At 40.1% G+C, this 72,089-nt stretch overlaps 1 protein-coding gene and 1 non-coding gene across 3 annotated transcripts; both read left to right on the forward strand.

Annotated features, from left to right (window-relative positions):
* Positions 1 to 10,454: 10,454 nt before the first annotated feature.
* Positions 10,455 to 10,557, forward strand: LOC118889377. Its single transcript, XR_005018513.1, has one exon. It is a non-coding gene; the product is annotated as a U6 spliceosomal RNA (small nuclear RNA).
* A 6,576-nt stretch (positions 10,558 to 17,133) lies between these two features.
* On the forward strand, positions 17,134 to 38,924 carry YIPF6 (Yip1 domain family member 6). 2 transcript variants are annotated; one of them, XM_036840303.1, is made up of 7 exons: positions 17,134 to 17,498; positions 29,836 to 29,964; positions 31,014 to 31,092; positions 33,853 to 33,895; positions 36,097 to 36,222; positions 36,863 to 37,020; positions 38,765 to 38,924. In XM_036840303.1, the coding sequence occupies exons 1-7, from the start codon at positions 17,442 to 17,444 to the stop codon at positions 38,881 to 38,883; spliced, it is 711 nt and encodes a 236-aa protein (XP_036696198.1). In that variant the 5' UTR covers positions 17,134 to 17,441; the 3' UTR covers positions 38,884 to 38,924. The 2 variants fall into 2 exon arrangements, with proteins under 2 accessions (XP_036696198.1, XP_036696199.1); XM_036840304.1 differs by having other exon boundaries at positions 17,424 to 17,532.
* The last annotated feature ends 33,165 nt before the right edge of the window (positions 38,925 to 72,089 follow it).

The following is a 72,089-nucleotide window of genomic DNA, read 5'->3' on the forward strand; positions in this document are numbered from 1 at the left end:
TTTTTGATTTCCTCTTTGATTTCTTCAGTGATCTCTTAGTTATTTAGTAACGTATTGTTTAGCCTCCATGTGTTTGTGTTTTTTACGGTTTTTTCCCTGTAATTGATTTCTAATCTCATAGCATTGTGGTCAGAAAAGATGCTTGATATGATTTCAATTTTCTTAAATTTACTGTGGCTTGATTTGTGACCCAAGATATGATCTATCCTGGAGAATGTTCCGTGTGCACTTGAGAAGAAAATGTAATCTGCTGTTTCTGGATGGAATGTCCTATAAATATCAATTAAATCTATCTGGTCTCTTGTGTCATTTAAAGCTTCTCTTTCCTTATTAATTTTCTGTTTGGATGATCTGTCCATTGGTGTAAGTGAAGTGTTACAGTCCCCCACTTATATTGTGTTAATGTCGATTTCCTCTTTTATAGCTGTTAGCAGTTGCCTTATATACTGAGGTGCTCCTATGTTGGGTGCTTATATATTTCTAATTGTTATATCTTCTTCTTGGATTGATCCCTTGATATTTATGTAGTTCCATCCTTGTCTCTTGTAACATTCTTTATTTTAAAGTCTATTTTATCTGATATAAGAATTGCTACTCCAGCTTTCTTTTGATTTCCGTTTGCATGGAATATCTTTTTCCATCCCCTCACTTTCAGTCTGTATGTGTCCCTAGGTCTGAGGTGGGTCTCTTGTAGACAGCATATATATGGGTCTTGTTTTTGTATCCATTCAGTGAGCTTGTGTCTTTCGTTGGAGCATTTAATGCATTCACATTTAAGGTAGTTATCGATATGTATGTTCCTATTACCATTTTCTTAATTGTTATGGGTTTCTTTTTGTAGGTCCTTTTCTCCTCTTGTGCTTCCCACTTAGAGAAGTTCCTTTAGCATTTGTTGTAGAGCTCGTTTGGTGGTGTTGAATTCTCTTAGCTTTTGCTTGTCTGTAAAGTTTTTGATTTCTCCCTTGAATCTGAATGATATCCTTGCCGGGTACAGTAATCTTGGCTGTAGGTTCTTCCCTTGCATCACTTTAAATATATCATGCCACTCCCTTCTGGCCTGTAGAGGTTCTGCTTAGAGATCTGCTGTTAACCTTATGGGAGTTCCCTTGTATGTTATTTGTTGTTTTTCCCTTGTTGCTTTCAATAATTTTTCTTTGTCTTCAATTTTTGTCAATTTGATTACTATGTGTCTCAGTGTGTTTCTCCTTGGGTTTATCCTGCCTGGGACTCTCTGTGCTTCCTGGACTTGGATGGTTATTTCCTTTCCCATGTTAGGGAATTTTTCAATTATAATCTCTTCAAATATTTTCTTGGGTGCTTTCTCTCTCTCTCCTCCTTCTGGGACCTCATAATGCGAATATTGTTGCATTTGATGTTGTCCCAGAGGTCTCTTAGGCTGTCTTCATTTCTTTTCATTCTTTTTTCTTTATTCTGTTCCATGGCAGTGAATTCCACCATTCTGTCTTCCAGGTCACTTCTCCATTCTTCTGCCTCCATTATTCTGCTATTGATTCCGTCTAGTGTGTTTTTCATATCAGTTATTGTATTGTTCATCTCTGTTTGTTTGTTCTTTAATTCTTCTAGGTGTTTGTTCTTTAATTCTTCTAGGTCTTTGTTAAACATTTCTTGCATCTTCTTGATCTTTGCCTACATTCTTTTCCAAGGTCCTGGATCATCTTCATTATCATTATTCTGAATTCTTTTTTTGGAAGGTTTCCTATCTCCACTTCATTTAGTTGTTTTTCTGGGGTTTTATCTTGTTCCTTCATCTAGTACATAGCCTTCTGCCTTTTCATCTTGTCTATCTTTCTGTGAATGTGGTTTTTGTTCTACAGGCTGCAGGATTGTAGTTCTTCTTGCTTCTTGAATTGTTGAAGTTTTAAGGAGAAAGAAGGTATGATCTAGGCGAGTGGGTTGGTGAATGGACATAAGAAATATGTGTGATCACCAGGCAGCATTAAGGGTCCCTGAAGCTTTGCAGCCATTTAAAGTGAGACCAGGCCTCATAGTTTCGCTTTGTTTCAGTCACATTTAGCTGACTGTGCAGGTGTTGGGTTTAACCAGGTTTGGACTTTTGCCAAGTAAGTGTCATAAAGCAGAAGTGAGGCAAAGGAGTTGAGAGTGTTGTGAAGGAGTGACTGTAGCGATTATCAATGGGACTTAAACTGAATAAGGAGGGAAGAGAGGACATCAGTTGGATGAAGGACAGTAAAATATTGGTAGTTCAATGATTTGTAGTTCCCAACAGGATCAAAGAATAGAAGAAATGAGCTGGTCTTGTTTCTCCCTGAGCTTTAATTTCTTGCTCATTTCATATACATTAGGGAAGTGACCTTTTATAATAATTCACATACAAACAGAGGTAGGAAATAATTTAGAGGGCTGGAGTGAAGAATTAACTATATTTTAAATTTACATACAATTGGTCAGATATTAGTGAATCATGTATTCATCCTAAGGGACAACAAAGTCTAGGAAAAACAGTGGCCTCTGTCCCCCTTTGTTATGTCCACTCACACCATTCTCTTCTCCCAACCTTGTTATAGAGGAAACCTACTTTAAAATGATTCCTATATGGTGTTTTTCATATTGTAGTTTACTTAAAGTAAGAGAAGAGGTGTGGCTTCATACTCCCCAATGTATCCTTTTCTTTTCTTCCTCCTTCTTTCCTTATTCACAACCTTCCTTTCTGAGAAAGAGATGTTGGGGAAAGGTGGGAAGAAATGCAGAGTCCTACACACATATTTCTTTTTGTTCTGTTGTAATTTAACGGCAGTCTAATTGCATGGGTTTTGTTTTCTTTTCAAAAGTGCATTTTTCAGATGAAATTATTCAGAGCAAACATTGACTAGACATCCTACTTTTTTTAGTTCTTTTTGTCAACTGAGCCAATAAATTCTTCCACAGTAGCCCTACATTCTCCATTGTCCTTGTTACAAAAGAGGAGGTATTGCTGCTAAGAAGCAAGATAGTGAAGCACCAGAAAAAGAGGCAGAAGTAATAACAGAAGGAGGTAAGGGAAGGAACATCTCCCCTTGGGTAGCTAGATACTAACATTCACCTCTCGATTTGTCTGAGTTCCATTTCACTCCTCAGCTTCCCTTAATCTCTTGACCTTACTTTGCTGACAGAATAGCTTTATGACCCCTTCCAACTGTGTGAGCCCAAAGCTTCCCATCTCAATATCCCTTTCATGGGCCTTTCTCTCCAACCCCTCACTGGCAGTGCAGGTTTATTTTCTCTTACTTGAAAACAAAAGAATTCTAACAGATAAAGGACAGAATTTTGTATTTTATATATCTATATATTCTGATTCTTTATAGCAAAACTGTATTTCTATTATAAATATTAGTAGCTAACATTTAACTTGTTTAGTCCTCACAACTCTATAAGGTAACTATTGTTATTGTATCCATTTTACAGATGATGAAACAGAGGCACAGAGAAGTTTTGTAAATTGATAAAAGTCAAGTGAAAAGTAAATGTTGGAGTTGAATTTCATACCCAGGTATTCTGGTTCTAGAGTTTGAGTGCCTATTTACTTCACAAAGTTGCCTCTCTTTTTATAAATGTAAATATTAAAACTAAAGAAAAATGAAAGCAAATTTTCTTCCTTGGCACTGCTACTGTCGCCACTATTTTCCAGATGTCTATCATCTTGTGTGTGGACTGGGCATCAAACACCTTTCATGCCCCGCCTCACATCCTCTCAACCCTAACATTCTGCAAGCAGGTTGAACCTGGCATCACTTGTCTACACTGTGATATATCTCACTTTCTGTCATAGGCCTGTAGGAATCTGTTCTGCCATTTTGAAGCATGCATAAGTTTGGAAGTGCAAGGGGTTGAACACTCCATGTAGTGACCCTTGACCAATGGGATATGGCAGTGGTAGAGAAACATTCCACTCTCATGTCCCTCCAAAGGACGATTCTGCATGTACATTCTATGTGGCTCCTCGGTGGGATCTACCCCCAGTTTTACAGCTTGAAAACACCCTTCTAATAACTTTCCTTCCATTTCTGCTTCATTCTTCCCAGTATCCTACTCCTGTTGCCTGGGATCACTTCCCAACATCAACATGTATATGAAAGTCCTTGTCTCAGGCTCTGCTTTCTCAGGATAAGACAGACTACTAATCCAATAAGATGTATTTAACTTTATTTTTCACACTTTGCTACTTTCTCACACACTTCCTCATTTAAGCCTCCAAAATTTGCTTTGAATTAAGTAAGTGCTGATATTGTATCCCCATTTTAAAGAAGATATTCTTGTTCATATATTACAATAATACATGTGAATGATTGCTTTAAAAATATTACAAAGAATATGAGAAGACCTCCTTAGTTCATGGGCTTTTGTCCTCATCTTTCTCTTCTCATGGTTGCAAGATGTTTGCTGCACCTCCACATATGATGTCTGCATTCAAGGCAAGAAGATTGGTGGGAAGGGGCAAGCCATGCAAGCTGAATTTGTCTCTTTTATCTAATCAAGCAAACACTTTCCAAGAAGCCTCCCTGGATGACTTCTTTTTTGTTCTCATTAGCCATATGGCCATTCCTGTAGGGAAAGAAGCTGGAAAATTAGAAAATAAGATTGCCGTGATTGACTTGAATCAGTTATAATTCAATACTTGGGCCTGGGCACATTGCCACACTGAACTAAAGTGGGGTCCTGATAAGAAGGAATAAGGTGTAAATGTATATTGTTTAGGCAATTAAATTCTTATGTCTACATAATACTTACATTTAACATAAATGGTGTTTTTTATAATCTGTTTTTTTTCATTTACTATAACATGGACATCTTTATATGTCAGTACAGAAATATCTATCTTATCCTTTCAAAACTGCAAGCTGAAATGTTTAGGCATGAAGTATACTAATGTCTGAAACTTACTTTGAAACATATAAAAAACAAAACAAATGATGCATGAATGGACATATGGATTGAGATGTGATAAAGCAGAAACAGCAAAATGTGAATTGTAGAATCCAGGTGGTGTGTATATGGTTGATCACTGCACTACTTTTTCACACTTTAGTCTACTATGCTTTGAACATTTTTATATATTTGAACATATTCATAGTAAAATGCTGGTGAAAGTATTAGTCAAATTGAATAATATGTACAAATGTGTAAGTATGAAAAAATAAATTGGAAATAATATCTTTTGCTATAAAATTACAATTAGGACACATACTAAGTGTCTGAATGTAATTTTATGGATTAAAGAAGCAAATGTCAACTGCTCTACTGAAAATATCATGGTTTGAAACAGAATAATTAATGTAGGTATACACGTTTATAAATGTTGCTGGATATACTTCTAACTGAAAAAAGATATCATGGCAATTACTATTCTGTAAGTTTGTTCATGTCTTCACATTTTTTATCTTAAGAGTAACCTTGGAGTTTTTAAGGATCACCTGTCCAAAAATATAAAGCACTCTAGTTCGTCTTATACCAATCTTCTACCTTGTTTGTTAAACAGGGAACAGGTGTGTGTAGCCTGAAAGGGCCTCCAGGTAACCTGAATACTGACTGAATCTACAATTGCATTATAACCTGACCTCTCCCTAGCCCATTGTCAGAAGCTCTGAGAAAGCCCAGGGATAAAGTACATGGTGGAGGAGTTAGAGAGATAATTTATTTTGGAGACTGGTGTAGTGATAAAAGTTATAAAAACCTCAGGGAAGTGGAAGAGGATTAGAGAATGGAATAAGGGAAGGGCTGGGCCAGGACAACAACAGGGAAAGAGGTAGAGGTAAATAGAGAGGTTAAGGAGGGGTTTATCACTAATTCTTTACAACAGGAGAAGAGAGAAACTATGTTTACATCAGGAAGGGTGGAATGTTTATACAGAGAAATGCTATACTTTGGGAGAGGCAAGTGCCAAGAAAGGGAAATATTGAAAGTGGGAAACATGCCTGACTTTTATACAGCTGGAAGGTTGCTTGTATATTAGAGAGAGAGGGTTAAGATGGGGTTAATGGGTGAGGATATCCAGGGGGACCAATGGCCTCAGAGAGAATGAGCAAAGCTGGCCTTAGCCCCAAAGGGAGGAAAGTCTTAATTGCATTGCCTAGCACTTCCAAAAGAATGTCAAATAGTGCTGATAATAAGCATTCTTCTCCCGTTCTTGGGTTTAATGGGAATGCCAGGTATAGCGTGAGGTTGGCTTCTGGTCTGATACAGATTTCTTTATCATGTTAAGTAAGTACACTTCTATTCACACTTTATTAATATACTTATTTTGTAAACAAAAAATATTGCCCACCATTCGAGTTCTACAAGGATCAAGTCATTAGCTGTTGCAATGGCTGACCTACAGCACACACTGAAAGGAATTCAGGATGAAGCATTCCTTGTTTTGAACGGGCCCCTAGACAGTTAAATGCATATCTAAGGAAGAATTTCAATGACCTCAGATTCTTGCATCTTCCCATAGTTAGAGAAGCACTAAAATCATTAACTGAGATATCTGATGCTCGTGACTAGCAGTAACCTTTTACCAAGATGTATGCTTGACTACATGTATTTCTCAGCGCACCCCCCAATCATATATATATATATTGGCTCCTCCCCTACCTCTTTGGGGCAGTTCCTTACAGCTATCTGGAAGGCTGTCTCCCAGGCTATAGTCCTCAGTAAGTCCCAAAATAAAACTGAAATTTACAGTTCTCACATTGTTCAGGGTTTTTTTTGTTGTTGACAGTTTTGGCAACCATGAAGGGACCCAGAGCAGATTTCTCTCCTTCACCTGAACTCTATGAAGACTTGGAGCCTTGGTCCTGTGTCCATCCTCCTCCTTAGCAAGTCCAGATGAATTTGAGTAAGTGTCTCTTGGTCTCAGATCTTCCGATTATTGGTTGACAATCCTGAGTTTTATTTGGCTGTGGATAGAAAGGTACCTGACTCCTCAGTTGAGAGACACTGAGGAGGATTTTCCCAGTTGAGAGACACTGGGAAAAAGGGCCTGGTTGAGAAACACTGGGAAGATTTGCTCAGTTGAAAGACACTGAGTGGTTTGGACTGGGTGATTAGGTAGGAGACTGGTCTGATGTCTTATCTCAATTTGGCTACCTTAACAGAATTTGTCAGAATAACAGTGAAGATACATATGGGAGTTCTCTGCTCCAAAGAAAAGGGACACAACTTCTCCTGGCCAGTTATGGCTTTCTCAGACAACTGAGAAATTTATGGGAGTGGTGAAGGCAAGTCCTCATACCATGCAGTGGTCCAATAGGGATATCCACTCATTAATTAAAAACTTGCTCGCCCAGGGACACACAATATAAGTGTTGGCCAAGCAGTACTCTGAGCACCCATGTGATTTTAGATTGACAGAGGGAGAAGCTGAGACACATAAAAGAGCTGAAATGACTCTAGGGTGACACCTAGAGGACTTAAACTCACAAACAGCACATGGGTCCACCACATAATTTCATTAGCAATTTCATTCCAACATACCAACTTTAAAATGGGGAAGAGTTTCCCAAACAGAGAAATGAGGGGAGTCAGAAAACTTCTGACTTAGCACCCCAGCTGAGTTTATGTATATTTGGAACTTATACTTGCAAGTCCTTTTAAATTGTGAATTAAAGGAACTCTTGCCCTGAAATGGCCAAGATGGGCCTCTTTTGACATTCCAAAACTGGTTTCTGTGCATGCAGTTAGAGAAACCTCTCAGAAGGTAAGAATTCTTACCATGTCAGTCAGTTTCCTTGATCTCTGCCTGCAAGGTCTGCTGGAAATTAGAGTGGTAAGAGTTTTTCTCTTTTCTAAAATTAGATTAGTGAGAATAAATTTCTGTAGGGCTAGCTCCTTGGACTCAGTGACTTTTGGTTTGAAATTTGGAAGAGTATTCTAGATTTGTTAATCTTTTTCCTCCCAGAGATGGTCACTGATTTTTGTTGTTGTTGTTTCTGTCTTTTGTGTCTTTGGTCATAAGGAGGAAAACCAGTCCTCCTTGGTCTCGTTAGGTTTTCCTTTAGTCTTGTTAGGTATCCTGAGAACTTGACTTGTTGACCAATGAGAATATTCTTCCTGGTCTCCACCATACAGAAGGTGCATATACTGGCGTACATTTGGCAGTCAGCCAGATAAAGTGAGTGTTCTTTGTCTGACAGTGTCAGCTCTCAGGGGAGTTTGTCATCATAAGGGATCTCAGTCCATAATGGGCCTTGGTCATCTCAACCTTTGTTGTTTCCATGTGTACAATGAAGGTCTCTACTTCTTTAGAATGTCCTTGGGAGTGAAATTTCTGCATCTTGTGAGGGCTGCATCCTTTGCACTCTCTTGAAGGATGCCTCTTACATACTTGGTTTAACCATAGAAAGGTTTATTGGTTTGAGTCACTATTAGGATCCTACTCATCAATAGACAAATGATGAGTCCTCTGAATTGGAAAGACTTCAAAATTGTTAAAATTTTAGAAAGGGTTCATCTTAAACACTTGTACCTATTTTAATTGGTATGCAAAACAACCAAAGGCTTCTAATTTCCAAAATAGTTTAAATGATGGATTTGTTGTAGAAGGCTAATGAAAGATTAAAGAGATAAAAGGTACCTAAAACAAAAGACTATAAGATTGACATAGTTCCTAATGCTCCCCTCTATCCTCCTTTATTTGAGTACTCATTCTTGTAATCCTCTGTATAAATTGCTTTTCCACTCTGAAGAGACTATTAAACAGTTACCTTTAGAAATGGGACCACTTGAGGCTGTAGGCAATCCTCTTCAGGTCAAAGGCTGAACTGAGGGCCATAGTTAAAGAATTTCTTAAACCCAGAGAGGATCCTCAAAAGTTTTTGTAAATGGATTACCAAGATGGGAGGCCATTGGTCTGACTAAACAAGTGACCATAGCTGATATTCAGAACCTGATAGGAATTTTTTTGGCTTTCTCCCCCAAGCTAAATATACCCAGAGGGAAGAAAAACATTCCAACATAGGTGGATCAGTATGTCCATCCTTTGATATCATTTATGTGGCTACCCAATTCCTTGAGGAATTAAAAACAGCAGTCTACTCTTTCCAGGACCAGAGATGTAGCTCCAGAAACAATTCAAAGCCCATCAATCTTTTTTTCCACTCCCCAAAACCTCCCCCTATTTATCTTAAGAGGCTTGTAAGTATTGAAAAAAAATTCTGGCCTTAGGGGAACAAAAGTCCTCCTAGGAGGCACTTGCATTTCTCTCCCTGAGCCTTTGAGATGTAAATGTTCTACCTAGTCTTCTCGAGGAACTCTTATCTAGGCCATCTTTTTAAAATGCAAATTTCAGGAAGGTAACTCTTATCAAAAGAAACTGAAAAGGGGGATAGGTCATTTGGAACTTGCCGTGTCAAGGACAAATATAAATCTTCAGTGTCTTCTCCATAAATATTAGTAAGAAAACGTTTAGCCATCTAAATAAGTGACCTTGATTTGTTCCATCTGCCAGAAACCCAATTTGAACCCAGCCTTTTCTGTAACTGATGGGTTTTGTGTTATTGTACCTGATTTAAGGCTGAAAATTTGGAATGGGAACTAAGGGGTCTCTGTGTGTTTGTGTGTGTCTACATATATGTGTGTGTTGTAGACGTGTGGTATAGCCAAAATTAATTTGTAAAAGAGTCCTATTTAGTTGGTTTAAAGAAAATTAAGCACTTAGATAAATCCTCAGAAATATAAAAGAAACTAAAATGAATTTCAGGTTCACATGAACTGGGAAATATTCAGTACTGAGTTAATATTTGGTATTAAAGTTAGTTTATTAATTAATACAGACATGTCTTTAGAGTCATCAACATTAAATATAATACTTTTATTGTACCTAGATTTACTAGAAGTTAAATAAGATCTTATATCTGTTGCAAAATTTGTCAGCCAGAAAGATGACTTGATATAATAAAATTTTTATAAGTAAATTAAATGTAAATGGATTAAGAGTTTTTAGGTGAACTCTTTAAGAATAATCATGTTTTATGGTGTGTCTACTTAGAAATAGTTTCTCCAAATCTTTTTGGCAACTTCAAACTTTAGGGTTTTGCTAAATTAAATTAAATGATGGAAGTTTATTGAATATCTAGATCATTCCCAGATAAAATAAGATACTGAAACATTAATTACTAAACATAGGCTTCCTTTTACAGAGAAACTAAAGATATTTAGGACTATTAATAAATATGTTTGGTTCCACATGGAGACATTTTCTACAAGAAAGCACATATTTAAAAAAAATTATAAATAGTATTTAGAAGTTTGCCAATCTACAGAATGCTAATGTAAAAGACAGTTCATAATTGCTTACTTCTTAGTTTTTGCTACAAATGAAGGCTTTTAAGAGTTGAGAATTCTAATTAAAATATGTAATTAAAACCACTAAAAATTAATAAGGAAAACATCTTTGTATGCAAGGAAAAAGAAGGTATAAGGAATGGAAATACACTTAGTTCAGGGAAGAGAAAGAATGGCTTCCGCAGCACATATACTAAAATTGGAACGACACAGAGAAGATTAGCATGACCCCTGCGCAAGAATGACACACAAATTTGTGAAGCGTTCTATATTTTTATTAGCAGATGCAAACTATTATATATAGAATGGATAAACAACAAGGTCCTACTATCTAGCGCAGGGAACTATATTCAATATCCTCTGATAAACCATAATGGAAAAGAATATGAAAAAGACTATATATAAAACTGAATCACTTTGCTGTTTAGCAGAAATTAACACAACATTGTAAATCAACTATACTTGAATACAATAAATTTTTTAAAATAAAAAAATTAAAGTAAAATGAAATCTTATAAAAAGAGAGAGAGAGAGAAAAGGAAAACATAGGACAAAAATCTAAAGGTTAAAAAAAAGTAAGTTATAGAAGTTTTGTGGAAAAGAAACCTTGAGAATAGAGTTCTGTATGTGATCAAGACTGGCTAAGATTAGAATAAATTGTAAGATGGTGCAAAACCTGAATTTGGTTTTCTCTCTGTTAAGAGCACAAAGTTTTAATGGGATATTGATAGGCTCTTGATAAGAGGTAGTAAAGATTTTTTACCTTTTAAGTAAACTGTTGTAACTTTCTGTATTTTGCCTTTGAAATCTTTTGTCACTTTGCTTGGGTGGATAACTAAGTACTGTTACATAGTGACCTACGATCCTATTTGACCAAGTGTTTTAAAACCTTTTTAATATATTTGACAAACTTCCCCAAAATCAAATTCTAAATGAAGTTCTTTTGACCTGTAGATAACATTGAGGTTTTCCAGAATGCCCCCGGAGCACCTCAAGATTTGTTTTCTCTCCTTATCAAAGAAAGACATTAAACTAATTAGGCTTATTTGGTATGTTAAATTACATGGGAAGCATTGTTAAATGAGTGGTGATAAACCTTCTTAGGTTGTATAGTATAGATAAATGTCATTAATATAAATGTTCTAAAAATTATGTGAAATTTCTAAAATTTAAATGTGTCCTCGTGTAATGTCATCAGTCATAATTCTAATAATTGTTTTAAGATTGTATGCCACTAAAACAACAAATTTCTTTGACAATTGCTTTGTAAACAGGTCTTTAACCTTGCTTTTTAAGTCTTTTGTCTTTTATAGACAGTTATTTTTGTACTCTGATTCTTCTGTAAAAATGCTTCATCTTCCAGAAGGTTCATAGAAAGGACCTTTTGACACATACAGGTTTCTGATAACTTTCAGCTCATACCAGTGAACTGGTTAAGAAATTAAAGAATTCTCCAGCATTTATTGTTTGTAGATTTTTTGATGATGACTATTCTGACTGGTGTGAGGTGATACCTCATTGTAGTTTTGATTTGCATTTCTCTAATAATTAGTGATGTTGAGCACCTTTTCATGTGCCTCTTGGCCATCTGTATGTCTTCTTTGGAGAAATGTCTATTTAGGCCTTCCGCCCATTTTTTGATTGGGTTGTTTGTTTTTTTGATATTGAGCTGCATGAGCTGTTTGTATATTTTGTAGATTAATCCTTTATCTGTTGATTCATTTGCAAATATTTTCTCCCATACTGAGGGTTGTCTTTTCTTCTTGTTTATGGTTTCCTTTGCTGTGTAAAAGCTTTGAAGTTTCATTAGGTCCCATTTGTTTATTTTTGTTTTTATTTCCATTACTCTAGGAGGTGGATCAAAAAAGATCTTCTGTGATTTATGTCAAAGAGTGTTCTTCCTATGTTTTCCTCTAGGAGTTTTATAGTGTGCAGTCTTACATTTAGGTCTTTAATCCATTTTGAGTTTATTTTTGTGTATGGTGTTAGGGAGTATTCTAATTCCATTCTTTTACATGTAGCTGTCCAGTTTTCCTAGTGTGGAAAAAAGGGAACCCCCTTGCACTGTTTGTGGGAATGTAAATTGATACAGCCAAGATGGAGAACAGTATGGAGGTTCCTTAAAAAACTAAAAATAGAATTACCATATGACCCAGCAATCCCACTCCTGGGCGTATACCCAGGGAAAACCATAATTCAAAAAGGCACATGCAACCCAATGTTCACTGCAGCACTACTTACAATAGCCAGCTCATGGAAGCAACCTAAATGCCCATCGACAGACCAATGGATAAAGAAGATGTGGTAAATATATACAATGGAATATTACTCAGCCATAAAACAGAACGAAATTGGGTCATTTGTAGAGATGTGGATGGATCTAGAGACTGTCATACAGAGTGAAGTAAGTCAGAAGCAGATAAACAAATATCGTATATTAACGCATATATGTGGAATCTAGAAAAATGGTACAGATGAACCTGTTTGCAGGGCAGAAATAGAGACACAGACATAGAGAACATACGTATGGACGCCAGGGGGGAAGGGGGGGTGGTATGAATTGGGAGATTGGGATTGACATATATACACTAATATGTATAAAATAGATAACAAATAGATAACAAATGAGAATCTGCTGTATAGGACAGGGAACTCTACTTTGTTTCACTGTACAGTAGAAACCTACACAACATTGTAAAACAATTATACCCCAATTAAAAAAAAAGAAATTAAAGAATTCTAATGGAAACCCTGATGACTTCATAAAACTCTTAACAGAAGATCATGATCAACAAGAATTAGTTACATAGGGCTGAATGTTAGTTTGTATAACTTTTTGTCTGAAATATTACTAGTTTTTAATCTTGGTTGCCCAAATATAAGGAAACCCTTCACCTTAAGTTAATTATGACTTACAGCAATTTGGTAAATTATAACTTTGTAAGCAGAATTGTAACATTCATCTTTTCTCACTACTTGATTCCTCCAGAATTTGGGAACTCAGTGAGTATTCTTATTTTTATGGCAATGTAGTTATTTGCATAAGTTCGATAAGAGTCTGTTCTTATAACAGGACATATTGGAAACATTGGTTATATTACCATGTTTTTGACTGGAATGTCATATTTGAGAAATTGCACAGAATCAGATATGACCAGATAGCTTTAAAGAACTAAGGTGAACTTTATGGAGCCATAAACCCCCTTGGAAAAACAATCTGGTACCTTGCTTACAAGGAGCCCAGCAGCCTTACCAGGTAAATAAGAGAGGTCACTTCCTGGCGGGCCAGGAACCTCGAAATATTTTGAGGACCTTGAGAAGGGAGGCATTCACCCAATCTATATATAGGTAGTACAGGCGAATCTGATGACAAGCCCTTGGCGTGGCTTTACTGGCCTTGAGAGGCCTTTTAAAGCTCAATCTGAGATTCCTTATGAAACGTTCCAGCACAGCCAATTTAAAAGAGCTTGTATGATCGATTACCCTTATGCAAATAATCAGGCAAAGTTTATTGAAACCAGACTTATTTTGCAGGCAAATTAGTCAACTTGGCTATATTTTGTAGAAATTAGGGTAATTTTAGAGAGAAAAAGATTGTTTCTGTAGATGTTGGGTTCTAGTGTTGTTGTCTTTGAGGTTTTGTATTTACTGCCTAAGACTCACTTCCTGGATGGCTTCTTGTTACTATGTTGCATTATGACAAAAGTTTAATTGAATTATTAAAAGAACATACTAAGATTGTTTCTGAAGCTTATCACATCGATTTATCTTTGGATGAAGATCAGGTGACCTATGGCCTGCAACCAGGAGATGATGTACGCTGGAAAAGACATCATTGAAAGGACTCTCTCCAACCTAGATTAGAGGACCCTTGTCAGATACTCTTAATTAGCTCTTGCACAGCATAACTGAAGGGAATTGATTCTTGGATTCGTATTTCCCACTTGAAAGGGCCCCTGCACTGGACTGGTCCATAGAGAGGACTGCTCACCTCAAACTCACCTTAAAACCATGCTCAAACAGAGGAGAAACTACTCCCACCCCAGGATGAGAAGAAGACATCAGAACGAGACAGCTATCCCAACATGCTGGACCTGACCCATATGATTATTTATTGTGTTTTTTCATTTCTTTGACTTCTGCACATAACTCAAATGTTTTTCTATCATTGGCACAAGTCCCATGTAGACTTTAAAAATTAATCCAATTGTTGGATTTATGGTCAATTACCTATGTCAAGTACTTCTTGGTGGATTTCTCCAAGGCTCTAATTGGATGGTCCTTAGGAAAATTATTCTAGAAGAAAGAAGTTATAGTTTTGTTCGAGCCACTTTTGTTATTGCTAGATGGGACCCCTTCACTTGGCCAATCAATCATACTTCTTCTGACCATGGTCATAAATATGAATGACTTAAATCTGCATCATAATCACCCTTGTTTACTGTGCTTTTCCTGGTAACCTCCCATAACTGACGCTCCCCACCCTCAAAATCGTCTTTTGTCTTTAGCTGAGGATAGTATTTAAGGTGAGGGCTTTGGCTATTTTGGTGAGTTACTCAGTTTTTCTGGGTCTCTTCCATGTATACGTTATTAAATCTTGTTTGATTTTCTCCTGTTAATCTTTCTCATGTCAATTTAATTCTTAGACAAGCCAGAAGAATGTAGATGGGTAGAGGAAAATTTCTTCTTCCCTGACGATAGCCTTGGAAACCATCCAGTACCTTGGGGGTGGGAGGGGAGGATAGCTGTTTGGCAACTTTTTTTTTTTAAAGTAACACATGTATATAGTAAAAATTTCAAACTGCATGAAAGGTCATACAATGAATAGCCCTCCCTTGAAAGTCAATAAATAGTCCCTCTCATCTCTTATTGCTAGTCCCTCAGTTTCTCCCCCAGAGGCAACCACTGTTACCAGCTTCTTGTGTAGTCATTGGGACGTAGTCTGTGAATATTCAAGTATATGGATATATATTCCCTTCTACATTTTTACATAGATGGTAGCATACAATATAAACTGTTCTGCACCCTGCTTTTTATATACTGTTTTCTTCCAAAATTTTGTCCTAACGAAATACCCTGCTTCCTTTTTGAGTTAATTTTGAACATTTCTCCAGGAAACTGCCTGTTTCCTCAATATTTTCCAGTTGTTTTCAGAGTTGTATGTTATATTGTCTTGTAATTTAGAACAACTAACAAAGTTCTTCATACCTATTGGTCTAAATGTTAATCTCTCTTCTAACACTTACAAACTTTCTAAGCAATTTTGGGCAAGTCCCGTGAGTCGTGCTATGTGGTAAATGTTCATAGTCTAACAGAGGGTAATGATTGTAGTGTATTAAAGAATGATGAGTGAGTTTGGCAATTTTCTGAGATATACTTGCAACTAAAAACATAAAATAATTACTATTTTAGGAGCTTAGCCCTATGCCACCCCTTCCTCTATAACCTTCCTTCCTGAGTTTCTCTTCATAACATATTAACTCACACTCAACCTGTACCCTATTAGTTAAATAAGGAAAACTGGCATTTTTAGACTGAAATAATGCCTAGGTAAGCCAAATACTGACTGCCTCAACAATTGTTTTATGGCCTGTCCTCCTCTGAAGCCAGCATCAAGGCCATCTTGAAATGAGTGGTAAAGAGGCCAAGAGATGAGGCTGGGTGGTATAAGTTGTGGTTTTCAGTTGGGGAGAGATAACTAATTTTGGAGGTTGGCAAGGAAATAGAAGAGGTTATTAATGGCCTCAGGGAAGCCGGAACGGATTTGGTAATCTGATAATGAGTGCTGAGGTCAGGACAGGGGTAGGGGTGGCATTGAGGGTGGGAATGGTAGTGGGAGGGGTGGAGCAGGTGTGGGAAGCTGAGGCTGGGCCTGGGGAATTGTATTCAATACATAATAATCTCTTGTAACATTAAAAAAAGTTTCATATCTATTGGCCTAAATGTTAATATTATTCCCATCAGTATTTGAACAAGTACTGAAACTGTGCTTGCTCTGAGAAGGAGAATTATAAGAATATTTAAACAAAACAGAACAACAAACACACACACACACACATCTCATTAGTTTGGGAATTTCTTCACACCACAGCCACATTCTTTCTTCTTAATTTTACTACTTGTGTGCTTTCCTAGATTGCCCATCCAAAAAAATAAGGCTAGTTCACATCATCCCCTACCCTGTTTGTTAAAAGTGGAAAACTGGTAATTACTTGCCCCAGTGGGCACTCAGTACCCTGCATATTGCTTGCATCAACAATGGATGTATTGCCTGAGCTCATTTTAGCCTGAGGTGAGGTGAACTGGAGTCTGAAACACAGAGAAAGTCCCGAGATAGGACAGGAAAACGAGATAGGGGCATGCAGGAGTTTTCTTTAAAAAGTTATTCTTACAATAATTGCCCTCTTTCAGCCTTGAACATCTTCAGTACTTGCCCTAAATCGCTTAGCAACTGGGTAAATTGTGGTAAATTGTGGTGGGATTAAAATGTTGGCCAATGTATACAGAGAAGTTCCCCCCCACCCCACCCCCAAGGGGGTGAGGTAGAAAAGCAATTTTGGAGGTCGCTGTGGAGACAGTATGAAAGCTTATAACAGTCCAGTAAGTGGGAAGCTGCTAGGTAGCGGAATGAGAAGCGCAGGGAATCATCCAGGCGAGGGCGACAGTGGAGGGAGCAGTTGTTAACGTGGGCTTCATCCCTTTATTCAGCAACTGGGAAAGGAAATCTCTCGGCCGCTGGGGGAGGGGCAGGCTTTTTCCCTAAGGTGCAGTGCTGGGGTGGGAGGCGGCACCCCGAGCCTCCTCCAGAGAGCCGGAAGCAGACGCTGGCGGGGGCGGGGGGCGCGAAGAGGTGGAAGGGGGGAGAGAAGGAAGCGGCGGCCCCGCGGCCGACGGGAGTGCGCTGAGAATCGGGGTGGAGTGTTAAAAAGGGAGCGTGTCTAGCGAGACCCGTGGCCCCGAAGAAGGGAAGCGAGGCGACGCGAACCCCTACCCAACACCCAGAGGACGAGGGAGGAGGGCCGACGGCCGGAGCCGCTAGCAGCTGCTAGGCGCTTTTCGGTGACGCAACCTCCACGCGCAGACGCGCTGACGGGCCGCGGCCTCCACGTCTCAGGTTCCGCAAAGGCCTGTGGGAGCGACCCGGCAGAAGGAGGGCCAAGATGGCGGAAGCGGCGGAGTCTCCAGGAGACCCGGGGACAGCAACGCCCAGGCCCCTGGTGAGCTTGGGTTCTGCGACAGAAGGGACCGAGGGTGAGGCAGATGCTCCTTAAGGAAGTCGGGCGACGGGCTCGTGGCGTGAAAGAGCCGGAATCCCTTCCTCACGGCAGGTCCTTCCTGTACCCGATGCCAGAACAGGTCCCAACACTGCGCCTGTTCTTTGGGCTAACCGCTTCCCCCCACCCGCGTTGTTTCCACGCCTTCTTGGGAAACTTTCATTCACTTTCCTTTTCATCCTCGTCCCCTGCATTTTGTTAAATGCTGAGTTTTAGGCGATTTAAGTATCTTTGCATCTGCTGTCCCCTCATTTTATGGAGACTTGTCACTAGCCCTTGTTGGAGTAGCAGCATTCTGGGATTAATGAGAGATTACTTCCCATGGGACGTTATAACTTGACTATTGATTTGCTCAGTGACCCCCAGTCGTCTTGGTTTTATCCCTGCCCTCCCTGTCGCAGCTCCTTGCAGTCCTCTTCATGATGCTCTCTTGCTCCTGTCTCTGCAGAGGATAGGATTTCTACTGCAAATACTACAATTCCAAAGCCTGGACAAGTATTTAAGAACACAGGCTTTGGAGTTAAAGTTAACTTGGAGTTAAAAGTTATCACCCACTCTGCTGCTTGTGTGAATTTGGGCAAGTCATTTCATGGAGAGTGTTTTTTCATCTGTAAAATGGAGATAAAAATACCTGCCTCAAAGAGTTTTTACAAAGTTGAAATGACAAATTATGTGAAGTGTCTAATACAATCAGTGCCATAACTGAGTGTAGTCAGCTCAACATTCTGTCCCCCAATCCCTCCTCCCAAACAACGTTTAGTTATATACCAAATAGTGTTTAGTTATATAGTAGTTGCTCAATAAATGGTACATCCCTTTTCTCTGTTTTAAATTGGCAACTTAACATCGTAGAGGACTGACCTGGGAGTCGGGTGAAACTGATTCTAGTTTTGGTTCTGCTTACTAGCTCTATTTGTTCATCACTTCATTCATTTGACAGATATTTATTGAGTATCTACTATGTTCCAGGCACTCTTTTAGGCACTGAAGATACAACAGTGAAAGAGAGTGAGTAGGTCCAAGTTCTCATGGAAGACTTCTGACCTAGAGGAAGTCACTCTGAACCCCAGTTTCCTCATTTGGAAAATGAGGCTAGTAAGTCACCACAGAATTAGAGTACTAAATGAACTAATATATGCATAGTGCCTGGTATGACGTAGTTACAGGTGCTTAGGTGCTTAGGTGTTTTTAGTTCCTGTCTTTCATCTAAACTGCCCCACTCCTCTTTTATGAAGCTTTCCCCCAATTAATTTTAGTGGTCCTGGTTACTCATTACTCAGTATCCAGTCCACTTCTATTCAACAATGTTTATTGAACTCCCACAGTGTGTAATACACTATGCTAGTTGCTTTAGGAAATACAAATGGCCTGTCCTTATGGTGCTTACAGTCTAATTTGTAGGGATAAGACAAATGTATAACGCTAAAATAAGACACTATATAAGAAAGTTACACATAAAATACTAACAAAATTTAAAAGAAGATGCTGTCATGTCTAGTTGGGGTGATGAAGCAAGCTACATGGTAGAAGTTATATTTGAGGGGGCCTCAGAGGATGGGTGGGATTTGAATTGCAGGTGAGCATAAGAGCTATCAATGATTGACCACCTGCTATGTGCCAGGATTGTGCTAAACATCCTCTGTATATTTTCTAAACTTCACAGCAACTATTTCAGTTAGGTGGTTTTTGAACTATGTTTTACTTGCAGGTGAGGAGATGAGACTCAGAGAGATCTGATGATTTCCCTAGGGTGGCTAGGCTGAAAATTGAACTTAGGTCTGCTTCTGAAACCAAGACTGTTTCTAGTAATGCTACACAGCCTCTCATTGGTGAAGGTACAGAGGTTAGGAGGTGCTAATGCATTTGTAGAACAACAGAGAGATTACTTTGGCTGAAGCACAGGGAAGTATTAGGAGGTAAACCTTAAAAGATAAGTCTACTAAATTAGGGAGGCAGTATGGAACAGTGGTTATGGATGTGTGCTCTGGGGTCAAGTTGTCTAGGTTTGGTTCTATGCTCTGTCATTTAACTAACTGTGGGATGTTGGGGAAATTACCAAACCCCTCCATGCCTCAGCTTCCCTGTCTGTAAAATGGAGACAAAGTAATACAGGGTTGTTTGGTGGATTAAATGAGTTAAAACACATAAAACACTTGGTAGAGTGCCTGGCACATACTAATCATGTAGTGTTATTTCTTCTTGTTGACTACTATGCCAGGAGGTTTAATAGGCAAAAAGGAGCCACTGGAAATTTTTGAGGAGGGAAGGGTTTTAAATCATGAATTTGACAACATAACAGAGGAAGAGTTACCATGGGGAGTATCTGGAATCTAGGATACCACTGCAACTGTTGCGGTAGTTCCAGGAAGAAGTGATGACTGTCTGGACTACAGCAGTGGCAGATGTGAAGATTTGAGTAAGGTGGAATCCTCGAGGGTTTGCAGTGCTAGGGAGCATGTGTCTTACATAGTGCTTTTCAAACTTTAACGTGCATAGCAGTCATCTGGGGTATTTTGTTAAATTGCAGATTCTGATTTAGTAGGTCTGGGATGAGGCCTAAGATTCTGCATTTCTAATAAGCTCTCAGATGGTGCTGCTGCTGCTCCTCCCAGTATCACATTTTGAAAAACAAGGCTATAGACAAATGGGAGGAAGTGATACCCTGAACAGAAATACAGAAGAGGAGAATGAGGGCCCTAAAAGTTGATTAATTCACTTTTGGAAATGTTTAGTTTGAGATATTGGCAGGCCATCCAACAGATATCCAACAGGTAGTTGGACACTGAAATCTGGACTTCAGGGCTCACGAGAGGTCAGGACTAGAAAGGTTGATTTAGGAGTCATCTGCATAGAGTTGAAAATACAGAATCTTGGGTAATGCCTGTCTATTGCCTGTCTGTTTAAGGAGCAGGAAAAAGAGCCATAATAATCGCTGTAGCCTGGGGTCTGGAAGGAAGCTGGTCCCAGGTGAAGGTGCTGGCTAGAGACCATGCCACTAAGCCCCCACCCCCACCTCTTGGACTGAGCTGTTTCCTGCTTGATCCACCCCACCCCTCCCTCCACCTTGTTGACTCCTTTCTCTCTTCAGGATTTTGGTCAATAGTATGAGCCATCTGCTCCCAGCCACTTTCTTAAGGCTGCAGTCCCTGCTTTTACTGTGTGTTTTTGGCCCTGCCTCTATCTCCTCCCCTCATTGGCCCAAGCCAGGCAGCAAAGTGTGCACATGTGTTTATGTGCACACATGTGTATGTATGTGCACAAGGCTGCCTGCACAGAGGAAGGGGAGGGACATGGGGTCCAAGTCACCTTTCATCCCCACTGAGGGGCTAGTCAGAGAGCAGGGTCCACTAGCTGAGGTCCTGGTGGTATTGTCTCATATATGGGGCTAGAGAGCCACAGATCCTGGCTCAGTTCGCTGAGCAATGTCACTGATTCTCTGGAGAAGAGATACTGAGGAAGGGTTGGGATGGGGGATGAGTGGGAATCACATGGCACTTTAGTGACTGCAGTGACTTCTGAAACCAAGTAGCTGGAGTTAGGCCAAACTTCCCCAGTTAAGGGCACAGTCTTCCATAAGAATGTCCTCACTTCAGATACCAGCTGCAGGACCAGGACCACCCTCACTTCTGACCTACTGGCTACAAATTCAGGAGTTCCCGTGATCCCCTCAGGCTCTGTAATTCACTAGAATGACTCACAGAACTCAGGACAATGCTGTACTTAAAATTACACTTTTATTATAGCAAAAGGATACAACAGAAACCAGCAAAAGGGGGAGATGCGTAGGTTGAAGTCTGAGATGGTCCCTAACAGAAAGCGTCCTTGTCTTCTCTCTGTGGAGTCAGGACAGGACACTGTTACCCTCCTGATACATCGATGTGTGACAATATGCAGAATATTGCCAACCAGGGAAGCTCACCCACATATCTAGAGTTTTTATTGAGGTTTCATTATGTAGGTGTGATTGACTGGATCATTGCCTCCTCTGCTTTCAAGAGGCCAGGTTTGTATCACAGGACTCAAACCCCCAATCCTCTAATCTTGTGTTTGGTCTTTTAGCAGTGGTTAGCCACCATGCTGTCATCTCATTAACATAAACTAGCGGTCTACTAGGGCTCACCTGTTAGCTAAACTATTAGGGCCCACTATGAATAACAAAAATATTACTATCATTTAGGAAATCCCAGGAGTTTAGAGGCTACCTCCCAGGAGCAAAGGACAAAGGCTAGCCAAATACTTTATTCTACAGCAGTGACAGAACCTGAATTGACTCCCTGGGAATCTTGAACCTGAGCTCTTGACATGTATCTATCCCCTTCTGTGAGCCTGCTACTAAGTGGTTTACTTGTATTAATATATTTCTTCCTCAGGACAACCCTGTGATGATAGTACGATTATCTCAATTTTACAGATGAGGAAACTGAGGCACAGAGAGGAAAAGGAACCTGCTCATTGTCACACAGGTAGTAAGTGATGGAGCTAGGATTTGAACTCAGGCTGCCTGCCTCCAGGAGCTTGCACTCTTAACCAAGGCTCTCCGGATACCACATGTTGAGCATTGACTATGTGCTAGGTGACATGCAGGTGTTACCTAATTCTTGTAGCAGTGTTGTTTCCAAGGGAGGGCAAAGGCCCGTTTGGCTTCAAAGCCCATTCCTTCTGCACTGCCCTGTCTACCCTAGCAGTAGCAGGCAGCAAGAAAGCTCAAAACAAGCAATCCTGGAGCTTGAAAGGGCAGTGTCATAGTAGTAAAGGGAGAATAATGACTTCAAAACAGGTTGGTTTACACATTAAGTGCTGAAGAATATTCAAAGGGTGAAACTGAGGAAAGATTCTTGTATTTCTTTTGTTTTTCTTTTTTTTGCTTGCAGGTTTTCTTTCATTTATTTATTTTATATTTTTTTGGCCATGCCCCGCGGCATGTGGGATCTTAGTTCCCCCACCAGGGATCGAACCCGCACCCCCTGCATTGGAAGCATGGAGTCTTAACCACTGGACTGCCAGGGAAGTCCCCAGATTCTTGTATTTCTTGATTATGAGGTCACTATTAGCAATGTCAGTAAAGTTGTGGGAAGACTAGTGTAGACTACAAAGGATTAAGAGAGTGGGAGAGTGAAGAGCAGTTTGATCAGAGAAGAGGAGAGGAAGGAGAGTAGTTTGAGGGAATGGCAGAAACAAGGAAGTGATGTATTTTACCATTTTATTACAGAAGCTTTCAAATATGTAAATAAAATAAAGAGTAGTATAACGAATCCCATATATCTGTCAACATTCTGCTATTCTTATTTCATTTATTTCCCCACCATATTTTTTTTCTGGAGTATTATTTTAACCTTTTTATTTTGAACTAATTTTAGACATATAGAAAAGTTGCAAAAATGGTACAGAGAATTCCTGTATACCCCTCACCCAGCTTCCTCTAGTGTTAACATTGTATATAACCATAGTACAGTGATCAGAACCAGGAAGTTAATGTTGGTACAACACTATTAAACTACAGATCTTATTTAAATTTTATCAGGATTTCCACGAATGTCCTTTTTTGTTCCAGGATCTTATCCAGGATCTCACATTGCCTTTAGCTGTTATTTTTCCTTCGTTTCCTTCAGTTTGTAATCGTTCTTCCGTCTTTCCTTGTCTTTCACGATCTTTTGTGAGTGTTTTAAAATAAATCCCAGACATATCACTTTACCCATAATACTTCAGTATGTTTCCCTAATAGGTAAGGACTTTTTTTTGTTATCACACATAGCATAATAATAATCACTCCTTAATATCATCTAATCTCTGTTCACCTCCCAATTTTCTAAAAAAAAAATGTGTTTTTACAATTTGTCCAAATCAGGATCCAAACAAGGTCAACAAATTGCATTTGGTTAGTAAGTCTCTCTTTTTTTTAAAGGAACATTTCTTTTCCTTTTTTTTTTAAAATTTATTTTATTTTTGGCTGTGTTGGGTTTTTGTTGCTGCGTGCAGGCTTTAGTTGCGGCGAGCGGGGGCTACTCTTTGTTGCAGTATGCAGGCTTCTCATTGTGGTGGCTTCTTTTTTTGCGGAGCACGGGCTCTAGGCGCATGGGCTTCAGTAGTTGTGGCATGCAGGCTCAGTAGGTGTGGCTTGTGCAGGCTCAGTAGTTGTGGTGCATGGGCTTAGTTGCTCCGCGGCATGTGGGATCTTCCCAGACCAGGGCTCCAACCCGTGTCCCTTGTGTTGGCAGGCGGATTCTTAACCACTGAGCCACCAGGAAAGTCCCAATAAGTCTCTTTTAATATATGTGTTCTCCTCTTTTTAATGTAATTTATTTGTTTAAATTCAGTCATTTCTCTTGTAGAATTCTCCACTTTCTGTATTTGGCTGATTGTATCCTTGTGGTATTTTTAGTATGTGCCTCTGTCCACATATTTCCTGTAAACTCTAAGATCTAGAGGCTTGATTATATTTAGATTCATTTTGGCTTGGGGAGGGGAGGCAAAAAGAAAAAAGAACTTAGATGGTCCCTAAAATTAGGAATTTTTTGTTTATTTTTTCACTTTTTATTAAGAAAAATTTCAAACACACAAAAGTAGAATAGTAAAGTGGACCCTCAGGTACCCAACCTTCAATAATAATTACCAGTTTATGGCCAATCTTCTTTCTTCTATAGCCCTACCCACTTCCCTCTATACTATTTTGAAGCAAATCCCCAGCATCATTACATTAGTAAATATTTGATATGTATCTCTAAAAGATAAGGATTCTGTTTTTAAAGAACATAACCACAATATCATTAGTACATCTAAAAAATCAATAATTCCCTAATATCAAATATCTTGTCAGTGTTCAAATTTCCAGTTATCTCCTAAATGTTATATTTTTATAATTTAAAGTCTGGCCCACTACCTATTTTTGTAAATAAGGTTTCATTGGAACACAGCCAAACATAATTTTTTATGTATTGTCTTTGATTGCTTTCATGCTACAGTGGCAGAGTTGAGCAGTTGCAACAGAAACCATTTGGCTCTCAAAACCTAAAATATTTACTATTTGGGTTTTTCACAGAAGAAGTTTGGTGACCTCTGCTTTAGGCAATCATCTTTTAGAATAATTAAAAATAAAAAAATATTTTTTATATTTACCTTCATTTAAACCACTTCTGGATATCTTCATTTCCTTGTGTAAATCCAAATCTCCTTCTGATATCATATTCCTTTCTGAAGATCATCCTTTAACATTTCTTGTAGTGCATGTTTCAGCTTTTGCTCATCTGAAAAAAGTCATTGTTTTGCCTTCATTTTTAATAGCTATTTTTGCTGGGTTTAGAATTCTGCGTTGACAGTTTTATTTGTTCAGCACTCTAAAGGTGTGTCCATTTTCTTCTGCCTTATGTAGTTTTGGGTGAGATGTCTGTTACCTGTTTCCTCTGATTGCAATGTCTTTTTTCTCTGGCTGCCTTTAAGGTTTTCCTCTTTATCTTTGGTTTTCAGTCGTGTGAATGTGTCTAGGTTTGTGGATTTTTGCTTTTGTCTTTAGGTATTTATCTTGATTGGGGTTTTCTGGGCTTGGATCTGTCATTTGATGTCTTCATTATTTTTGGAAAACAATTCAGTTGTTATCTTTTCAAATATTTTTTTCAGATCCATTATCTCTCTCCTCTTGTGGGATTTCAATAATATACAAATTAGACTGTTTAATATCGACCCACAGTTCTTGCATGCTCTGTTCTGTTTTGGGGTGTTCTTTTTTTGTTTTTTTCTAGTTTTATTGAGATACTATTGACATATAACATTGTACAAGTTTAAGGTGTACAATACAATGATTTGATGTGTGTAATTTTTTTCTTTTCTAACTCTTCTCTTTTTGTTTTTGTTTAGATAATTTTCACTGACCTATCACCGATTTCTTTATTTGGTTCTGTTGAGTCTGCTGATAAGGCTGTCAAAGGCATTCTTCATCTGTTACTATATTCACTTACTTCTAGCATTACTATTTGACTCTTAGAGTTTCCATCTCTTGGCAGAAATTCACCATCATTCATGCATATATCTTTTCTACTAGAGCCTTTTTAACATATTAATCGTATTCATGGTAAATTTTTCTTCTGAAATTCTAACATCTGGGTCACCTCAGAGTCTGGTTTAATTGCTTTGTCTTGTCACAGAAGGTTGTTTTCCCATGTGTGTGTGTGTGTGTGTGTTTATGGGGAAGGGGTGATTTTTTTATTGATCGCTGCCCATCGTGTATAACAGTAGAGACTGCCTGGAAATGGCACATCTTTTCTGCTAAGTTGTTACTATGGGGGTTAAGTCAATATAGTAAGGAGTTGAACTGTATTTGGGTTTTGTACTTGATATGGGAACCTTCAATGCATTATCAGCTTCAAATTCCTCTCCTATTACCTTGTGCTTAGGGTGGGCACTAGGTTTTCCCAGTGTTTTTCTTAATGTTCCTCCTCCATGCTTAGTTTTCTGCATTCCCTTTGCCCCTGCATGAAATAGTGGGTTTCTCTCCAAGCTCTAGCCCCTCCCTTAGCACTAGACTGCTATTGCTTGTTACTGCATACTTGCTAGCCTTGTGGTGGGTACCTGGGAGGTGGAGATTCTTTGTTGTTTTGGTCCAGCCTCTGCCTTAGATAGGTCATGTGTCCCTGAGTCTTCCTGGGTGAGACTTTCTCAGTGATCCTGTCTCTCCCCCAGCTGAAGGGAGACTCTGATAGTCTGGCCTCAGGATGATTTCCCACCCCTCCCCCAGGAGTAGTGAGGTTTGTCTTTTCCCTTTCCCCAGCCACAGTGGGTTTTCACATGTGCTCTGGAGACAACAGAGTTTGCTGATCTTCCCCCAGCAGCTTTAAGGCTCTTTTTCTGTAGGGGAGAAGGGTCTGAGCCGGTCTCTGTGCTTTTCTCAGAAGAGGCAGCTACTCCCCTCACACCTGGACCAATGGAAGTCTGTGGAGAAGAGCCTGCAAGTAGGTGTGAATGCTTCCTGTGTCTAATGCTTCCAGGGACGCTGTACTCTCATACCAGTCAACACTTGGTCTTTAGCAATTCATTTTAAATTTTAGCTGAATTCTTAACCATCTGTGTGATGCCCAGTGTTGTCTTCTCGTGCTTTGCTACAGATGAGCCATTGCTCATGTCCCATCTCTTCTTGAAAGTAAGTGCCTGTCTTTCCTTAGATTTCATTCATGCTGCTTGGTTGCCCTACAACCTCAGCTCTCTGATGGATTCAAGGAAAGTTATGATTTTGTAGTTAATCTAGCTTTTTCTCATTGTTCTAGTGGATGGGATGCTCATTCCAGCTTTCTGCATCCTAATTGGAAGTCAAATTACAGTGTTGTAAAGTCACTTGAAATAGTTGCTCTCTGTGTGGTTGTGTATTTAATTCAGTAGGTTCATTTGTTTCATTATTCTTTCAGTTTTGGGGACTGCTTTTAAATTTTAATTTTGTCTCATAATTCTGTGAAGTATTTATATGATTTCAAGTTATATATACAGAACAATGTGTGTTCCAAGAAGACTAACTTCTCTACTTGTTTCCTCCACCTTATTCCCTCCTTTCCTAATTAGGAAGCCTCTTTTAAAAAAAATCTATGACATTTCTTACATTACATGTGACAGGTCACATTACATGACTTATTTCTTATATTTAAAAGATATTCAGATATGTATATATATTTGTATCCCCTCTTTTCTCAGATAAGTGGTAGCATGTATACAGACTTTCCTCAACATTATTTTTTAATTTAACACTCCATAATAGTTCTTTAGAGATATCCCCGTTCCTTCTTACAGCTGCATAGCACTCCATTATGTGGACATACCATGCTTTATTCAACTGGTTCTCTGTTGATGGGCATTTGGGCTATTCTCAGGTTTTTCACTTTTACAGGTAGTGTTGTAATGAAGAGCCTTGTGTATATATATATATATATGTCTTTTTGTATTTTTACCACTTTAGACTCCTAAAAGTGGTGAGCAATCCATATATAAATTTACTAGATATTGCCAGATTCATCTTCAATAGGGCCTAGTACCATTTTGCCTCCCCACCAGCAGTGTGTGAGTGCTTTTACCCCTCAGCTTCACTTGCAGAATGTGTTGTCAAACTTGGATTTTTGCCGGTCTAACAGGTGAATAATTTTCAAGTAGCTTTAATTTGCATTTCCCTTATTAAGAGTGTGATTGACAAGCTGCTTTTCATAAGTTCTTTGAACAACCTTATTCTTCCTAAAATTTTAGTATACTGTCTTGTATTTCATTTACCTGTAACTATTGCCCACTAAACATTGGGCCAAAAACCATATGAGAAGGGATTGCTTCTGTTTTCTTAGGAGCTGGAAGATTCTAGAGTTTCAGTCACAGTAATCAAATTTGGCATATGAACGTAAGAGTTTAAAAGTTTGCAGTCTTGCAGTTCACTTTGGAAATGTTATTTGATCTGTGGTTGCCAGTAATCTGGTAAAAAGAGTATAAATAATGATGTGTTTTGCTATTTCCATGTTCTTCCCAGTTCCCCTTTAGATTTCACATAATGCTCCTTTTTAGCCAGCAGAGGCCACTGGAGCCCACTAAGGAGCAGAAGTGCAACAGAATTGTGGCTGTGCTAAGATGTGATCACTGAAAGGTCACTAAAAGTTCTGCAATCTTACTAGCTTATATCCTGTTAAGATTTCATGCTTGACAGCTCATGCAGCTCAATATCAATGAAACAAACAACCCAATCCAAAAATGGGCAGAAAACCTAAATAGACATTTTTCCAAAGAAGACATATAGATTGCCAACAAACACATGAAAAGATGCTCAGCATCACTGATCATTAGAGAAATGCAAATCAAAACCACAATGAGGTATCACCTCACACTGGTCAGAATGGCCATCATCAAAAAATCTAGATACAATAAATGCTGGAGAGGGTGTACAGAAAAGGGAACCCTCCTGCACTGTTGGTGGGAATGTAAATTGATACAGCCACTGTGGAGAATAGTATGGAGGTTCCTTAAAAAACTAAAAATATAACTACCATATGACCCAGCAATCCCACTACTGGGCATATACCCTGAGAAAACCATAATTCAAAAAGAGACATGCACCCCAATGTTCATTGCAGCACTATTTACAATAGCCAGGACATGGAAGGAACCTAAATGTCCATCGACAGATGAATGGATAAAGAAGATGTGGCACATGTATACAATGGAATATTACTCAACCATAAAAATGAGTGAAATTGAGTTATTTGTAATGAGGTGGATGGACCTAGAGTCTGTCATACAGAGTGAAGTAAGAAAGAGAAAAACAAATACCGTATGCTAACACACATATATGGAATCTAAAAAAACGGTACTGATGAACCTAGTGGCAGGGTGGGAATAAAGATGCAGACATAGAGAACGGACTTGAGGACACGGGTGTGGGGGATGGGGAAGCTGGGACGAAGTGAAAGAGTAGCATCGACGTATATACACTACCAAATGTAAAATAGATAGCTAGGGGCTTCCCTGGTGGCGCAGTGGTTGAGAATCTGCCTGCCAATGCAGGGGACACGGGTTCGAGCCCTGGTCTGGGAGGATCCCACATGCCGCGGAGCAACTGGGCCCGTGAGCCACAACTACTGAGCCTGAGCGTCTGGAGCCTCTGCTCCGCAACAAGAGAGGCCGCGATAGTGAGAGGCCCGCGCACCGCGATGAAGAGTGGCTCCCACTCGCCGCAACTGGAGAAAGCCCTCACACAGAAACGAAGACCCAACACAGCCAAAAATAAAACATAATAAATAAATAATAAATAAAAATTAAAAAAAAAAAAAATAGATAGCTAGTGGGAAGCTGCTGTATAGCACAGGGGGATCAGCTTGATGCTTTGTGATGACGTAGAGGGGTGGGATAGGAGGGTGGGAGAGAGGCTTAAGAGGGAGGGGATATGAGGATATATGTATACATATAGCTGATTCACTTCGTTGTACAGCAGAAACTAACACAACATTGTAAAGCAATTATACTCCAATAAAGATATAAAAAAAAGATTTCATGCTTGAAAGAAACCAAATATTTGAGGGCAAGAAAGTCTATGCCATTTACTTTATAATTTTTTCCATTGTTTGCCATCTCCTTCTTTAAGTTAAAAGAAATAAGCATTTGAGAATTTTAGCTAACTGCATTGTTCGATGTCTGGTGAGCTAACACCTTATTTTAAAAACTGTATAAAACCCTACAAAAAGACATAGTCCTGCTTTCTGGGAAATGATGATGTCTTTGGGGGAATCCTACAGTTTATTACAGGCTTTAAATTTTTGTCCCTAACTCTTCTCAGTTTGCAGGCCTTTCAGATATATCTATCTCACAAGACATCCCTGTGGAAGGAGAAATCACCATTCCCATGAGATCTCGCATTCGGGAATTTGACAGCTCCACATTGAATGAATCTGTTCAGAATACCATTGTAAGTTAGACGAGTTGAGAGAACTTCTGTTCAGTGTCATGGGGCTAAATAGCTAATAGCACTTTGTAATATTTTTGTTTGGTTCCCTGGTTTTCAGTGTATTTTATTTATTGAAATTTAAGGTTCTCCCCTAGAGAATAATTTGGTACAGCCCTTTTGGAAAGCAGTTTGGCTGTAATTGATATTAAGGAACTTAAAATGTCCAGTCTTTTTGAGGTGATAATTCCGCTTCTCTAGGTATAAGGAAAAAAATTTTTTAATACAAAAATATTTTTAAAAATACAGAAAAATATTTATACAAAGATGTTTGTTACAGCAATATTTATAATGGGAGAAAGTTGCAGAGAAGAGTAATCTGTTAAGTAAATTATGTTACACCTATGTGGTAGAATGGTAAACAACCATTAAAAGTCATGTTTACGAAGAACTATTAATGACATGAAGAAATTTCTAGGTTGAAAAAATTAGGACAGAATTACCTCAACTATATTTTGAGAGGTTATGTTTATATGACTGCACCCTTCTTTAAATGTCTTGATTTTTAAAAATCTGGCTTCTAGGATTCATTTGCCAGAATGTATGGGAATGTTGAAAATTAATTGACTTTACATATTGTGAAGAATGTGTTAGCTTGGGAGCAGGCTGATTGCCCCTTGTGACCTCATCATGTATGAACTGAAAGTTAGGTGCTGTGTTTTGCAGAGCAGATTTTACTAGTGCTATTATTTTCGTTTCTTTAAGTAACATATTAGGAGGGCTATATTTCTCTTTTGTGGAGTTTAAAAAATCAAAACAGAACTGATGAATGTGGTAAAGAGTTAGATGTTGGCTTAAGGAGTTAATAGGAAAAGTTAATAGAAAAAGGAGTTAATAGAAAAACCCCACCTTTCTGGTTTATTTGTATAGTGAAGGAATTAAACTGGAGTTATAGCTCTAAAATTCAATGAAGGGCTCCCAGGAGACTGAAATATAAGAAATTTTAGCAAATTAAGTGAGGGAGCTGCTTGGCAACCTTGGTCATCACAGTACAAGTTGTTTATGTCTTTCAGATGCGTGATCTAAAAGCTGTTGGGAAAAAATTCATGCATGTTTTGTACCCAAGGAAAAGCAATACTCTTTTGAGAGATTGTAAGTATATAAGGATTTTGAGGCTTTGCTGTTTCTCATCATACCTTATCATAAGTATTTTATAAGGCAAAGGCTCTGTGGTAATAAAACTGATGTCATTTTGCAGGATGAAAAAATATATAAATGAAGTTTTTGAAAAAAGTTAAAAATTTAGGATGGAATTTCAGAGATTGGAAGATTTTGCTGAATATATTGTCCTCATCAATAAATATAGACTGTATATTCTCACCTGCTATAATAGACACTGCAAAGAATATTTCTGGAAGTGGCAAAGACATAGGGACTTTGTTCAACCAAAGAGCTAATGATTTCCAAGGGAAAGGCAAAATGTGTAAATGTTAAATTAGAATGATAGCTAATACCCATTAAAGGTTTAACAAATTAATAGTACTTTATTGACATTTCTATTTTCAGAATGATCATTTAGTCTGTTGACTGCTTTCTTCAGGAGTTCCAAAACAGTGTTTGCAGAAAATTATGCTGTTATTTAGATTTTATTCTTAAAATTGTTAGACCTTTTCTTTTCAAGCATTCTTGGTTTTTCTTAGTACCCTTTGTCAGAAAAAAATTGAATCTGTTGTTTGAGAATAGTAACAATGATGTTGTACATGAGTGTATGTTCTACTTTGGCAGCATTTCAGCTGTAATATAAGGATGTCAAATATGTGGCAAATGTGCCATCACTGTGTGGCAATTGGATGCAGCGTCAGAATCTTTTTCAACATAGTACATTGTGGGTTGAAGCTGACACATGATTTGCTACAGCTCGTATATAGTGGAAAGAGCATGGGCAAATCAGTGTTTGAATAGTGTGTGATCTTGGATAAGACAGTTAACTTTTCTGAGGTTGAAGTTTCTTCCTCAGAAAAGCTGTCTTATCCAATGAGATACCACTTCAGATCCATTAGGATGGCTATTGTCAAAGAAACAGAAAATAACAAGTGTTGGTGAGGATGTGGAGAAATTGGAACCCTTGTGCATTGCTGGTGGGAATGTAAAATGGTACAGCCACTGTGGAAAACAACATGGTGGTTCCTCAAAAAATTACCACATAATTTTATAGTATATAAAATTTATAGTATAGAACTACCACATGATTCAGCACGTCTCCTTCTGGGTATATACCCAAAAGAATTGAAAGCACGGACTCAGACAGGTATTTGCACACCCATGTGCATAGCAGCAGGTGAAAACAACTCTTACGTCTATCAGTGGATGGATGGGTAAACGAAGTGTGTTATATATACCATGGTATATGCCATATATGAATGGATTATTATTCATCCTTAAAAAGGAGTGAAATTCCTGATACATGCTACAACATGGATGAACCTTGAAGACATTATGCTAAGTAAAATAAGCCAGACACAAAAGGACATATATGATTCCACTTATGTTAGGTACCTAGAGTAGTCAGATTTATAGAGACAGAAAGTTAAATGATGGTTGTCAGGGACTGAGGGGGTATTGAGGAGTTATTGTTTAATGGGTTGGAGTTTCAGTTTGGGAGATGAAAAAGTTCTGGAGATGGATGGTTTGGTGCTTGCACAACAATGAATATACTCCGTGCCTGTACAGTTAAAAGTGACTAAAATGGTAAATTCTGTGTTTTATGTATTTCACAAGAATAAGACTAATTTTAAAATACTGTTATGAATCTTTTACAAATTAAAAACAATCTTCACTGCATTTAAAAACAAACAGCATATTAATGTCAATTGTACTTGAATTCAGCTTTTCAGTTGATAAATTTTAACAATTTATTGTTTATTTAATAAACAATAGTTTATTAGAGTGTTAGGATTATGGTTTTTCTTTTTTTACATCTTTAACAAACTTTCCACAGTTGTGTCAAAATTACTTATTTAAAAGAAAAGACGTAAGTATGTACATATGCACACTTCTTTCAAGTAAAGTTATGTACAAGTGAGGTTAAAGTTAGAAGTGGTATATGTACCTTTTTTCATATTACTTGAGGAAGATAATTGTGCTTTAAGCTGTATGTTACTGAACTGTTGGTTTATTAATCACCCAACAGCTATTGATTGAGAACCACAGTGATTAGACCTAATGTTGACAGAGCCTTTATAGTTTTCAAAAAGTTTTCATGTTGTTTGTTAACATTTAACCCTATGAAATTACCAGTGTTGGGCTGTTTTTTCACCTATAAGAACAGCAATTCTGTGCTAGTTCAATGTAGTAATTATGAAAGGGAAACTACTGCAGAGTGGAGAGGACTTTGTAGTAGGAATCAGAAGATTATGGTTTTGGTTCTAGGTTCTGGTCCCACCCCCACACTTAACTGTTTACGGAAACTTGGGCATGTCACTTCTTCCCAGCTTTGTTTTTCATATTTGTGAGGTAAACCTGATTATACTTGCCTTGTCTAATGTAGTCTCAGATAGGTAAAGTGACTTGGCTTTAGTCTTCTTTTTGACGGTGCAGGGTAGGGCACTTAAGTCTTTTGACTCCTTGCTCGTTGGTCTTTAACTATAGCATGCTGGAATGTGGCTTAGTAGGTGGGGAGAGGGGTGATTTGTGGGATGTGAAGTGAACAAAATTTAAAGGATATATGAAGAAGGGCATTCAGAATTGGGGAGCAGAGAGGGCCAGCAGAGGGATAGCAGAGGTGGGAAGGCTTGGGCAGACAGGGAGAGCCTTGATGTCTGAATTCCAAGAGTGGGAGAGGTACATATTGGAATAAAGACAGAAAACACTATACATGGTTGTGTCTTAACAGTCTTCTGTCTTTTCTTGTAGGGGATTTATGGGGCCCTTTGATCCTTTGTGTGACGCTTGCATTGTAAGTACTTATATTTCCTTTCTTTGTCATTTGCGATAGATTAGACTTTTTTCATGGAGTTTCAAATTGAAGGGGATTTTGACTGAATATTTCATTTAGGACTTCTATGACATATTGTACTCCTTATGTATTTAAATCTAAAAAGTCAGGTAGTTTTCTAGATCAATTCAAAGAATGATGGAATTTAAAGATGTGAAAATTATGCCCACCTTCATTTACCAATGACTTCTTATCCTGTTTTAGCCATTTCTGTTCAACATTTATTCACACTCATGTACCTCATTAAGCTAAGTGAATTAAGTATCTGTAGGTTTAAGCACTGTTTATTTGCAAACATAATTCTTTTAAAATTTACTAAAAGTATAAGTGAGAATAAATTAGAGTAGAAGTGGTAGAGTTCAAAGCAAGATCATGTTTCAAAGTGTTATGTTTTCCATATGCGTTGTATGTAAAGGGAAAGGACAGAAGAAGGAAAGCAAAGTTCCGCTGGAGAGGGGAATATAACCACTGGTAGAGTGGAAAAAATACTGCACTAGGATTCAGTTCTGAGCTCTCATCCTAACTTTGCTATCAGCAGAGTGACTTTCGGCCGCTAATAACCAAAATTTGTATAATGATTTTTCTCAGCTTACAGAAAACTTTTAAATACCTTCTCTTATCCTCATAACAAGAAGTGAATATTTTTCCTCTTTTGACAAACAAGCTCAGGTTCAAAGAGATTGAGGACTGAACCAAGGTCACATATTCAGTGGTAGACCTGGAATTCAACCTCAGGTTTCCTTGACTGCCCATTCTCTACCTCTGCAATTATTACACATCTCTTCCTACTTAACCTCTCTGGGTCTCCTCTATAAAAGGAGATGGTTGAGGGTCCTTTCCAGGCCGAACCTTTTATGATTTTAAATTCAAGTTTCTTACTGGCTTCTTTACCCATTTTTAAATGTAAGTCAAGCACATGGTAATTTAGGTAAAAACGTGGAGTGCTCTATCTTATGCCTTTAATAACCATATCAAGGGAAACAATCCAGTGCCTTGATGAAAGGGTTTATATTAGAAGCTCTGAGCATATACTTTTTTAGTTTTGAAAGATTAACCTTAGAGATTATGGAGTTTAATCCCACTTATTTGCAGAGAAGAAAATTGGAGTCCCAGGACATCAAGTGATCTGCTCCAGTTTCCATATCTAGTGACAGAATTAGGATCAATATCTGAGTCTCCTGCCTTTCAGGCCAGTTAATGTTCTTTCCGTCATACCATGCTGAAGCAATAGGAGTTCCAGACAACAAGTGATGAGGGCCAGCATTCTTTGCACTAGATTGTCAGGACTTGGAATGGAGTATGCAGAACCATAGAATACAAAAGCCTGTACTGGCAAATAGCATAGCAGGACAAGACTTACTGTGTAGAGGTTGTGAGTTTGATGTTACTTATTCTGTTACTGGAAAAAATGACACAGAGTACAAGTGTTCTGAGTCCAAAATTCAAAACAGTTTACATCTGTAAAATTTTTAGAGAGGATATAAGTGACTGTTCAATTACTCAGTTTCAAAGCAAAGCCTTTTCGTGATAATCTGTATGTTTTGATTTTTAAAAATCAACAACTAAATAGGTTTATAGACTGTTTCCATTTTTAAATGCCAGAACTAGAACCTTAACCCAAGGATTACAAATTCAAATGTGTACATGCATGCATTGCGAATTGGTTACCAGAAGCCCTTGTGAAGGAATCTGCTGCTGTGTCAACTGCACCTGAGAGTTGCCATGTAGGAATGCAGGTCCAGTGTTAGAAACTCTTATGATTTTTCAAGAAAATCCAGAAATACCTCCCAATTTTAAAATAACATCAACTTGAATTTAAGACCATTTTAAGTATTGCATGGACCAACAACCTCATGTCTATGAGCCACATTTAGCCCTTCAGTTTATACCCTCTGCTTAACCAAAAAAGGTCTTTGGTAATCCATTTAAGCATTCCCATGAGGTCAAATGGAGCACCTCTTTTAGTCCTGAGGCATTTGGAATTTGAAATAAGGGAGCCTTGCCATATACTTCAGGCATTTTCCTTTTGTACAGCCTACATATTATAGATCTTCAGGTGAGGTTTAGGGCAGCTCCCTGATTCAAAGTTTGAGAACCCATGCCGTAACTTTGTTGCTCTAAATAAAAGATTAGGCAATTCTCATGCCATTTCCTTTTCACAGAATGCTTCAGAGAGGCTCTGTGGATAGCGAAAAAGATGGAGGGCCCCAGTTTGCAGAAGTGTTTGTCATTGTCTGGTTTGGTGCAGTTACCATCACCCTCAACTCAAAACTTCTTGGAGGAAACATGTGAGTATTATTAAAATGCATCATTTTTCCCTTGCCAGGTTGCATATCTTAGATTTTTAAGGAAGTCTGGCTAGTTATGTATTTTTCAAAAAGAAAAATCAAAATAAATGAGAGCCAAAAAGAAAGTTCTCCTAAAACCACTGAACAGAGATAACCTAGTTGAATTAAATTACCTTAAATTATCTGGGGTCCTTTGATAAGATTCAGTGCTCTCTCTCCAGCCCCTGAAATCATAGGCAGAATTTTTTGTGTTAGAAGATTATGTCTGTCTTTGGGAACAGATGGTCCATAGTTTTCAACAAATTCTGAAATAGGTCTGTAAACCAGAAAAGATTAAGAAACACCATTCTTAGAGGTTCAGTGGGAGAAGGAGGTCTCTAGGAATTAGAGCAGATCATCTAGATCCTAGATGGCTGACTCTTAAAGAGTTTAAGCAGAGAGGAGGAGAGTATGGGGAGAGCAAAACTAAAGCACATGTTTAATACAGAGGCCTATCCTCATAAAATCAACATTAGGGTATAGGTATTATGTATCTGAAGGAAGGTAATGATCCGTGATACATAGAAATCTGTGTAATAAACTGTATCATGATACAGATCAGCTATATTTATGATCTTTATGGATGTATGTTGTTTTTTAGATCTTTTTTTCAGAGCCTCTGTGTGCTGGGTTACTGTATACTTCCCCTGACGGTGGCAATGCTGGTTTGCCGGCTGGTACTTTTGGCCGAGCCAGGACCAATAAACTTCATGGTCCGGCTTTTTGTGGTGATCGTGATGTTTGCCTGGTCTATAGTAGGTAAGAACGTACTTATCTCTACAGTAACAGAGCAGACCGAAACATGAGTTAGAGATGAAGACCAGATGAGGAGCAGTGTAACTTATAAGTTACATATGAGTGATATGATTCTTGCCAGTGTCATCCATAGAACCGTCTTCTCTCAGTAGGGGTAATGTTCATCTTATCTGAGTTGGCTATCTGGACTTCCGAGATGTGGAGAGTCACGTCTTCTTTTTTTTTTCAATCCTTAAATAATGGATAGGGTTGAAAAAGGAGATTACACTAGACCTAGCTAGTCCTGGCATATAGGAGGCATAGGTGACTTGAGAAATGACTTGAGCCTTTTCCTGACAAATTAATCATAATAATAGCCAGCATTTACCAATTGCTTACTGTAGGCCAGGCACTGTCATAAGTACTTCATATATATTATCTCATTTAACCCTCACAACAACCCTAATAAATAAAAACAGTTATTATTGGTCCCATTTTTATAGATGAGGAACAGACCCAGAGAGGTTAAGCAACTTGCCCTAGGACACATAACTAGTGAATAGAGGAATCAAGTTTCAAACCCAAGCAGATCACGTACCTGTTTAGAAATGTACTATACTACCTCCCAGTATAGGTTGTTAAGTATCATAGTACTTGTCTGCTTCAGTAGAAAATTCTGCTAAAGATTAGTGAGAGCCTGTAGCAGTGGCAATGAAGGCTATTTGCTCATTGTTTGTACTTTCCTAAAATTCTCTTAAAATTCCACCTTAAACTGGAAGTGTTCACTAGCTTCTTTTTAATGGGATAGACAGACTGCCTAATATTTTTATGTGCAATAACATCTCTTTGCTCTGGAACATGGTTAAAAGCCAAGAAGTAATCCAAAAGTAAGGTCTGAGAATGCCAGAATTGATATTCCAAGGACTGTATTAAGCTTGGGCGCTTTAACTACCCATGGAAGAGCCCCTCATTCCCTCACTTAGAGTCTGGTAATTTACCATGCATGTAGTTCTGAATAGCTTAGTTATCAAGTGTTCAGGCCCACAGTGGTTCAGCAAGTAGAATCTTAGATGAGAGAGAAGTTCCTGTAATTCAGCAAATATGTATTAAGCACAGACTGTGTGTCAGGCATTGTGCTAGGCATGGTCTCTATCCTCCGAGTTCACAATCTAGGCATGTAAACACTTAAGGGCAATAAAGTTTTCCAGGTGGGCAATGGAACTCTATGCAGGGTATAGTGGGGACACAGAAGAGGTAAGTGGGCAGTTCTACCTGGGGTGGCAGGATACCAGATGGTTGTTCAGGAAAGATTTCCTTGAAGGGTGATTATCGATGAGTAAAAAGATGAGTAGGTGTTTCCTGTACGGACAAGAGGATTGGCATCTAAAAGAGCTGATAACTTATTAAGAACAATTACTCAAAAAACACAGCAGTGTGAGGCCATTTGCCATAGGAGTTTTGTAAGCCTATTTAGCACAGTTCAGTAACTTCTCAGAAAAGGGTAAGAAACCCCTTTTAGAAAGGTTTCCATCTTAAATGGTTGAAACCTTTCAAAGCTTTCATACTTGAAACAGGTAGCCCTCAGCTGTCTGGAAAACTGCTGCCAAATGCCTTTTTCTCTGAGGATCACAAATGTAACTGAACTTATAGTATATAATTCTGTGTCCCAGACTATGCCAGGCCCCTTCAAGTTTAGTAAATGTTAGTAGTTGTGACAGTCTTATTGTATTAAATATTCCTTTTTATTGTCTTGTTTTGCTTTGTTTAGCCTCTACAGCTTTCCTTGCTGATAGCCAGCCTCCAAACCGCAAAGCCCTTGCTGTTTATCCTGTTTTCTTGTTTTACTTTGTCATCAGTTGGATGATTCTCACCTTCACCCCTCAGTAAATCAGGAAATGGAAATTAAAAACCAAGGAATTCAAAGCTCATTTCAAAGATGCAATTCACCGTGGAGTTTTTTTGCCTCTGGCCCTCTTGTCTAATTTTGGAGGTATTTGGTAACTGGGTATATGAGGAGATTAAAAGGGAACCATAAAGCACCGTCACCATTTATGTAAGGAACTGATGTTTGAAAGGCCGTCCTTTCCTTCTTAATGTTATTTCTTTAAAATATGTGTGCATAGTACACACAGTATAATGCCTCAAGGCATGATGGGGTTACTGTGGTCCATTTGGGTGACAACCAATGACTCGGGAAGCACATGGATACATCCTGCAAGTTGAATAGAGTTGGTAACTATATTTTCAGTTTTGAGAATACCAGTTCAGGTGCAGCTCTTAAACATATTGCCTTATGACTATTAGAATATGCCTCTCTTTTCCTAAATAATAAGGGATAGTCTATTTTACTTCTCTTAAGCTTAAAAAGACAATGACAGAGGTTGGAAAAGGGGTTCATAGATGTGGGAGGAGAAAACATCTACTAAGCAAGATTCAGATTTTGATTAGAGAAAATTCTGCACTTGTTGCTTAAAAAAAAGCAAAGGACATCTAAAACATAGGCTTTTTTAGTCTTTCTGTATAGTCACCTTTCTGCCATGCTTAATAGCAGCTCAGTGACACTCTTAATTTTTTTTTAACATCTTTATTGGCGTATAATTGCTTTACAATGGTGTGTTAATTTCTGCTTTATAACAGAGTGAATCAGTTATACATATACATATGTTCCCATATCTCTTCCCTCTTGTGTCTCCCTCCCTCCCACCCTCCCTTTCCCACCCCTCTAGATGGTCACAAAGCACCGAGCTGATCTCCCTGTGCTATGCGGCTGCTTCCCACTAGCTACCTATTTTATGTTTGGTAGTGCATATATGTCCATGCCACTCTCTCACTTTGTCACAGCTTACCCTTCCCCCTCCCCATATCCTCAAGTCCATTCTCTAGTAGGTCTGCGTCTTTATTCCCATCTTACCCCTAGGTTCTTCATGACCTTTTTTTTTTTTCTTAGATTCCATATATATGTGTTAGCATACGGTATTTGTTTTTCTCTTTCTGACTTACTTCACTCTGTATGACAGACTCTAGGTCCATCCACCTCACTACAAATAACTCAATTTCGTTTCATTTTTATGGCTGGACACTCTTAATTTTTAATCTTACTCCCCAGTTCTGCATATGCAAGCTAAGGTGTTAGCAGTCAACTTGTAATTTTCCTTTGACTGAAGCTCTCAGTGGACCAATGCTTGAACTTACCCAAGTAGAAGACCTCAGAAATTTAGATTGGTAGGTCCCTAATGCATATTATCATGTGGGCACCTTCTCTTAAGGGTAGAATGAGGCAGTTTGGATACAGCATAGCTGTAAGGAATTTCTTGCTGTTCTGTGTAGTCTGGCCTCTAACTAAAAAGTAAAGTTAAATCAAAGGCTGCATTTAACCATGTAAACATGGAGGGATTTAGTGTTCTAATGGCTGATTTCACAGAACAACTAGATGCGTAAGAGCATGAGGTAGGATGAGTTGAGTTTACAGCTGCTGCCTTTTCATAGTGGGCTTAGCAGTTTTTTCATTAGGTGTGTTTTTCGGGTTGGGGATAGCAATTTATTTTCTTGGTTTTAGACTTTATTTGTAAAGCCAATTAGCTCTCCTTTAGAGAAGTACTTTTTTGCACATGTGCACCTACTTGTATTCTCAGCTATTTATGCACACAAGTGTGAAGGCTTTTCAGGGAGAAGAGTGTCTGGGACAGGCTGATTCTGAGCTAATCAGGGTTCTTTTAAGGTAATATGAGCTGCTGCCTTCTATAAATTGCACAGTGAAAAACTCTTAATAGACAAAGATTAGGAGTCAGGCAGAAAACATTCATTGTAAATATACAGTTACTTATAAAGATAGGAATTTCTTATTCCACATTTTTTCTTTATCATGGAATTTAAATATTTATTCACTGGTATTTAAAGATGACCTACACATAGATATATAATTTTTAAAATATACTTTCTCCATCCCCAGATTAACCAAATGAACAATACTAGGACAAATGAGTACTTGGAATGATATTCAATTACAGAGCATTACAAAATTGGTCCCCTCTGTCCCAGCGTTGTCTAGATATTTTGGTTATGTATTTGTATTTGTTTCAATTTCCCTTTTAAATTTCAAAATAAACCCTGTTAGGACAAAGCCAATGTTTCAGTCTTGAATTGATAAAGAAAATATTTTGAAACTGGTTCTGGTTTTAAAATTGGTCCTAAATTATCATCCATTTCCATTGTCTGAAGTTTTCTAACTTCCCACTAAAAACATCTCTCTTCCAAAGTTGTTTTGTAATCTATCCCAATGATTATAATGTAAAATTAAAGAAATAATCATGCTTCTCAAAAGGGAATTAAATCTTCACTGAATTTTACTCAGGCTAAATATTTGGTCAGAAATTCCTAAGGCCACAACTTTGGTGGGGTTTGTGTGTGTGTGAGGAGGGTGTTATACATATTGGGTGTTAAGGCAACTTGTTCTGTGTTTTAATCTGTTGCTTTTGGGTGACTTAGGGAATGGTTTTATTTGATTTAAATGAAGGCGGGTAAAATGGAGATTTAATTATCTTTCTGAAAATGAGTGGTCAATTTGAGGGTATAAATAAATATTTTCTTAATATATGCAAAAAAGTGCATTGCTTTCTGTCACAGAAGACCTGAGTATCTGGAAGGTGTAACCCTCAACGCAGCTTTCCCTGATTTGCTGCAGAGGCACGTGGCTAATTATAGAAAGGAAGACTAGAAGGGAAGGGAACTCCAACAAAGGAAACCCTGTTCCGGGAATTGGAAGGTTTCACACTTTAGATGAAATTCAAGCATGTGAGCATCATTGCCTAATGTGCATTACTGCCATCGTGGCTTATCACTTGCTGCTCCTGCTTCTGAGATTGAGACTCCGTTGTCATATTCTTTAGCAATAGGAAAGGTGAAGACTGGATTTAATTGCTGTTCAGATTATAAATACTCAGTTGATGTGAACATCTTTTTGCAGTGTAGTCTTAAAAGTCAATCATTAATCGTCAAGTCTTTTGCCTCTTACGTGGTTTATTACATGAGTTGTATCTTTTCATTGTGGTGGGGATTTTCTTTTGGGCAAGGTGAGGGGGTCACAGGGCATGGGGCTAGTAAGCATTTTACTGTTTACTGTATTTGTCTTTTTATAAAGTGTCCCCCAAAATGTGATTAGAAGGCTAACAAGCCTATATTTGAAGGTTTAATTGTGTACGTTATATAATCTAAGTACTTACTGTATTTGAACTTCCTGTTTATTCCTGGAGATGAAAATGAAAATCTCCCATCATTTCCAATTCTTGGATAACATCAAGTCATTGGAATTTATCTAAAGCCTATCATGATATGATCAGACATCCATTGCATGCAGTTGTTTTATTCCAGAGTAAAATACTGAAATTATGCTTCTTAATTAAACTGTTCATTTCTGAGACAATTTGGGTAGAAATAAATGTGGGAATGTTAATGCATATATGTAAATTAGAAATACTTTTTTAGATTCTGTGGGCTTTTATGAAAAATAAAGAATTTCTAGGGATTTACTTAGGTCATAAGATGGCTAAATAATAATGTGACAATAATATTACTACAAATAATAGCTAACATTTATTGGGCACTTACTGTGTGCCAGACACTATTCTATTTTTTTAAGAATTTTTTGTAACAGCTTTATTGGGATACACTTTACCATAAAATTCACCCTTTTAAAGTAATATATAATTCAGTGATTTTTCAGTATATTCATGTAATTGTGCAACTATCACCACTGTCTCATTTTAGAACATTCCCATCACTCCACAGAGAAACCCCATATCCATTAGCAGTCATCCCCTTTTCCCCTTTTCCTCAGCCCCTGGCAACCATCAGTCTGCTTTCTGTCTCTATGGATTTGGCCAGGCACTATTCTTAAGTGCTTTTCATGCATCTCCTCCAATCTTCAACATAAAGTGGTACAATCCTAATTTCACTGGTAGAAAATTGAGGCACAGAAAGGTTAAGTAAATTGCCCAGGGTCACACAGTGAATTGATTTAAAATAGGAAAACACATTAACTGAGATCATAGTAGGACACAGTTTTGAATTGCATTGTTATACGCATGAAATGAACACACCTCCTCCCCAGGGTATGTTCCCTGTTACTAGCCATTACAACGTACAGCTCACTGGAGGTCAATAACTCGTTTTTTTCTGAGTACTAGAATACTATATTAGTAGCATCTGAGAAAGACACAAGAGTGGTTGTACATTGGGAAGAGTTAGGTTTGGTGCCCTCACTCCTCCTTGAGCCCCTTTTCTTTCCCCTCCTCCCACCACCAGACACATACACCCCTCCCCTTTTTCTTAAAGTCTTAAGAATCAAGCAGCTTCTGCCTCTTTCATTAAGATTCTCCCAGAGGGATGGTTAACACATCAAAATTTAACATGTCTATTCAGGTGTTTATAGTCAAGGGATGCCTCTGGTCACATGTAGTACCAGCTATATTCCTAAGACCTCAGAGAGCAGTAGTGTGACAATAGAATGCCTTTCTATTTGGGTTAAACTAGGTGGGGTGAAGAAATAACACAGTAAATAAAGGCTTTGCCTTAATGAAGTCAGCGTTCCAGCCTGGTAGGAAGTGGCTACACGCTGCTCTTGTTCACTCTGTTCTCTTTTAGAGCCTTTGTATTCTGCACCATCTCTGCTGGTAATTTCTTGGTCCTCTTCGATGCTCTGTTTTAATCCTGATCTTTCCTGTAAATAAAGAACCTGTGAAAAGAATAAATCTGTAAAATGATTTGTGAATATTAAATGTACAAATAAAAAACACTGGAAAAGGAGAATTTGCATGTGCCTGTTCTTGTGCTGAAAGGCATGGGATATTTCCTGCATACTGTTTTCAGATATATTGTCATCAGAAAATACTGAATGCTGTGTAGGATTGCACAGGTAGCAAGTTAGGAAGTCACATTTACTGAGCAAATAACATTTACCAGATGCTATAATAGCCGTTTTATAAACAGTACTGTTCCCAGTGAATTTAAGATTCTTGCCTTGTCGCGAAAGAATTCGGAGACAAGCAGGGAGTTAAGAAAGTAAAGTGAGGATTTATTTAAGCAAGAATACGCTCTCACAGGGAGAGTAGACAGACAGGTGAGAAGCTGCTGCCCTGGGTTTCTCAGGCAAGCCGGTTATGAGGGGCATACAAATGAAGGGGCAGAATATTCACGGGGGAAGGAGGGGTTTGGGGGTCGTATTCCCTGATTTTCATCCCAGCTCCATCTTCCTGAGGGGAGGAGGGATTTCTGTTCTTATTTGGCTTAGATCAGAAGTATCATGGTGTCAGTGCATGATGGGTACTTCTCATCTGTAAGGCTAATTTTATTGTAATGAGAGCATAATGAGCAACAGGTCACATTCAGACATAGGAGATTCCTGTCTTTCCCCACCTTTCTTTGCTTCCAGGACACTTATCACCCAAAACGTGTGGTTTCCTGTCAGTCTGGAGGTTCCTGCTTTTTTTTTTTTTAACATCTTTATTGGAGTATAATTGCTCCACATTGGTGTGTTAGTTTCTGCTGTACAACAAAGTGAATCAGCTATACATATACATATATCCCCATATCTCCTCCCTCTTGCATCTCCCTCCCACCCTCCCTATCCCACCCCTCTAGGTGGTCACAAAGCACCGAGCTGATCTCCCTCTGCTATGCGGCTGCTTCCCACTAGCTATCTATTTTACGTTTGGTAGTATTTATAAGTCCATGCCACTCTCTCACTTCGTCCCAGCTTACCCTTCCCTCTCCCCGTGTCCTCAGGTCCATTCTCTACGTCTGCGTCTTTATTCCTGTCCTGCCCCTAGATTCTTCAGAACTATCTTTTTGATTCCATATATATGTGTTAACATACGGGATTTGTTTTTCTCTTTCTGACGTACCTCACTCTGTATGACAGACTCCAGGTCCATCCACCTCACTACAAATAACTCAGTTTCATTTCTTTTTATGGCTGAGTAATATTCCATTGTATATATGTGCCACATCTTCTTTATCCACTCATCTGTCGATGGACACTTAGGTTGCTTCCATGTCCTGGCTATTGTAAATAGAGCTGCAATGAACATTGTGGTACATGACTCTTTTTGAATTATGGTTTTCTCAGGGTATATGCCCAGTAGTGGGATTGCTGGGTCGTATGGTAGTTCTATTTTTAGTTTTTTAGGGAACCTCCATACTGTTCTCCATAGTGGCTGTATCAATTTACATTCCCACCAACAGTGCAAGAGGGTTCCCTTTTCTCCACACCCTCTCCAGCATTTGTTTGTAGATTTTTTGATGGTAGTCATTCTGACTGGTGTGAGGTGATACCTCATTGTAGTTTTGATTTGCATTTCTCTAATGATTAGTGATGTTGAGCATTCTTTCATGTGTTTGTTGGCAATCTGTATATCTTCTTTGGAGGAATGTCTATGTAGGTCTGTGCCCATTTTTGGATTGGGTTGTTTGTTTTTTTAATATTGAGCCGCATGAGCCACTTGTAAATTTTGGAGTTTAATCCTTTGTCAGTTGCTTCATTTGCAAATATTTTCTTCCATTCTGAGGGTTGTCTTTCCGTCTTGTTTATGGTTTCCTTTGCTGTGCAAAAGCTTTTAAGTTTCATTAGGTCCCATTTGTTTAATTTTATTTTTATTTCCATTTCTCTAGGAGCTGGGTCAAAAAGGATCTTGCTGTGATTTATGTCATAGAGTGTTCTGCCTGTGTTTTCCTCTAAGAGTTTTATAGTGTCTGGCCTTACATTTAGGTCTTTAATCCATTTTGAGTTTATTTTTGTGTATGATGATAGGGAGTGTTCTAATTTCATTCTTTTCCATGTAGCTGTCCAGTTTTCCCAGCACCAATTATTGAAGAGGCTGTCTTTTCACCATTGTATATTCTTGTGGTGTCTGCCCATGGACCCTCACTGTTTACAAGATGTGTGATTTCCTGCCATCAGGCCCCTGCCTCCATTTCTCTGCTCATATCTAGCTACTGCCTGCTGTAACATTCCCCTCTCAAGGAGTCTGGGACCCTTAAAATCTTTTAAGAGGCAGAGGGACCAACGGTCCATCTTATGTAACTGCTTCAAGCTGAGCATGGGTGTTGTCCCTACCTGTGGGTCCAGATCTCCTTACTATCTGTCAGAGATAGGGATCTTGGGATTGTTGACAGAGGTGGAGAGTGGGGAGTAGAAGGAAGCAGCAACCTTGTCCAGCAGGTGTTCATGGTCCCCTTCGTCAGGTGGGGTGGGTTGAAATCCCTGGCGTAGCATCATTTGAAGCTGGAGTTGTTGCATTCTTGGATCTGTGATGTTTCTTTGTCCTTGTTGAATAAAAGCTTCAGGTCCTGAAGAGGCTTGATCATCCATCTGGACTTGTTGCAGGAAGGGGGACCCCTTCCAGGGCCTGAGAGTGGACTTGTCTAACACTCGGAAATGAATTGTCCAAGGAGACACCGTGCTGACAAAGCAGGAGACTTTTTTGGGAGGGGGCACTTGGGTGGAGACCAGGAAGGTAAGGGAACCCAGGAGGACTGCTCTTCCACGTGGCTCGCAATCTCAGGTTTTATGATGGTGGGGTTAGTTTTCAGGTTGTCTCTGGCCAGTCATTCTGACTCAGGGTCCTTCCTGGTGGCGCACACATCAGTCAGCCAAGCTGAATTCCAGCGAGGCGGATTCTGGGAAGTTGGTAGGACATATGGACTGGTGTCTCCTTTTGACGTTTCCAGAATTCTTCCTGTTGGTGGTGGCTTGTTAGTTCCATGTTCCTTACCAGGACCTCCTGTCATAAAATAACTCATGCAGATGGTTATTGTAGTGCTGGCCAGGGTGGGCGGTTTCAGTCAGTGTTTCCTCTAACAACTCCCCCCTGAGACTTCATACTCAAGATACTTCTTGGGAATTGGGGCGGAGGTCTGTTTCTTCTGTAACTACTTCCTGCTGAGAGTGGGCATAGTCCTGCCTAGTAGAGTAGAAGTCTCTCTCCACCTGATCTAAATCGAGTTATTCTGTGCCCGAAACCAGGGGAACCGGCATTCACCCTTGTAGTAACAATTTAGCTTGAAACTGTTGGACCCTGTTGGAGATGAACCTTGTAAGCAGTTGAAACAGATGGGGGCCAAACAAGAGGCCTAACAGGATGGTCATCACCAGGCCCAGAAAAGGAAGGCAAAATTTGGGATGTGGACTGCAGGGTGTGTGACTTTCTTCTGATTGGTTTGTGGCATGGTAACAGGGTGGTGCTCCAGGAATCTTGTGCTCAGCCTGAAGTTACCATCCTCCACCTGAGTGGGGGTCCCAGTTCTGCAGAAGAACTCAAAGGTATTGTTATGCATATTTCTTGAGGAGGAACCAGGATCCTGCCCCAAGACTGCACCACCATTTGACTGCTCCTCCCGTTTCTGCATCCCTTCCCTTCCCTGATTAGAAACTGTTTGAATCTGCCCTTTGGAACTCAGGGAAGGTCTAGGAGGCTGAATGAAGTCTATATCCTACAAACAGAAAACAGGGGACAGAGAAAGGGTTTGTACTCTGGAGCCCCACAAAGTCCTGCTCGGTTTTAATTCAGGGAACTGGGCAATGACGGCTCTGGCATCTTCCTGCTAAAATGGGGCATAGTGCTGCCTCAGTTTGGAGAATAGACACTGAATTGGAAATATTTCTGAGTTCCAAGTCCTGGATCTTAGTCTCATATGATTAAAATCTCAGTCCCTTGGTCTGCCATTTTGGTGTAACAGACCACATTAAAAGTAGTTGGAGGAGTGACAACTGGAATTTTAATAGACAAAATAAATCTCATTTCTTTTCAGGAGAATAAGCCTGAAACCCAGTCTGGACCTGGCGCTTTGGGGAGCCTTGTAGCCAGGTGACCAGTTGTCTAGTTTTATCTAAGTAGGTTTTAACTTTTAATGTGTTATTTACACATAGATAACAGGTGCTATTGGTCATCATACATGTTTCTTCTTTTTGTTAATGTATGATCTAAAGCAATTTCATTGTCTAAAAATGTAATAGTTACAAGAGGACACCTTTAAAAAGTAAGGTTGCAGTTACCAGCTGCCAGCGGACATTGTTTTGAGATTGGCTGGTGGCATCCAAGTCTGACACAGCTCAGAAAACTCAAGTTCTTAGCAATACAAGGACTTGACTTGTCTGAAATCACACCCATAGTGTCACCTAGTTATTTCCTTGGATGTCTGAACCACAGCTGCTCCATTTTGACTTTCAGTTGCATTTCTCTCCTTAATGGACAAAGCAGATGTCATCGTTAATGATTTTAGTGCTTTTTTAGATATGAGAAGATGCAAGAACTTGGGGTCATAAAAGCTTCTCCTGAAAGTATCTAACTATCTGAAGACCTGTTCTGCCAGTTTTTCCCAGAGCACAGAGTGCCTCATTCCTGATCTCCACCCTGAGCTCCTTTCAGGGGGTGTTGAAGGTCAGTGGCTGCCGTGCCCATTGACCTAATCCTTGCAGAGGCAGATGGCAAGTGTCAATTTTCGGTTGGCAGGGCCCCTTCAGGGTCATAAACTTGACCATGGTTTGGGGGGCATTTCATGACCATTTCATCCCATGGTGCCAGGAATGCTCATTCCCAGGTCTGGAGAAGATTTCGCTGCTGGGTCACTCAATGTGCTATTACTGGACTAAGCCTTATTCACAGTAGCCAAAAGTCTCTGGACCACCTGTCTTACTAGTCTCTTATGGTCCAGGAAAATATTCGCTGTTGTCGCTTCTTCCCATATCTAGAGTTACATCATTACCATCATTGATCTTACATGAAACTATATCATCACTTTATCAGAGGCTCAGTCACACATTTGGTAATGTAAGAAACAACAATTTTGTAAAACAGGCAATATAAAAAACAATATAGCTAGCAGATTAGTAAGGTCATAAGTAAGAATATAAGTCGAGAACTTCCATTAGGTGCAACCCAGTATATCCCAGGTTGTCTGACTTACTCTGTTCTGTACCGATCCTTATCTTTAAGGGAAATTATATATTGGCATTGTCCATAAGGCACCCAGCCCAGTTTCCTAGTGTTACTAGGCTGGTTATCCCTAGTATGGGTTTAATTGTCCCCAGTATAGAGGAGCCTTTAAACTTAAATTACCATAGCCTGGTGTTAACTACATAAATCCATCCCATAATTGTGGGAGGTATTATTCCTTGGCTGAAATTTCGGTTGTTGCTCTGATTGAGCCTGAGTAATAGAGGAAAATTCATATTTATGGCCAGAGTCGGAGCAGGTATTATTAATTGGCTAGGTGAGGGGATCCCAACTAGTAATATCACTAGTTGCCTAAACAGGACTATAATTTCTTTCTTCTAGAATAAATTTTCTAAGAGCCAACCAATTAGAGCCTTCAAGTGGAGAAATCACCAAGGTAACACAGAAGTACTAGACACAGGTAATTGGCCACAAACCCAACAATTGGATTGATTTTTTAAAACAAGCATAGGATCGTGCCCATGGTGGGAAAACATTTGATTCATATGCAAGGGTCCAAGAAGTCAAGAAAACATTATAAATGATCATATGAGTCAGGTGCAAGATCTTGGGCAAGCTGTCTACTTCTGCTGTTGTCTTCTTCTCGCCCTGGTGTGAGTGTAGTTTCTCCTTTGTTTGAGCATTGTTTTGAGGTGATTTTGAGGTCAGCCATCCTCTCTATAGGCCACTCCAGTGCAGGGGCCCTTTGTGAGTGGAAATTAATCCAAGAGTCAATTCCCTTCAGTTTCACTGTGCGTGAGCTAGTTAAGATTACCTGATAAGGGTCTTTCCATCCAGGTTGGAGATAGTCCTTTAACTTATGTCTTTTCCAGTATGCACATTCTCCTGGTTGCAGGTCATGGGACATTTGATTTTTATCCAAAGATAGATTGCTGAGATAAGCTTCAGAAACAAACTTAGAGTGTCCTTTTAATAGTTCAATTAAACTTTACAACAATATAACATAACAGCAAGGAACCATCTGAGAAGTGAGTCTTAGTGAATACAGACAGAATTAGATTTTGATGTCCACTGAAACATCTCTTTCTGTCTAAAATTACCCTCATTGACACAGATGTAGAGAACAAATGTATGGGCACCAAGGGGGGAAAGCCACGGGGGGGTGGGGATGGTGGTGTGCTGAATTGGGCGATTGGGATTGACATGTATACAGTGATGTGTATAAAATTGATGACTAATAAGAATCTGCTGTATAGGGAGATCAGCTCGGTGCTTTGTGACCACCTAGAGGGGTGGGATGGGGAGGGTGGGAGGGAGGGAGATGCATGAGGGAAGAGAAATGGGAACATATTGTATATGTATAACTGATTCACTTTGTTATAAAGCAGAAGCTAACACACCATTGTAAGGCAATTATACTTCAATTAAAAAAAAAAAGAATCTGCTGTATAAAAAAAAAATTAAATTAAATTAAAAAAATAAAAAATAAAATAAAATTACCCTCATTTTATTAAATATAGTCAAATCAAGATTAATTTGTCTGCAAAGTAAGTCTGATTAATTCATAAAAGGCTTCCCTGGACCAGGAAAGCCATGCCAAGGGCTTGTCACAGATTTTGCCTTACAGGTTTAAGTGATTTCCTCCCTTTTTGAGGTCCACAAAATACCTTCAGATTCCTGCACCTGTTAGGAGGGGGCCTTCCTAATTTATCTGGTAAAGCTGCTGGGAATCTTAAGAGTTTCCAATCTCTGGAGGGGTCAGGTAGAGAGAAAAGAGAAATGTTTCAATTCTGCTTATAAATGTGTAATTTACCAAATTGCTATAAGTCATAATTAGTTTTAGGGGAAGGGATTCTTTATATCTGGAAAACACAGGTTAAAAGCTAGTAATGTTTCAGATAGAAACCATAAAGTTATAACCATATTCACCAGTTAACTCAGTAACTAATCCTCTTGTTAACTTTTTATGAAGCCATCAGGTTTTTCATTAAGATTCTTTAATTTCTTACCCAATTCAGCATTATGGTCTGAAAGTCAGAAACTTGTATTTATCCAAAAGTCCTTTCTATAAAACTTCTTGAAGAAGAAGCATTTTTGCAAAGGCATCAGAGTGAAACCATAACTCTCTACAATGACAAAACACTTAAGAAGGCACGTTTAAGTCTAATTACAATGCAATTGACAAAGTAACTTGGTTACTGCTGTGACATACAACACTTTCAGATAATAACTAGAATTATGACTAATAACATTTTACTGGGACATATCAGATTTTTAGGAACTCCGTATAATTTCTAGACTATCTATATTAATAACATTTACCATACAATATTTTTAAAAGGTTTATTATCACTCATGTAATAATGCTCTGCATGTAATTTAACATACTAATTAAATATTTCTCTCTGAGATGCCTCATGGGCCTTCTAAAGCATCTCAAAGTTAGCTGGAGGTCAAAGGAACTGTAATTAAAATTTGATATTTGGGAAATTTGTCAGAAAAATATCAAAAGGGTTTGGAACACTCAGTCTGATAGGATCATAGGTCACTGTGAAACAATATTCTACTTAGCCAAAGTAACAATAAGAGATTTCAAAGGCAAATGCAGAACAGATTACTTTAAAGAAACTTAAAATCGTTATCAAAGGCAGTTCAACATTTTAAGAAAACTTGTCCTCTTAACAGAAAGAAAAGCCAAATTCAAGTTTTGTACCAGTTTACTTTTAAAATTCATTTACTCAATTAAATTTATTCTAAACTTATCCAGTTCTGACCATGCACAAAACTCTTTTCTTGGGGTCCACTTTCCACAAACCTTCCATCACTTAACTTCTTTAGCACAATTCTAACTTTCAAGTTGTCAAATATCTGGAGAGATTATTTTTAGATAGACAATTCCTAAAACATAATTATTCCTAAAAAGTTCACCCAAAGCTCTTATCTCATTTGCATTTTCTTTCCTTAAAAGTTTCTTCACATTGAGTTACTTTCCTTGCTGACAAATTTATAACAGATATAACAAGATTTTATTTAGCTTATATTAAACCTAGGCACAATAAAGGTATTACAGTTAATGTTGATGACTCTATAAAGACATGTCTATATTAATTAGATCAACAAACTTAAACATTAATACCAGGTATTAATTTATTGCTGAATATTTTCCCGTTCACGTGAACATGAAATTAATTCTGGCCAGTTATATTGTATATTTTTCAGAATTTATATAAACACTTAACTTCCTCTAAGCCAATTAAGTAGAGCTCACTGACAAATTTTGATAATACCATCCTAAAGGTATTATCAAAGATATTTGATAATACCTTTGATAAAGGTATTTGTTAATACCTTACCATAAGGTAAGGACATATATATAATGCACACAGACATACAGACAAACACAACCAGAGATCTCATAGCTTAACAGAACCAGAATTTCCCATTTCACAAGGCAGAATGGCCATCACAAATCACAACACAGAACACAAAGTATAAAACACACACAGCCCTGGCTGTCCTAATCAGGCACTCCCTTAAATACAAGATTGCAGTCTCTCAGAAAACCTCCTACAGAGACACAAAACTTCAGATCTGAGTACTAACAGAGTAAACAGAAATATCTCAGGTCTTCAAAGCTTTCAAAGGGAGGAAACGAGGCCAGGTTGAAAGAAGAGGGGAAGGAGGAGGGACAAAAGGGGTGGCCTTACGGATGTCTCCTGCCACCTGCAGATGCCCAGGCACTACGGGGACATTTCCCTGGGCTTCCAGGAAGGGAGGATGGGAACTCGGCCCTACCAGAAACCAGAAACCAGATACCAGATACCAGAGCAGAATTCGAATTCTCTGCTCACTGGAGGTGATCAGGCTCTGACCCTCAGATCAGGCTGAGGCCCTTCAACCAGACTCCTGTGTCCAGGACCAGGACAGAAGAAAAAAGGGTAAGATAGGAGGGGTTGAAAAGAGGAAAGAGAGAGGGAATGGGAAAGAGGTCAATAAAGTCTCTTGTTCCTTACCCAGTCGGGGCACTCTGGCCAGTCGTCCGCATCAGGAGGAGACCAGGGACAAAATGGTCTTGGTTGCGGCCGCTGAGGTCTGGTCCACTGGTGGGTGAGCTGGTCCCCAAGTACCCTGAGTGGTAAGACTCTTCTGGCTGTCCAAGGTCCTCTGTGCCCTGTGAAGACTCAGGGGGAGGGGTAGGTTTAATTCTAGAAAGGTTTACCCAACTAGTGATCCCCTGTAGTTTTACTGAAGTAGTAGTGCTGAGAAGGACCTGGTAAGGCCCCTTCCACTTAGGCAGTAATTGATCAGAGGGGGATCCTTCCCTCCATGTTTTCAGAGGACACATCTCCTGGCCGAACCTGAATGGGGCCCGTTTTCTGGCTGGAGGCCAGCAAAACCTGATTTCCATATTCTGCAATTGCCTTTTGGACTAGTCCCAGCTTAATTAGGTACTTAATAAGCACACTGTTTTCGGTGTCCACTAGAATATCAAAGGATAAAAGGGGCCTGCCATAAGTCATTTCAAAGGGGCTGAGCTTTATTCCTGTTTTAGGTGCCACCCTGATTCTCAGGAGGGCTATGGGTAAAAGCTTTGTCCAAGGTTCTGATGTCTCTTGACAAAGCTTAGCCAGAATTCTTTTTAAAGTTTGATTTGCCCTTTCTACTTTTCCTGATGATTGAGGCCTCCAGGCAGCGTGGAGATGGTAGCAAATGCCTAGGGCAGTAGAGATATGTTGTGTTACCTTAGCCACAAAAGAGGGGCCATTATCACTTTGTAAAGACCGTGGAAGCCCAAACTGAGGGTTTATTTCTTTTAATAATGCCTTTATTACTTCCTGAGCTCTCTCAGTCCTTGTTGGAAAGGTTTCTCCCCACCTGGTGAAAGTGTCTATAAAAACCAGGAGGTATTTATGTCCCTGGGAGGATGGCATCTGGGTAAAGTCTTTTTGCCAGTCTTCTCCCGGATAAGTTCCTCTTCTTTGGATGGGCTGAAGGAGGGGTGGGGGCCTAAGTTTTCCCCCTGGGTTGTTATGGTAGCATATATTACAGGCATTCGGGACTTCTAAGATAGTTTGAGAAAGGCCTATGCCAGAAAAAACTTTTTCCACCAGGCTTGTCAAAGCATCCCTCCCCAGATGAGAAGAGTCATGGAGTGATTTTGAACTTTTCCATTGTAATGCTCTGGGCAGCGTTACTGTTTGTTCCTTAATCCACCATCCAATGGGGCCCTTTTGATATCCCTTAGTTTTAGCCCACTTTACTTCTTTGTTTGTATACTGGGGTGGCGAAAGCAGTCTGGGGGTTGGTACCTGGGGAAGAAAGGCAGCCTGAGTTGAAGGGGTTTTAAGAGCTGCACTCTTTGCCGTTTTGTTGGCCAGGTTATTTCCTTTTACTGTGTCCAAATTCCCCTTCTGATGTTCCTTACATTGGATAACTGCCACGTCCCAGTACAAGGGTCTTGTACTCTCTCTAGGAGTTCTAAGATCTCCTGGCAGTGCTGGATTGGGGAGCCCTGTGCTGTCAGGAGTCCCCTGTGTTTCCAAATGGCAGCATGTGCATGTAACACCAAAAATGCGTACTTAGAATCCGTATAGATATTGATCCTCTTGTCTTTTCCTAGCCTTAGAACTCGAGCTAGGGCTATAAGCTCAGCTTTTTATGCCAAGGTCTGGGGAGGCAGGGCACCAGCCTCTATGATCCCATGTAAATCTACTATGGCATACCCTGCTTTCCGGATGCCGTCATGTATGTAACTACTTCTGTCCGTAAGCCGAACAGCATCAGGGTCCTTGAGGGGCTGGTCCCTAAGGTCAGGTCTGCTAGAGTATACCTGTTCGATAGTCTCAGTACAAGAATGAGATAATACCTCTGGGTTTTCTATTGGCATAAGGGTGGCTGGATTTAAGGTCTGACGTACTTTAACGGTTACTTCAGGAGAGTTGAGAAGGAGGGCCTGATATTTTGTGAGGTGGCCTCCAGTCAGCCATTGATGTCCCTTAATTCCTAATAACCCCTGTACCTGTTGTGGGGTTAATACTTCCAGGGGTTGACCCATGGTGAGTTTTGTGGCCTCTTCAACTAGCAGGGCTGTGGCTGCCACAGCTCTCAGACAGTCTGGCCATCCTGAGGCCACTGAGTCCAGTTGCTTTGAGAGACATGCCAGTGGCCATGGAATTTGCCCTACTTTTTGGGTGAGAACTCCCAGGGCTATTCCCTGTTTTCCTGAGGTGAATAGAGTAAAGGGCTTGTTAAGATCTGGGATCCCTAAGGCTGGGGTGCTAGTCAGGGCAGTCTTAATCTGATCAAATGCTCTTTGTAAATTTCCTGTCCAACCTAGAGGTTCCACGTCTGTTCCCTTCAAAGCCTCATATAATGGTTTTGCCATGAGACCAAACGCGGGGATCCAAATCCTGCAAAACCCAGCCATTCCTAAGAAGGTTCTGAGCTGTTTCTTTGTACGTGGTGGTTGTAAATTGAGGATTGCTTGCTTATGCTGGCTTCCCTGGGCTTAGAACGTGTCCCACGTAAGTGACTCTCTGGGAGGAAATTTGGGCTTTCCATGGGGATACTTTCCATCCCCTTGAGCCCAGGAAATTAAGGATCTGTACAGTGTTTTGGTCTGAGGCTTCCTTTGAGGGGCTGCAGATAAGAAAGTCATCTACATATTGTAATAATGCCCCTGTCTCTAATTTTAGTTCCCTTAGTTCCTTAGCTAGGGCATTGCCAAACAGGTGTGGGCTGTCCCGGAACACCTGAGGAAGAACAGTCCAGGTATATTATTTGGTTTCATTAGTGTCTGGGTCAGTGCATTCAAAAGCAAAAAAGAATTGAGAATCAGAGTGAACACTTATACAGAAGAAATCATCTTTAAGATCAAGGACTCTAAACCAGGCTGTGTCCTCAGGAATCTGAGTAAGGATTGTGTAAGGATTGTAAGGATTGGGAACAATTGGATGGAGGAGAATTACGGCTTTATTTATGATTTGAAGATCTTGGACCATTCAATATTCCACACTTGGTTTGAGGACAGGTAGGATTGGCGTATTACAGGGAGATTGGCATGGCACCAAAAGCGCTTATTTAATGAATTTTGAGATTAGGGGTTGGAGACCTCATCGAGCCTCTGGTTTTATGGGATATTGGCACCTGGAAGGGAAGTTATTAGTTTCCTTTAAGGTGATTTTATAAGAGTGACAAACTTTGCCTTCCCTGGGATTCCTTGACCCCAGACCTGCGGATCTATAAGTTTTTCAATTTCTGGGGGAATATTTTGGGTTGGACTGTCCATGTCTTGTATAATACATAGTTCAGCCAAAAACACTCCTTGGCTTTGGTCTTCAGGGAGAGTAAGAGTTGCCCCCAAGGCTGAGAGAAAATCCCTCCCGAATAATGGGCTGGAGCATTCAGGCATGACAAGAAACTTGAGTCATACGAGTCTTTCCCCAGGTGCAAGTTAGAGGGGTGGTGAAATGTTTGTGTTTTGGCTTTCCTTTGACCCCGACAATAGAGCAGGTTTCAGGGGCAAGGGGCCCAGCATGAGAAGTCAGGACAGAGTAAGTGGCTCCCGTGTCCACTAGAAATTGGGCAAGCTTACCTGCCATGTCAATGGTCACCTGCGGTTCCTCCCGTGTGATGATGACTGTCTTCTCAGGAGCCTTGGGAGGCCCCGGGTCCTGTCAGTCAGCCACTGCCATGACTGGCATAGGGGAATTTCCTTGCTCCCTTCGGAGCTGGGGGCATTACTTCTTCCAGTGGCCCATCTTCTTGCAGAATGGGCATGGTGTTTTGGATGTAGGCTGGGACCTGTTTCCTGAGTATTCCTTGCTCCAGTGTCTGGGACTCCCACAGCTGAAACAGGCTCTCTTCCTTGGTGGAGGTCTGGGAGTACTTTTGGAGTGACGAGGAGGTGGGTTAGGTCTTGTCATGACAGCTGCCAAAAGCCTGGCTTGCCGTCGTTCCTTCCTTAAGTCATGCTGTTCCTTCTTTTCCTCCTCAGCCTGGTCTCTATTGTTAAAAACACTGAAGGCTGTGTCAGTGAGAAGGTTGAGAGGGGTTTGGGGCCCCTTGGCATGCTTTTGAAGCTTCCAATGAATGTCAGGGGCTGATTGGCTAATACAGTGGGTTGCAAATACAATATGTCCCTTGAAAGTATTTGGGTCTATGTTCGTATATTTTCTGAGGGCATCTACCAATCAGGCCTGAAATAGGGCTGGATTCTCATCTAGGCCTTGGGTGATCTCTTTAACCTTATCATAGTTAACAGGTTTAATCATGCATTGTTTTATCCATTCAATGAGGCAAAGGATCATGTGATCCTTACTAGTGATACCAGCTTGGCCTTGTTGGTAGTCCTAATTGGGATCCATTAGAGGCACTGCTGTCAGGCCCACAAGGTATCAATGTGTTTGGGCAACATGTAATCCATCAGCATATGTTTGAGCTTGTGCTCAAATATGGGGCTTTTCCTCACTGGTGCAGCAGTGAGAAATGACAATATTTACATCCTTCCAGGTAAGGTCAAAGGAAAGAGTCAGTACCTAGAATTCTTTGGTGAACTGGCTAGGGTCCTCCGAGAATCTGCCTAAGCAGGTGCAGCATTGTCAGACAAGGAAAAAGGGGTGCGGACTCTGGTAATTCCCTAAGGCCCACCTACTACTTCCTGAAGGGGGCAAAGAGGCTCTGGCTGCATTTCTGGTAAGGAAGGGTAAAGAGGCTTATAGGGCGGGGGAGAGGCTGAAGATGGTGGAAGAGTGTTGGGGCTTGTGTCTTCTGTCTGGGGCTCCTGTTCTTCCAGGGGTGCCACTAGAGAGGGGCTTTTGTGCAGCCCGAATGGGTCCCAGCCAGCAAGGTTCCCTAACATAGGACTTGCATAGCTCCAAGTTTTCTCCTAGGACCATAAAAGCCTGTACATAAGGAACTTCTGTCCATTTCCCCTGCCTTTTGCAAAAGATGTCTAACTATAGTTGAGGCTCCCACTTTCTGTCCAGGCCTCATTGTCCTCAAGTTTATCCTGGGGCCAGGCTTCATTACAAAAGAAAATGAGCTTTTTTCGTTTTAAAGAATCTAGAGAAAACTTGTCCCAGTGACTCAAAATGTACCCAAGGGGTGAGTCCTTGGCGATGGAGGAGGTGTTTCCCATCATTCCTTCAGGGAGAGGGCGCTCCTGTAACAGAGAGGAGCACTAGCATTAGGAGGTCCTGTGGGGGCGCTCTAAGACAGGACTGGTTCCAGGCGTCCCCGTCCACCTAGCCCTGTCGACTTTATCAACAATGGGGGTTAGCTACTCCCCCATGTGGCAGTCCTGTTGGCCCCAGCGTCGTGGGGCCTGTGTCCTATCCTGGCATCTGTGGTACCCAGGATGAGTGACCTTCCTGAAGGTTTCTCTATAGATTAATACCTGTGTTCCTGGATATGTTCCCCTGGAACGGGCATCCTCATGGTTCTAGGACCTATCTAAGTCCCAGACTTTTTCTCTAAAAAGGTGGTAAGTTTCAGAAAACAGGCAGTGGCCATTAAGGGAGACGGTTTGTGAAAAAGAAAAAAAAAACCCCTCTTTACCCTTCCTTTTTGTGGGTGGCACCCCTGGGGCCTTGGTGCCATTCTCACCCTCACCCCTTCCCACACATGCTCCGACCAGCGGGCAGTGCGGCTGGGTGCAGGGGTGGATATGGCAGCTGAGGTGGAGGCACCATGACTGTAGTTAGGGGGATGGAGGACCCCGCGACCCTGGAAGGACACTTCCAATTGCGTGACCCTGGCGGAGGTAAGCACAGCAAATGGAGATCATTGCTCGGGCATGTATCCCCAGGGCACGGCCACATGCATGACCCACCCAGCTTGAGTTGCCTGCCCTGCCCTAACAGGGCAGGGTGGGGGTGGGGTCAGGGCAGACCCTGGAGGGGGCTGGCCAAACACCAGGAGGCGGATGGTGAACAATGGTCCCACCACCATGAGTCCCAACCACGTGACGCAGGACCATGCCCCTCCTAACACCCGGGGGTATGTGCACAGACCACCTACAATGTGAGGGAGCTCCCAAAGAGATTGCAGCCACCATAACCATGGCACAAACTCTAAGTAAGGCTGTATTTCATATTTTTACACAATTGGATCTGTTGGCAGTTAATTAAATGGTGGATAAGGCAAACCCAGAGGGCAAAGATCCTATGGTTTAGGTCCCTAGCTGCCTGTGAGGATGGCTGGAGACTTTCCCTGACATGCCCTGTGCATATGTAACAATAAGAAATGGAAGACCTAGCAGCAAGGTTGGAAAATGCCTGGCAGATTTCTTTTTCCCCATTTCCAGCAGAGTAAGGCATTAGATAAGAGTGGAAATTAAGAGTGAGGTAGGGATGCAGAGTTGAGATAAGGATGGATAGGCATAGGTGGACCAATAATAAGCCTATGAGGGTAGCCGTGAGGAGGAGGTGGTGTTATGCTTTTAACTGTGTGCCTGAAATCATTGCGTGGAAATTGCCTTGAGGTGGGCAGGCAGACGTAGCATCTCTCTAGTCTGTTCCATGACCCACTTTTCCTCTCACAGGAGACTTCTTTTTCATAGCGAGCACCCTGATGGCTTTTAACTACTTGTCTTGCACCCACATTTTTGCGGCAATAGGTCTGAAGATGAGACAAACTATAAGAAAGAGAGGGAGAGAGACAGAGTGGGGAAGAGAGATGGAGATGGCTGGAAGTAAGGCCATGCCTCTCCCTCTTGAGAGTAACAGCAGGAAGTAAGGCAGTGTCTCTCAAGCCCAAGGGAGGCGAGAGGCTAAGTCTGAAAAGGCGACAGAGAGTAAGAAAGCAAAAGAGAGAGAGAGCAAGGGAGCGAGTAGGAGAGAGTGGGAGAGTAATGGCGGGAAGTAAGTTAACGCCTCTCAAGCGCAAGGGAGGAAAGAGGCTAAGGCTTACCAAATTCTCCTAGCTGGCTCGCCAATATATTCCTGGTGAATTTAAGGTTCTTGCCTCGTTGTGAAAGAATTTGGAGATGAAGCAGGAAGGTTAAGAAAGTGAAGTGAGAATTTATTTAAGCAAGAATATGCTCTCAGAGGGAGAGCGAGCACACAGGTGAGGAACTGCTGTCCTGGGTTTCTCTGGTGAGCTGGTTATGAGGGGCATACAAATGAAGGGGCAGAATATTCACTGGGGAAGGAGGGGTTTGGGGGTCGTATTCCCTGATTTTCGTCCCAGCTTCATCTTCCCGAGGGTAGGAGGGATTTTTGTCCTTATTTAGCTTAGGTCAGAAGTATCATGGTGTCAGTGCATGATGGGTACTTCTTATCTGTAAGGCTAATTTTGTTGTAATGAGAGCATAATGAGCAACAGGTCACATTCAGACATAGGAGATTCCTGTCTTTCCCCACCTTTCTTTGTCTGCTTCCAGGACACTTATCACCTAAAAGGTGTGGTTTCCTGTCAGTCTGGAGGTTCCTGCTTTTCTTTGTCTGCCCATGGACCCTTGCTGTTTACAAGATGTGTGACTTCCTGCCACCTGGCCCCTGCCCGCATTTCTCTGCTCATATCTAGCTACCTGCCTGCTGTAACAGTATCTCTAATCACAGCAACCTTTTGAGGTTGGTGGTATTATCCTTATCTCACAGTCAAGGAACCTGAGACTCAGGGAGGTTAAAAAATTTGCTCAAAGTGACATAGTGGTGCAACCAGGATTGAAACTCAGGTTCTATGACTCCATAGTCTCCTATATCAGTTTCTTGTCCAACTAAAAATATGTCTACCCACTCAAATGAAACTAAGCCAGGTCAATCAGGCAGCTTAAGAGTATGGTGGGAAACTGGGTTTTCAGCTTTGTGCTGGAGACTACCTGCTCCCACTCTCAGTTTACAATCTACATGGGGATACCATATTCCCTACTCCCCTGACACACATAATAGTTGAAATACATCATGGTTCTTATTTTTGGTACCACATAAGATGCCAGAGTGATCAGTAAGAACAGGAGAAAGTCTTTGAAATATTAGGAATGTTTGTATCTTCCAAGAGGAGAGGAGGAAGGGCACTCCAAATGACAGAGAATACTCATGAGCAAAGCTGAGAGGGAGCAGGCTAGCCTGTAAAGCCATTTGTGTGCACGTGTGAGAGTGTAGCACATTTTCCTGTACACAATCACAGTGCTTTGTGACACTTTTCTAGCTGCCTTTATACATCTTATTTCACTCTGTGAGGTAGGTAAAACTTCTAAGCTTATTCTGTAGTTAAGGAAATAGGCTCAGAGAAGTGAAGTAATATGCCTTGGGTTACAAAGCCAGTCTCAAGAACACAACTGGAAAGTTGTTCTTTGTGTTAATACAATTATTTTTCTAACAACTAACATACCGAAGTGAATTCAACTGAATTGGGGAAATGATGTTAGTTGGATAAGGCGAGACCAAAGTATTTAAAGTATTGAAAACTAGGAAATTGTAAACTAGGTCTTATTGTGGTAAGAAATAGGTCGTCTCCAAAAGTTCTGGAGCAGGGGAATATCTTGATGAAAGTGACTTCAAAGGAATAAGTGAGAACGTGAGAAATTGGATTGGGAGAAGGGTAGAGGGAAGAAAGGAGTGCCAATAGATTCTCCCCATAGGCCTGGAAAAATGGTGTGTTTCTGAGAACAGTTGTGGAGGTGTTGAGTTTGGCTATCAAAGTGGTCATATCTTGGAGACAACTGGAAATAGCAGTCTGGAGAGCGGTATAAGTCATACCTAGACATGTAGATTTGAACTGACAGATGTGATGCATGTTGAGAGAAAGTGTTGTCTCAGTCTTGATGACAACCATAGTTGCTAGAGGGCAGAGCTGTAAAAAGAAAGATGAGAAGGAAGGAAGGAATGAAGCTATACCTTCTGTGCCATGGATCTCCACATGCTACCTTCATCTTACACTATCCATATGAGGTAGTTACCTTCATTTTTGTAGAGGAGGAAACAGTTTGGATTCAGTTAGTGGCAGAGCTGAAATGTGAACACAGCTCTGTCTTAATGCCAAAGCCTATGCACTTCCCGCTATGCTGTGCTACCTTTGCAAAAAATTTTATACTCTGAAAGCCTAGGGACCAGTGCCTTGCACAAAGTAGGTATTCAGGGGAAATGTGTTGAATTAGTTAAAAGAAAAGTGTGTAGTAAGTAAATAGGTATTACATGCCAAGTGTGTGTGGAGGGGGTATGATAAGAAATAAGAACTGACAAAATGTATTTGGCTAAAAGCCAAACCTTTTAGCCAAATTCGGCTAAAAGTAAACCGATTGAATTAGTGGTCCCAATATTTTAACCCTCTCTGTATCCCTGCCCTTTGCCATGAGACTTTGGAGTTCCTCTTAGTAAAAGGCAGAAACTCTGTTTCTAGGTGGGCCTCATGGTTCATTTTGCCTAATAAAATGTGGCAAAAGTAATGGTGTGCAAGACCTGACCCTGAAACCTGAGGTTTTGTACGTTTACATTTGTCTCTCTTGTTTCTCTGCCATCTCTGAGATGAGAACATGCCTGAATTAGCCTGGGGGACATAGGGAACAGAGCCCACTCATCCCAGCCATAGCCATCCTAGATTAGCCCACTACCAACTGACTGCCAGACAAATGAGTGAGCCCTCTGAGACTAGAAGAACTGCTCAGCTGTACCCAGCCTAAGTTGCCAACCCACAGACTCAAGAACTAAATACTTACTGTTTTTAAGCTACTGAATTTTGAGTGGTTTGGTATGCAGCATTATAGTGTCAGTAGATAACTGGATACCAAAGGTCATTAAAAACTTTTTAAAGGTGTTTCCAGAGGTACTACATAGGAGATAGAGGCACTGGGTATCGGTTCCTTATTTGTAGAGTCATATCAGGCACAGAACATTAGAGATGAAAGGAATTTAAGAGGTAATTGATTCAGTTTGCTCATTTTACCAATGAAAAGCTGTGTCCCAGAGAGGGAAAATTATTTATCCAATGTTACTGGAAGGAAGCAGAATAAAACCTAGCTTTCTTCAGTTTTGGTCCACTGCTCTTTCTATAACATAAGAGAGTAGAGTATCTAATAGGGCTATAACCTAATGCGAAAAAAAGAAAAAGAAAAGAAAACCAACACTTTTTTGGGCCAGTGGATAGGGGCATATTTAACAGTGAAAAAGGAAGGAGCATCTGAGAAAGAGTCATAGGCTCCAAGGAAAGGGGTTTATTGAGGGAGCAATACCCCAAAGGAGATGAAAAGGACCGTGATTCAGAATATAGTTGGTGGATTAAGCTTTAGAGTTTCTCATCCAAACTTCTCAAAAAAACTTGTGTACACTCACTCACATTTAACTCCTCAACCAACTGCACTCTGGCTTCTATGCTCACTTCAGTGCTCTCACTCCTAATTGCTAGGTCCTTATCTTACTCTACTGCATTGACACTATCGATCACTCCTAATCTCTCCTGGAAACACTTCCCTCTCGTTGTCCATGACATCAAACTCTCTTGGTTCTCATAATCATCTATGTCTTCTTAATGGGCTCCTCTTCCTCCACCTGCCCTTCAAAAGTAGGTGTTCTCTCTTCCTCCTGCTCTTCTCAATCTGCAAACTCTCCCTACATAGTGAAACCCACTCTCATAATTTCAACTACCACAATAGGCTATTCAAACTATTGCTTTTGCTTGCTCGGTGTGCATTTCCATCCTCTTTCTAGTTCTTTTGAAGAATTCCTCCCTTACTCCATACAGTCCTGGTGAGGTGTCATCCATGGTGCTCTGTACCCTCCCTGCCACAGGAGTAGACATGGGGCCTAGACTGAGCCAATCATGTTATCTCCTTTTCTTGAACACAGTAATTGATGAAAGAATGAATATTTGTCCAAGTTGGCCTAATCAGAGGCCTCCCTAGGTATTTTTTGCTAGAACTAGTAGGAAAGAGTGTCTTCCTTTTGGATAATGAGTTGTAAAGATACAGGCCTAGGGTGGTCAGTGGCCAACTTTTTCGCCATCTGGAGGAAGGCAGCAAAAGAGAATGAGTCACAGAAACAGAATCCGACAGCTGAGCAACATATCAGGATGTTTGAGCCCTGAATCTAGCTATGTCCGAAGGCACAAGCTGTACTCCTGGATGGATGAGCCAATAATTAGTTTCAGGAATTCTGATAACTCTGAAATCTGCAGTCCAGAATTTTGATTATGATTTCTAGCATGATATAGAAATAATTGCCTGCTAGACGGTCACTTGAAAGTCCCATATGCTCTTCAAGCTTATCATGTCTTAACTGGACTTGACTGGCCCCCCAAAGCCTGCTCCTCCTCCTATGTTCCTTATTTTAGAGAACAGAATTACCATTATACCCAGTTACCCAAGTTAAAAATCTAAGAATTTGCCCTAAACTCCCTTCTTACTTCCCTACATTTATTGTCACCAATACTGCTAGTTTTACTCACTAAACCTAGCTCAACTCCATCTCTTCCTCTCTATCCCCACTTCCACAGTTTGGTTCCAGTCCTCTTGTTGTTTGGACTATAGCAACAAACCCCTATGTAATCTCCTGCTTCCACGTTGCCCCGCTCAAATCTATTTGTCACACTGTTGCCAGAGTTACCTACTTTAAGTATAGATTTGACCACATCTCTCCTCAGTTTAAATCTCTCCACTGCCTCCCCATCTTCTCCAGGACAAAGCTGAAACTCTTTATAACATGGATTACAAGGACTTCTGTTACCTGACCCTAGATTTCCTCTCTAGCCTCATTTTACACGACTCCTGGCCTTAAATTCTGTGCTCCAGCAACAATGAACTACTTGTTCCCAAGCATGCACTGTGCTATTTCTCACCTCTGTGCCATTGCTCATGCTGTCTCCTCTGCAGTGCCCTCTATACCCACATTTTCCTTTAAAAATCAGCCAGGCCTCACCTCATCCAGGAAGTCAACTACCCTCCCCACTTCCTACCCCCTGCCCTATTCCACCTTGTTTAGTTATTCTCTTCTGTGCTACCATAATACCCTTCATTCCTTCAATAAATATTTATTGAGTGCCAATTAAAGTGGACAAGACAGTCTCTGCCTTCATGGAGGTGACATTTTCTTGCCTTCTCTTGTGGTAAAGTTCATATCTGTCACTGCACTTTACACTGAATTAAGTTGAATTATACTTACCTGTTTGTCTGTCTTTTCTGCTAGATCATGAGATATAAAAGACAAAAATCATGACTAATTTACCTTTTTACCCGCAGAACCTGGCTGGAAAACTGGTACATGATAGGCACTCAATATTTGTTGAATGATTTAGACTCAGGAGGGTCATTCCAGAAGACCAGGTAGGAGGAAAACAGGAGTAGGGTTAGGTCTGACCCCAGGTGGACAGGGGAGGAGAGATAAGAGAGATAGATAAAGAGATAAATCTAACTACAATGTGAAAAGCACGTTAATAGAGGCTATAGGAGCCCAGGGATGTGGTGTTTTCAAGCAGTGAGTTGAGGTGAAGTTGGTGGCCCATGAGGCTATTCACTCTGTAAGTTAGCAATCTTCTCTGGAAGGGGGAAGCCTTCTGCTCTTCTATAAGGGAGCGATTATATGCTGGATGTTTAGGGTATGCTTTCATAGACTCCTACCTCATATTAGCCCTGCAAGCTATGTATTATTAGCAACATTTTAATAATGAGAAAGCAGAGACTCAGAGGTGAAATTATTTACCCAAGGCCACACAGTTAGTAAGTGGCAGAACTGGGACTTGAGCCCAGGTCTCTCTGATTCTAGAGAACATAATCAGTTAGAATTAGGTTCAACTGCATATAACAGAAAAATCCCAGACAAGAATGGTTTAAATAAGATAGAGGCTTATTTCTCTCTCATATAAAAAGTCTAAAGGTGGGAGGTCAGGGGTTGGTATGGTGATTCCCTGGCATTACCTGGAACCTAAGCTTCAATTGCTTGGTGCCACCATCCTCAGTATTAGCTTCCTTCCTGAAGCTTACCTCATGGTCCAAGATGACTGCTGAGCCCAATCCATTATATCTGCATACCAGACAGCAGTTAGAAGTAGGGGAAAATAAAAGAGTAATTTTTTCCCAGGTAAGTCAGCTCCCTTTAAGCTACCTTATTAGAACTTAAACACAGCACTTCTGCTTATATCTCCTTGCTAGGAAGCTTAGTCACACAGGCATATCTAGCTGTGGGGGAGGCTGAGAAATGTACTCTTTCAGCTAAGTGAATTGCTGCCCCAAATAAGAAAAGGGACTAGGTATTGAGTGCAGCAAGCAATCTCTGTAACAAATATTTGTTTAAATAAATTTTAAGGGAGGAGGACCTTCAAGATGGCAGAGGAGTAAGACGTGGAGATCACCTTCCTCCCTACAAATACATCAAAAATACATCTACATGTGGAAAAACTCCTACAGAACAACTACTGAATGCTGGCAGAAGACCTCAGACTTCCCAAAAGGCAAGAAAATACCCACGTACCTGGGTAGGGAAAAAGAAAAAAGAAAAAACAGAGACAAAAGAATAGGGATGGGACCTGCACCTCTGGGAGGGAGCTGTGAAGGAGGAAAAGTTTCCACACACTAGGAAGACCCTTCACTGTCAGAGACGAGGGGTGGGCGGTGGGGGGGGGGGAAGCTTCCGAGCCACGGAGGAGAGTGGAGCAACAGGGGTGTGGAGGGCAAAGCGGAGAGATTCCCGCACAGAGGATCAGTGCCGACCAGCACTCGCCAGCCTGAGACGTTTGTCTGCTCACCTGCCGGGGCTGGTGGGGGCTGGGAGCTGAGGTTCGGGCTACGAAGATCAGATCGCAGGGAGAGGACTGGGGTTGGCTGGGTGAACACAGCCTGAAGGGGGCTAGTGTTCCACAGCTAGCCGGGAGGGAGTCCAGGAAAAAGTTTGGAACTGCCTAAGAGTCAAGAGACCATTGTTTCGGGGTGCGTGAGGAGAGGAGATTCAGAACACTGCCTAAACCAGCTTCAGAGACGGGCACGAGCTGTGGCTATCAGCACGGACACCAGAGACGGGCATGAAACACTAAGGCTGCTGCTGTAGCCACCAAGAATCCTGTGTGCAAGCACAGGTCACTATCCACACCTCCCCTCCTGGGAACCTGTGCAGCCTGCCACTGCCAGGGTCCCATGATACAGGGACAACTTCCCCGGGAAAACACACGGCATGCCTCAGGCTGTTGCAATGTCATGCCGGCCTCTGCCGCTGCAGGGTCAACCCGCATTCCGTACCCCTCCCTCTCCGCAGCCTGAGTGAGCCAGAGACCCCTAATCAGCTGGTCCTTTAACCCTGTCCTGTCTGTGCGGGAACAGAGGTCTGAGGGTGGCCTACATGCAGAGGTGGGGCCAAATCCAAAGCTGAACCCCAGGAGCTGTGCAAACAAAGGAGAGAAAGGGAAATTTCTCTGAGCAGCCTCAGGAGCAGCAGATTAAATCTCCACAGGCAACTTGATGTACCCTGCATCTGTGGAATACCTGAATGGACAACTAATATTCCAAAATTGAGGCCATGGACTTTGGGAGCAACTGTAGACTTGGGGTTTGCTGTATGCGACAGACTAGTTTCTGATTTTTATGTTTATCTTACTATAGTTTTTAGCGCTTGTTATCATTGGTGGATTGGTTTATTGGTTTGGTTGCTCTCTTCTTTTTTATATTACTATAAAATTTTTTTATTTTAAAATTTAAAAAATTATTTATTATTATTTTTTATTTTAATAACTTTTATTTTATTTTATTTTATTTATTTTTGTTTCTTTTATGAGACGTGTGGCTGACAGGGTCTTGGTGCTCTGGCCTGGTGTCAGGCCTCAGCCGCTGAGGTGTGAGAGCCAAGTTCAGGACATTGGACAACCAGGGACCTCCCAGCCCCATGTAATATCAATCGTCGAGGGCTCTGCCAGAGATCTCCATCTCAATGCTAAGACCCAGCACCACTTAACGACCAGCAAGCCCCAGTGCTGGACAACACATGCCAAATAACTAGCAAGACAGGAACACAACCCCACCCATTAGCAGAGAGGCTGCCTACAATCATAATAAGTTCACAGACACCCCAAAACACACCACCAGGGGCGGTCCTGCCCACCAGAAAGACAAGATCCAGCCTCATCCACCAGAGCACAGGCACCAGTCCCCTCCACCAGGAAGCCTACACAATCCACTGAACCAACCTTACCCACTGGGGGCAGACACCAAAAACAATTAGAACTACAATTCTGCAGCCTGTGAAAAGGAGACCCCAAACACAGTAAGTTAAGCAAAATGAGAAGACAGAGAAATATGCAGCACGTGAAGGAGCAAAGTAAAATCGCACCAGACCAAACAAATGAAGAGGAAATAGGCAGTCTACCTGAAAAAGAATTCAGAGTAATGATAATAAATATGATCCAAAATCTTGGAAATACAATGGAGAAAATACAAGAAACATTTAACAAGTACCTAGAAGAATGAAAGAGCAAACAAACAATGATGAACAACACAATAAATGAAATTAAAAATTCTCTAGAAGGGACCAATAGCAGAATAACTGAGGCAGAAGAACGGATAAGTGACCTGGAAGATAAAATAGTGGAAATAACTACTGCAGAGCAGAATAAAGAAAAAAGAATGAAAAGAATTGAGCACAGTCTCAGAGACCTCTGGGACAACATTAAATGCACCAACATTCGAATTATAGGGGTCCCAGAAGAAGAAGAGAAAAAGAAAGGGACTGAGAAAATATTTGAAGAGATTATAGTTGAAAAATTCCCTAATATGGGAAAGAAAATAGTTAATCAAGTCCAGGAAGCACAGAGAGTCCCATACAGGATAACTCCAAGGAGGAACACGCCAAGACACATATTAATCAAACTATCAAAAATTAAATACAAAGAAAAAATATTAAAAGCAGCAAGGGAAAAGCAACAAATAACATGCAAGGGAATCCCCATAAGGTTAACAGCTGATATTTCAGCAGAAACTCTGCAAGCCAGACGGGAGTAGCAGGACATACTTAAAGTGATGAAAGGGAAAAACCTACAACCAAGATTACTCTACGCAACTAGGATCTCATTCAGATTCGACGGAGAAATTAAAAGCTTTACAGACAAGCAAAAGCTAAGAAAATTCAGCACCACCAAACCACCTTGAAAACAAATGCTAAAGGAACTTCTCTAGGCATGAAACACAAGAGAAGGAAAAGACCTACGATAACAAAACCAAAACAATTAAGAAAATGGTTATAGGAACATACATATCGATAATTACTTTAAATGTAAATGGAATAAATGCTCCAACCAAAAGACATACACTGGCAGAATGGATACAAAAACAAGACCCGTATATGTGCTGTCTACAAGAGAACCAGTTCAGACCTAGGGATACATGCAGACTGGAAGTGAGGGGATGGAAAAAGATATTCGATGCAAATGGAAATCAAAAGAAAGCTGGAGTAGCAATTCTCATATCAGACAAAATAGACTTTAAAATAAAGACTATTACAAGAGACAAAGAAGGACACTACATAATAATCAAGGGATCAATCCAAAAAGAAGATATAACAATTGTAAGTATTTATGCACCCAACATAGGAGCACCTCAGTACATAAGGCAAATGATAACAGCCATAAAAGGGGGAATCAAGAGTAACACAATAATAGTAGGAGACTTTAACACCCCACTTTCACTAATGGACGGATCATCCAAAATGAAAATAAATAAGGAAAAACAGCTTTAAATGATACATTAAACAAGATGTCCTTAATTGATATTTATAGGACATTCCATCCAAAAACAACAGAATACAATTTCTTCTCAAGTGCTCATGGAACATTCTCCAGGATAGATCATGTCTTGGGTCAGAAATCAAGCCTTGGTACATTTAAGAAAATTGAAATCATATCAAGCATCTTTTCTGACCACAATGCTATGAGACTAGATATCAATTACAGGAAAAAACTGTAAAAAAATTGTAAAACACATGGAGGCTAAACAATACACTACTAAATAACCAAGAGATCACAGAAGAAATCAAAGAGGAAATTAAAAATACCTAGAAACAAATGACAATGAAAACATGATGACCCAAAACCTATGGGATGCAGCAAAAGCAGTTCTAAGAGGGAAGTTTCTAGCAGTAAAATCCCACCTCAAGAAGCAAGAAACATCTCAAATAAACAACCAAACCTTACAGCTAAAGAAATTAGAGAAAGAAAAACAGGGAAAACCCAAAGTTAGCAGAAGGAAAGAAATCATAAAGATCAGATCAAAAAGAAATAAAACAGAAATGAAGGACACAGTAGCAAAGATCGATAAAACTAAAAGCGGGTTCTTTGAGAACATAAACAAAATTGATAAACCGTTAGCCAGACTCATCAAGGAAAAAAGGAAAAGACTGAAATCAACAGAATTAGAAATGAAAAGTAAAAACTGACACTGCAGAAATACAAAGGATCATGAGAGATTACTACAAGCAACTATATGCTAATAAAATGGACAACCTGGAAGAAATGGACAAATTCTTAGAAAAGCACAACCTTCCGAGACTGAACCAGGAAGAAATAGAAAATATGAACACACCAATCACAAGAACTGAAATTGAAATTGTAATTAAAACTCTTCCAACAAACAAAAGCCCAGGACCAGATGGCTTCACAGGCGAATTCAATCAAACATTTAGACAAGAGCTAGCACCTATCCTCCTCGAACTCTTCCAAACTATAACAGAGGGAGGAACACTCCCAAACTCATTCTACAAAGCCACCATCACCCTGATACCAAAACCAGGCAAAGATGTCAAAAAAAAAGTAAACTACAGGCCAATATCACTGATGAACATACATGCAAAAATCCTCAATGAGATACTAGCAAACAGAAACCAACAGCACATTAAAAGGATCATACACCATGTTAACGTGGGGTTAATTCCAGGAATGCAAGCATTCTTCAATATATGCATATCAATCAATGTGATAAACCATATTAAAAAATTGAAAGATAAAAACCATATGATCATCTCAATAGATGCAGAAAAACTTTTGACACAATTCAACCCACATTTATGAAAAACACTCTCCAGAAAGTAGGCATAGAGGGACCCTACCTCAACATAATAAAGGCTATATATGACAAACCCAGAGCCAACATCGTTCTCAATGGTGAAAAACTGAAACCATTTCCTCTAAGATCAGGAACAAGACAAGGCTGCCCACTCTCACCACTATTATTCAACATAGTTTTCGAATTTTTAGCCATGGCAATGAGAGAAGAAAAAGAAATGAAAGGAATCCAAATTGGAAAAGGAGAAGAAAACCTGTCACTGTTTGCAGATGAAATGATACTATACATAGAGGATCCTAAATATGCTACAAGAAAACTACTAGAGCTAAAGAATGAATTTGGTAAAGTAGCAGGATACAAAATTAATGCACAGAAATCTCTTACATTCCTAGACACCAATGATGAAAATCTGAAATAGAAATTAAGGAAACACTCCCATTTACCATTGCAACAAAAAGAATAAAATACCTATGAGTAAACCTACCTAAAGAGACAAAAGACCTGTATGCAGAAAACTATAAGACACTGATGAAACAAATTAAAGATGCTACAAACAGATGGAGAGATATACCATGTTCTTGGATTGGAAGAATCAACATTGTGAAAATGACTATACTACCCAAAGCAATCTACAGCTTCAACGCAATCACTATCAAAGTACCAATGGCGTTTTTCACAGAACTAGAACAAAAAATTTCACAATTTGTATAGAAACACAAAAGACCCCAAATGGAAGCAACCTAAATGTCCATCGACAGATGAATGGATAAAGAAGATGTGGCACATATATACAATGGAATATTACTCAGCCATAAAAAGAAATGAAATGGAGGTATTTGTAATGAGGTGGATGGAGTTAGAGTCTGTCATACAGAGTGAAGTAAGTCAGAAAGAGAAAAACAAATACCATATGCTAACACATATATACGGAATCTAAGGAAAAAAAAAAAAAGGCCATGAAGAACCTAGTGGCAAGACGGGAATAAAGACACAGACCTACCAGAGAATGGACTTGAGGATATGGGGAGGGGGTGGGGTGAGATGTGACAGGGTAAGAGAGTGTCATGGACATATATACACTACCAAATGTAAAATAGATAGCTAGTGGGAAGCAGCCGCATAGCACAGGGAGATCAGCTCGGTGCTTTGTGACCACCTAGAGGGGTGGGATGGGGAGG

The sequence above is a fragment of the Balaenoptera musculus genome, chromosome X, assembly GCF_009873245.2.
Source record: "Balaenoptera musculus isolate JJ_BM4_2016_0621 chromosome X, mBalMus1.pri.v3, whole genome shotgun sequence".
In the NCBI taxonomy this organism is placed as follows: domain Eukaryota; kingdom Metazoa; phylum Chordata; class Mammalia; order Artiodactyla; family Balaenopteridae; genus Balaenoptera; species Balaenoptera musculus.

What these genes read in the sequence shown, in the direction of transcription:
- YIPF6 (XM_036840303.1), top strand. Translation starts at nt 17,442, where the DNA reads ATGGCGGAAGCGGCGGAGTCTCCAGGAGACCCGGGGACAGCAACGCCC. An exon ending in CAATACTCTTTTGAGAGATT is followed by an intron (nt 31,093 to 33,852) that starts GTAAGTATATAA and finishes CTTTTCTTGTAG; the next exon opens with GGGATTTATGGGGCCCTTTG. An exon ending in AAACTTCTTGGAGGAAACAT is followed by an intron (nt 36,223 to 36,862) that starts GTGAGTATTATT and finishes GTTGTTTTTTAG; the next exon opens with ATCTTTTTTTCAGAGCCTCT.